The sequence below is a fragment of the Schistocerca americana genome, chromosome 8 (assembly GCF_021461395.2).
Source record: "Schistocerca americana isolate TAMUIC-IGC-003095 chromosome 8, iqSchAmer2.1, whole genome shotgun sequence".
In the NCBI taxonomy this organism is placed as follows: Eukaryota; Metazoa; Arthropoda; class Insecta; order Orthoptera; family Acrididae; genus Schistocerca; species Schistocerca americana.
In genome coordinates this window covers 150,748,292-150,820,380 of record NC_060126.1, presented here as the reverse complement: position 1 = coordinate 150,820,380, position 72,089 = coordinate 150,748,292, and the positions used below count along the sequence as shown (strand labels likewise).

Genomic DNA, 72,089 nt, shown 5'->3' with positions numbered 1-72,089 from the left:
AAGAGTCTTCCTGGAGCCACTCTGTAGCAGTTCTGGACGTGTGGTGGGGTGTCGCTTTGTCCTGCTGGAATTGCCCAAGCCTGCCGGAATGCACAATGGACATGAATGGACGCAGGCGACCAGACCGGTTGCTTACGTACGTGTCACCTGTCAGAGTAGTATCTAGACGTATCATGGGTCCCATATCACTCCAACTGCACACGCCCCACACCATTACAGAGCTTCCGCCAGCTTGAACAGTCCCCCGCTGATATGCAGGGTCCATGGATTCTTGAGATTGTCTCCATACTCGTACACGTCCATCCGCTCGGCACAATTTGAAACGAGACCCGTCCGATTAGGCAACATGTTTCCATTTGTCAACAGTCCAGTGTCGGCGTTGACAACCAGAAACGAGGCGTAAAGCTTTGTGTCGTGCAGTCACCAAGGGTACACGAGTGGGCCTTCGGCTCTGAAAGCCCATCTCGATGACGTTCCGTTGAACGGTTCGCACGCTGATACCTGTTGCTGGCCCAACTACTGAAGTCTGCAGCAATTTGTGGAAGGGTTGCACTTCTGTCACGTTCAACGATTCTCTTCAGTCATCGTTGATCCTGTTCTTGCAGCATCTTTTTCCGGCCACAGTGATATCAGAGATCTGATGTTTTACCGGATTCCTAATATTCAAGGTACACTCGTGAAATGGTCGTACGGGAAAATCCCCACATCATCGCTACCTGGTAGATGCTGTGACCCATCGCTCGTGCGCCGACTATAACACCACGTTCAAACACTTAAATCTTGATAACCTGCTATTGTAGAAACAGTAACCGATCTAACAACTGCGCGAGACACTTGTTCTCTTATATAGGTGTTGCCGACCGCAGCACCGTATTTTGCCTGTTTACATATCTCTGTATTTGCATACGCATGCCTATATTAGCTCCTTTGGCGCTTAAGTGTATTTCCAGTAAAGCAAGTTCTGTTGTATGTCTATTAGACGCGCTTTTCCAAAATCTTCCCTTTTACATCTGGTGAGTTGAACTACATGCAGCTAATTGCTTTTGATTTTAGACATTCTGTTAAGTTACAAGTCCTAGCATTTTGTAATACACTACTGGCCATTAAAATTGCTACACCAAGAAGAAATGCAGATGATAAACGGGTATTCATTGGACCAATATATTATACTAGAACTGACATGTGATTACATTTTCACGCAATTTGGGCACATATATCCTGAGAAATCAGAACCCAGAACAACCACCTCTGGCCTTAATAACGGCCTTGATACGCCTAGGCATTGAGTCAAACAGAGCTTGGATGGCGTGTACAGGTACAGCTGCCCATGCAGCTTCAACACGATACCACGGTTCATCAAGAGTAGTGACTGGCGTATTGTGACGAGCCAGTTGCTCGACCACCATTGACCAGACGTTTTCAATTGGTGAGAGATCTGGAGAATGTGCTGGCCTGGGCAGCATTCGAACATTTTCTGTGTCCAGAAAGGCCCGTACAGGACCGGCAACATGCGGTCGTGCATTATTCTGCTGAAATGTAGAGTTTCGCAGGGATCGAATGAAGGGTAGAGCCACGGGTCGTAACGCATCTGAAATGTAACGTCCACTGTTCAAAGCGCCGTCAATGCGAACAAAAGGTGACCGAGAGGTGTTACCAATGGCACGCCATACCATCACGCCGAGTGATACGCCAGTATGGCGATGACGAATACGCGCTTCCAATGTGCGTTCACCGCGATGTTGCCAAACACGAATGCGACCATCATGATGCTGTAAACTGAACCTGGATTCATCCGAAAAAATGACGTTTTGTCATTCGTGCGCCCAGGTTCGTTGTTGAGTACACCATCGCAGGCGCTCCTGTCTGTGATACAGCGTCAAGGGTAACCGCAGCCATGGTCTCCGAGCTGATAGTCCATGCTGCTGTAAACGTCGTCGAACTGTTCGTGCATATTGTTGTTGTCTTGCAAACGTCCCCATCTGTTGACTCAGGGATCGAGACGTGACTGCACGATCCGTTACAGCCATGCGGATAAGATGCCTGTCATCTCGAATGCTAGTGATACGAGGCCGTTGGGATCCAGTACGGCGTTCCGTATTACCCTCCTGAACCCACGGATTCCATATTCTGCTAACAGTCATTGGATCTCGACCAATGCGGGCAGCAATGTCGCGATACGATAAACCGCAATCGCGATAGGCTACAATCCGACCTTTATCAAAGCCGAAAATGTGATGGTACGCTTTTCTGCTCCTTACACGAGGCATCACAACAACGTTACACCAGACAACGCCGGTCAACTGTTGTTTGTGTATGAGAAATCGGTTGGCAACTTACCTCATGTCAGCACGTTGTAGGTGTCGCCTCCGGCGCCAACTTTGTGTGAATGCTCTGAAAAGCTAATCATTTGCATATCACAGCATCTTCTTCCTGTTGGTTAAATTCCGCGTCTGTAGCACGTCATCTTCGTGGTGTAGCAATTTTAATGGCCAGTAGTGTATATTCTACAGGTGGAATATATTCTTCAGGAGGTAATAATGGAGCAGGTTCCATCTACATCACGAAAATGAAGACAAAAGATGTGTTGAAAGCGGATGATCCAAATTTTGAAAGGAAACTTGGAATGGTGTGGGAAGAAGTAGATGGAGAGGACATGGATGTAGAGGGTTTATTTCCTGACTATTCCGATTGCGGCCCTTCCTTTTCTGCAGAAGAAGCAACTACCAGGTCTTCCTCTTATGAACAAGACACTGATGCAGGCGTTGACTTTTCCTGCACATAACGGTATGTCAGTTCCCCTTTCTTACAAAGACAAAATAGATTTTGTTGGGAATCAGAAGAAACAACTAAAGTTAGACGAGCATCTCGTGATAACATAATCCGAAGAATACCGGTTGTTACAAGGGCTGTTAAAAATTTAGGTGATAATCCTAAGATAGAAGATATTTGGTCTCTGATATTTGGTGATGAACTCATAAAGGTAATTGTGAAGTGGACAAACGTTAAACTGGGACAATACAGGAACAGGATTGACGTACATCAGCAAAGTAACTACAGATTTACTGATCTGTCTGAAATAAAAGCATTTATGGCGCTCTCGTGGTCGTGCGGTAGCGTTCTCGCTTCCCACGCCCGGGTTCCCGGGTTCGATTCCCGGCGGGGTCAGGGATTTTCTCTGCCTCGTGATGGCTGGGTGTTGTGTGCTGTCCTTAGGTTAGTTAGGTTTAAGTAGTTCTAAGTTCTAGGGGACTTATGACCACAGCAGTTGAGTCCCATAGTGCTCAGAGCCATTTGAACCAAGCCATTTATGGCGCTTTGTATGCTGACTTCCATCTGTAAGTCTGGACACGAAGATACGCTATCACTCTCGTCTACTGACTTTACTGGAAGACCTATATTTAGAGCCGAAATGTCAGTAAAGCGGTTCCAAATCTTGTTGCTCTGTTTGCGATTTGATGACCCTGAAACAAGAGAAATAGGAGGAAGACAAAACGGCACCATTTTCGGATATTTTCTTCCAAATTCGTCAGTAACTGTATAAAACCGTACCCACTTTGAGAATATACTTGCGTAGATGAAACGCTCGTACCGTTTCGTAACGCATGCTGCTTCGAAATGTATTTGCCCAAAAAGCCAACTAAGTATGGCATAAAAACCTTGTGTCTAACAGATGACCGCACATCATACTTATACAATGGCGACATAAATGCTAGTGAGCGTTCTGATGGTGCTGAACTGGGCAATGAACCAAGAAATCTTGGTGTTCTTACGCAATCAGCTCCTCGAGAAGTGTAGCCAACTATAAATAGTAACAGGAATGTTATTGCTAACAATCGGTTTCCCTCCTTAGAAGCCGGCCGATGTGGCCGAGCGGTTCTAGGCGCTTCAGTCCGGAACCGCACTGCTGCTGCGGTCGCAGGTTCGCATCCTGCCTCGGGCATGGATGTGTGTGATGTCCTTAGGTTAGTTAGGTTTAAGTCTAAGGGACTGATGACCTGAGATGTTAAGCCCCATAGTGCTTAGAGCCATTTGAAGCTCTTTAGAACTGGTTAGAGAACTTTAGAGCAACGGGTTAACATATGTAGGTACACTAAAGGAAATGAAACCGGAAATTCCAATTGACTTCCTGCTTTCTGAGAATACGGATGTCGACTCTTCTCTTTATGGATTGAGTGATAAAATTACTCTGTTGTCAGTAGTCCCCAGGAAGAACAAAGCATTAATACTATTGCCCAGTACGTATTTCTCAAAGGGAGTGGATAAAGTTATTGTGCCCTTTTACAACACCACCGAGGGTGGAGCAGACACACTGGACCAAAAATTTGCTAACTACTCATCCAACAGTAAATGCAGACCCTGGCCTCTAGCAGCGTCTTTTATATTAATAAACATTAGTATAGTGAACAACTGTATTCCCTACTTTTGCTTGGAAAGCACTAAAATTATCGCCAGCTACAGATTCGTCAAGGAATGTCAATCAGTCTAATGAGACCTCATCTTGAAAACAGGTTACTTATTTTCAATTTGAGGGCAGATTTGAGAACAATAATTGAAAATGTCCTTGAAAAAGACTCAAAGAAGAAGAAAGAAGAACAAGAGAGGGTGAAGAGGAACTGGAAAGAAAGAGGAAGTGCAGTTTTTGTGCATACCAGAACAACAGGACCAAGGCATATAAATGTCTGAATTATGAATGACCTGTACGCCTGGAATGTTCCAGAAAAATGTGAGTTTGAAGTTTATCTCTTACATTTCTTTACACAATTCAGTATTTTTGTAGAGTTCCATCATATGAGTATTCATGAAAGTTGTACATATTGGATTGTTACTTGTTGAGTGTGTTCAGTGAGTTATTGTTCAGTTTGTTCATTGTACTAACAGATTAAAGTACTACTTTGCGAGAAAAGCAACATTTATTTGGTTTTCTTCAGTACCGTCTCTGTCAGACACACATTTCCAGCTAAGTAAAAAAAATCGTTCTTCCCATTAGGGGATAATGGAATACAGAGAGATTGTAGCTGCAAGGACGAAGGTTTGTGTAAAATGCACTTACTGTGCGCTGAGGACAATAGTCTTGTAGTATACTTCTATAAAACTTGTGTTTCACAAACCACTCTCAAAAATATGTTTTGCTGGACTTCAACGGAAGTGCCTACAGTTACTTTTGTGCAGCGTATATCGACGATTTAGGTTTTATTTATTTAATCGTGTCCAAGCCATAGACAACCCACATATTACATATACACACAAATACAAATACAATAAACGTATGTATAAATAAAATAAACCCAAAATGGGGAGTCACATTACAATATAAAGACAAACATAGTATATATATCATATCACGTCCCGCCAAAATTCAGCGCATTAAACTGCCACTGCCGTAGCGTTTGCCAGATCTTCTTTCCTGCACTCTTCCCCCATGTTGCTGCATTCCAGGAGGTGGTCCATTGTTTGGGTCTGTCCGCACTGGCACGTGTCCGTCCCGTCTCGGTATCCCCATTTACACATGTTTACGTTGCATCTGCCCACCCCAGTTCGTAGGCGGTTGAAGGTTCTTCATAATGGCCATTTTAGTTCATTTCCAGAGGCCAATTGTTCGGTGGGTAAGATTAGAGGTGCCTGGTCTCCCGTAGGCAGTGTTGCTTGCCATTTTGACAGTCTGGCCTTTTGTTTTGAGGTTTCGAGCGGTTGAACTGAGGTGAGGAAACTCCGTCTTGATTTTAGACGTGTGTGTGGAGGGTTTCGTCCGGAGAGAGGATGGCGCTGGTCTCGCAGCTGCTTGAGGCGCTCTGCTTCGCTTGCTATAGCTCGTCTGATGTTGGGTGGAGCTATGCCACTAAGCAAATAAAGTTGGCTAACCGGGGTGGGTCTTAGGCATCCCGTGACTACGCGACAGGCATCGTTCAGCAGAGGATCCACTCGTTTCGCATGCGCTGATCTTTCCCAAACTGGGACAGCGTATTCAGCAACGGAGTAGCAGAGTGCAAGTGCCGACGTACGTAAAGTATGTGGGTCGGCACCCCATTTTGTGGAGGTGAGCTTACTCAGGAGGTTGTTTCTTGTTGATAGTTTGCCCCTGACCTTGTCTACATGATGTCTGCAAGTAAGTGGACGATTTAGGTAATGGGTGCAGTGGTGAAGGTTCAGTAAGAAATGCATATAAAAAAATTTGGGGAAATAAAGAATATTCTCTGTCGTATTAAAGCGAACTCCCGGAAGTAAAATCCTAGAGGCGGCAAACAAGTACTCACGCACAGACTCAGTCGAAATGTCAGTGGTTCCGTTTTCTCACAGGTTGAGTAAAAAAACATTTTTTTTCAAAATATCTTGCAACGTTAGCTTTTACTTTTTCGTAGCAGTTTGCAAGAATTTTATTTTGGAAAGTACTTTACTATATTCCATACTGAAAATAGAGGTGTCTAATATCTCTATCTGAATTTTTAGTGATATGTGAAATTATCACTAATTGGGAATGGTGTAAGACGATGAGATGGCCTTGAGGTTCCTATTTTCGTGATGGTCATATTTTGTGTAACGTTCCGAAAAGTTCTTTTCTAAACTTTGAATGATCTCTAAATATGTAATGATGTCTCGAACCGAATGTTCCACGGATTATCGTCGTACGAACTTTTAACACACAAATTGTTTTCGCACCATGAGAACATATAATCTCTGCCTCACTGCAATTTGTAAGAAATACTAAAGTTGATACAACAATTGAAATGAGGGATTTAAAGATCATAAAATAAATTTAGGAAGGTAATAATATTTAAAAACAAATTAAAAGAATAAAAATGAAGATCACTACCATTCTGATAAGAATTTAAAAAAAAATTAGCGTTCTGTAAATACTGAACTCACGACCTATAGCGTACGAATCTGGAGTTTTAGCCGTTATACTACAGCGCTGTTGCGTAAAGAGGTATTATTTTTAATGGCTTAGTGTCTCACGAGAAATTATTTTCGTCACATTTTCACATACGACGATCCATTATGATGGATGGCTGGACGATGTGAAACCTGGCACTCAATCTTATACCAATGTATGGGTGGTTATAAAAAGTCAGTCGCACTGCTGTTTCAGTGGCAAATAAATCTTTACTGTATTCGGAAGTAAATGAATTACAACGATACATGTTCTTATCAGATAAAACAGCGATAATTACTGACACCTACACTGTCTGTATACGTTCTACTTAGAACCTACCTATTTTTGTAACTTTGTAGCGTACATAAACAAGACAAATAATCTTACCTTGTTCTTCAACGCTTCTCATCAATAACTACATAAAATTATATTTCACTCTCTTAGTATGTTCCACTGTTGTTAAACAGTAATATTGTATCCTATCAGGCCACAGCGACCGGCGAAGAAACAACGACGTAAAAGAAACCCAGGAACCGTGAAACTACAGCACATTATACGACAATAGATAACCAATGAGAAAGGAGCCGTATCGTATTAAAAGGTCTATAAGAAAAGTAATTACACTGCGGAAGTGGTGTACTTACAAAATAAATAAGGTATCTATTAATAACTTTCTTACTGATATCCAGTAGACCCTATTCCAGTTGATCGGGTTATAACGATAGCTCGGACAACATTAGGGAATTTCTATGTAAGTTCCGCGTCCAACGTTCACTTTTAAAAACGAGCTAAGTATTGTTACTACCCATTGTAGATTTGGACATGGCAGTCTTTCCAGTGGACGTAGGTAGAATATCATACGTCTGTAACGTGACAGATGTTTTTTCACCCAGCGCGGAGCACCCTAATGTGCGAGGCCCATAGCATTAGTTAAATCTTGCTACGTGGCTAATCCCGCACTGTCCGGGATGTGCACACGCCGACCGTTCGTGTTAAGCGGGAAATTCAAGTGCGAGCCCCAGTTCGGCACAAATTTTAATCTGTTACTAATCATTTGTACAGTTGGTGTATAATGATTCGCAATTTGCGAATGCATTTCATTAATTTAATACAGCTGTAAATCGTCGGCAATGTCTGTTCCTTCAGACACGCATGCATGTCTGAAGAACATTGCATTGGACTATGCATGCACCGAATAATATAGACATTGCCAACCTGGTGGATGTAAGTAAGTAAATTAGTTACATGTTCCATAGATCATTTGCACGATTCTTTTACCGACATATATACATGATTAATGCTAATAGTAATGAACATATTTTTTTTAGTCATGCTCAAGCAAATACACTTACAAAAAGGATTTTTTTCGTCTAAGGAATAGGAACGGCCCAGGAGAATTGATTTTAGGTTAGATTTAAAACTTTCTTTACTTTCAGTCACACATTATAAGTTATTGCAAACGGATCGAAAATTTTTGCTACTGCGTATTGAATTTCTTTCTGAGCCACTGACACAGCTTTAATAACAGGCAATCAAGGTCGTTTTTTCCTCTCATTTTGTAGATGTGGACAAGACCATTCTTTTGAAATTACGACGAATTACACTAGCATGTGTATCATGATGGTGCAGTTAAAACAGACTTGGAGGGGTACCTACATGACGACTGCGGGTGAAAATCACACATTATTTTTTTTTCTTACTACTCGATTTTGTGCAATCAATACTTTCTTTTTAAGTGGTGAGTTACAGCAGAAAATTATTACGTAAGACGTTACTGGATGGAAGTATGCAAAAAATGTCAGGAGGTTGATTATTTTGTTTCTAAGACTAGCACTTACACAAAGAATAAAAATTGCTGAACTTAAATGTTTGAGAAGCTCAATAATATAATAATATGCTGCTTCCAGTCCAAATTCTCATCAGTGGCTACACTCAAAAATTTGGAGCCTTCTACCTTGTTTGCTGACTCCTGTACACTTGAGACAACCATTGTTATGACTCTACTCGTACAGGATTGAGTATAGTGTGTTTTCTCAAAATTTAGGGACAGTCCATCCTCAGAGAACCACTTAATAATACTTTGAAAAACATCGTTAACAATTTCTTTTGTTGCATCTCTCTAATCGGATTTGTATTATACTACTAGTATCGTCTCAAAAGGTGCCACTTCAGCTTGTCGAATTTTAATTCGAAGCCCTTTCAGATGTACAGGGTGTCTCATGTGGAATGGTAAAGTGTAGTAAACACGCAGTCTAAACTGCGCACCTTAAGAGGCGTGAACACGTTCATCTTCGATACTGTTGTGTCTAGACAAGACAGCCTAGACACAATGAGAGGAAGCCGAAAGGCACGCGCTAAGCCAAAGCAGGGTGCGTGAGGTCTGAAACAGGATACGTAATGACTGCTATAAAGAAAAGTACGTAGCTGCTGGAATACTTAACTTTAATCCATCCTTGTGGTACATCTGGAGATTGTGGCGATACAAGTGAGACTCTTTAGATACATGCAATGTTACTAATGGCGCCTTGCTAGGTCGTAGCCATTGACTTAGCTGAAGGCTATTCTAACTATCTGCTCGGCAAAGGAGCGAGGCTTCGTCAGTGTAATCGCTAGCAAAGTCGTCCGTACAACTGGGGCGAGTGCTAGTCCGTATCTCGAGAACTGCCTTGTGGTGGCGCTCGGTCTCCGATCCCTGACAGTGGCGACACGCGGGTCCGACATGTACTAATGGACCGCGGCCGATTTAAAGCTACCACCTAGCAAGTGTGGTGTCTGGCGGTGACACCACAGATACTGTGAAACAAATCACTTGTACCGCAATCTCTTTGCTTTACATATTTTGAGAGGTGGTAGTATGGAGAAAAACAAGAAAAAACGTTCAGTAAACGGAGGATCTAAAGCGCACCCCTTAAGAGTAATGAGAACTTGTTCATCTTCGCTGCTGAGATACACATCACTTCTGCTGAACGAGTGCTCACAGCTCATAAGGTATACACTTTAGAGACCACGTTTACCAGGCAGTTTTCTTTGTTTTGGTCCCTACTACCTCCTCCCCAAATATGAAAAGCAAAGAGCTGGCGGTAGGAGAGTGGCTTCACAGTATAGAAGGCGATGCAGTTCTTATAACAGGTCATAAAAAATGCATTTTCGAGCCCGTGTTTAGTAAACATTTTTGCTTCGAACGATCGTCCCTGTCAAATTCCTGAATATCGACCATTCGTCCTGGAACACACTGTACAGGGAGTAGGACTTGAGTTAATTCCTTTGGCATCCAGGAGAACTCGCCATGCGTCTCTGTCTTTGGCCATTTGCCTCAGTTCTGCCCAGGTCTTGCCAACTTGTTCTGTTTCCCCTTCCACTGTCCTCTTCCATGTGCCCCTAGGTCTTCCTTGTTAACTGTAGATCCCATTCCAATGCTTTTTTCTCGATGGCTTCAGCTGGTATTCTCAGTGTGTGCCTCAACGATCCCCACTTTCTCTCTAGTATCTGATCTTCTATAGGTATCTGGTTTGTTATTCGCCTGAGCTCCTCATTACATATTTTTTGGGCCCACCAGATATTCATGATGCGACGGAGACATCTATTTATGAAAGCTTTGTAACTGGGTTGTTATTTTTTTTGTCCATTTTCCAGGTTTGACTGGCGTACAGAAGAATAGCCTTCACATTTGTATTAAAAATACGGATTTTTGTGCCTTTTTGATGCGGTTTTTCACGTCATTTCCAGCTCCGCCATCTTCCGTCACTATACTGCCCAGATACAGGAATGAGTTGACAGTCTCCACCCGCTGCTTCCCTATTAACATTGACACCTCCATGTCCCTGAATTTGCTCTAATTTCCTTTGTTTTGCCTATATTTATCTTGAGGTCAACAGCCTCTGCTTCTTCTTTCAGAAAGTTTAGGTTAGCTTGCATATCAGTTAGCCTTTGAGGTAATCAAACTATATCATCTGCAAAATCCAAATCCTCCAGACGTAAAAGGATCCCCCATTGGATTCCTCGTCTCTTGCCTGCTGTGACTCTTCTCATAACAGAGTCTACAACAAGTATAAAAAGTGTTGGTGATAAATGCAGCCCTGCTGGACTCCAGTTGTTACTTTTATGGGCTCTGTCATATTTCTCTTGTGGAGTGTGCAACATCTGTAACCATCATATAGACTTTTTATCATGTTTAAGATCTCTATAGTACACCATACTTCCGCAACGCCTGCCAGAGCACTTTATTTTAACGGAATCGAAGGCCTTTGGAAAATCAGTGAATGCCAGGTACATGGTTGAGTATGAGTGGACCCAGAAATGAACCCTGTGGGACTTCCTTTGTGATGCACATAGGCCAAGCTACACTACTGGCCATTAAAATTGCTACACCAAGAAGAAATGCAGATAATAAGCGGGTATTCATTGCACAAACATATTTTATTGAACTGACATGTGATTACATTTTCATACAGTTTAGGTGTATAGATGCTAAGAAATCATTACCCAGAACGACAACCTCTGGCCGTCATAACGGCCTTGATACGCCTGGGCATTGAGTAAAACAGAGTTTGGATGGCGTGCACAGGTATAGCTGCCCAGCACCTTCAACACGCTACCACAGTTCATCAAGAGTAGTGACTGGCGTATTGTGGCGAGCCAGTTGCTCGGCCACCATTGACCAGACGTTTTCAATTGGTGAGAGATCAGGTGAATGTGCTTTCCAGGGCAGCAGTCGAACATTTTCTGTATCCAGAAAGGCCCGTACAGGACCTGCAACATGCGGTCGTGCATTATCGTGCTGAAATGTAAGGTTTCGCAGCGATCGAATGGAAGGTAGAGCCACGGGTCGTAACACACCTGAAATGTAACGTCCACTGTTCAAAGTGCCGTCAATGCGAACAAGAGGTGACCGAGAGGTGTTACCAATGGCACGCCATACCATCACGCCGGGTGATACACCCGTATGGCGATGACGAATACACGCTCCCAATGTGCGTTCACCGCGATGTCGTCAAACACGGATGAGACCATCATGATAATGTAAACAGAACCTGGATTCAACCGAAAACATGACGTTTTGCCATTCGTGCACCGAGGTTTGTCGTCGAGTACACCATGGCAGGCGCTCCTGTCGTGATGCAGCGTCAAGGGTAACCGCAGCCACGGTCTCCGAGCTGATAGTCCAAGCTGCTGCGAACGTCGTCGAACTGTTCGTGCAGATGGTTATTGTCTTGCAAATGTCACCATCTGTTGACTCAGGGATCGAGACGTGGCTGCACGATCCGTTACAGCCATGCGGATAAGATGCCTGTAATCTCGACTGCTAGTGATAGGAGGCCGTTGGGATCCAGCACGGCGTTCCGTATTGCCGTCCTGAACCCACCGATTCCATATTCTGCTAACAGTCATTGGATCTCGACCAACGCGAGCAGCATTGTCGCGATACGATAAACCGCAATCGCGATAGGCTGCAATCCGACCTTTATCAAAGTCGGATGGTACGCATTTCTCCTCCTTCCACGAGGCATCACAACAATGTTTCACCAGGCAACGCCGGTCAACTGCTGTATGCGTATGAGAAATCGGTTGGAAACTTTCCTCATGTCAGCACGTTGTAGGTGTCGCCACCTGCGCCAACCTTGTGTGAATGCTCTGCAAAGCTATTCGTTTGCATACCACAGCATCTTCTTCCTGTCGCTTAAATTTCGCGTCTGTAGCATGTCATCTTCGTGGTGTAGCAATTTTAATGGCCAGTAGTGCACTTTGTGCGAGCTCTACCTGTGACAGTCTACTGGTTGGTAAATTGAGGCTGAAATAATAACGGGGTTGAACATATTGTGTGCAGACTGATGGCAGCGACAGTGGCGGCGACGGCGGCAGCTGTGCTGGTGGTGGCGGCGGCGGTGGGCGTGGTGCAGGCGGAGGAGATGTGCGGCGTGTGCGCGTGCGCCAGCGGCGGCGCCGCCCCCGCGCTCAACTGCTCCGGCCGCGGCCTGCAGCGCCACTTCGCCAACGACAGCGAGAGCGAGGAGGCCGGCTGGCTCTGGGCGGACGACATGCTCGGCGTCGTCTCCGTCGACTTCTCCCACAACGACCTGGTGAGTCCGACGGGCTGGACAGCACAGTCCCAATACCCACCTGGTGTGCTGTGAAACACTCCGCACCCATAATAGTCTGAAACCTGCTGAAGGTGTTATGCCTTACCTCGCAAAGTACCGACCCAAATTCCATCATGTACGCTGGATGAACATAACAGAACCTTGGTACAATTGATATTGTGGAGACATGGCTTAGCCACGGTGAAGGAGATTATTTACAGAATGGATTTCCACTGTGCAGTTAAGCGTGCGCTGATTTGAAACTTTCTCGCATCAGAGACCTTTCCCTTTCACTGGAAATGCTCAACAGACTGAACTACCGAACTACAACTCACGATCCGTCCCCACAGCTTCATTTTCGCCAGCACCATTTTCGCCAGCACCTTATCTCTTACGTACCAAGCTTCACAGAAGATCTCGTGCATTCCTTGCGGGACCAGCTCTAGGCCACAACACACGATTCCACTCATACCGAAGAAAGAACTACCCACGTTATTTGTGCAATAACATGCTCTCTTATTCACAAACTGGGCGTCCAATATCAAGAAAGGTCACCGCTCTCGTTTAAGAACGAGAAGATGTACGTTATACCATGGATTCTTAAGGATGGTTCCGATATTGATGGATGGATTGGAATCACCAGTAGGTACAGGGTTCGCGAACTACACCCCAACTGAAGAAGGCGTCACGTGAAAGGTTTCCCCCGCCCCGCCCCCCTCACAATGGCGCCCTGTTATCAGAGACGCTGCCAAGTATACTTTGCATAACATAAATGAAATATTGATCTGAATGGATTTGCAGAGTACACCATCCGTCCAAAAAGTTCCGAGACTGTCCCTGGCGTATAAGCTTCGTCGGCGCAGTCTCTACCGTTGCAGTTTTAACAAGTAAAAGTCAACAACAGATGTGCGAAATTTCAAACAATTCCAACAGGTGACAGAGCTCTAGGGAACCAGCGCCTACAGAAGAAAGTCGTTATGAGCAACGCGCTATAATTGAGTTCGACCCTTGGTACTACCAGTACGAACCTATCACATAACGACAAAGTACAGAATGGACTTCTGTTGGCTCACCAGAACCGAAGAAGGTGCAAATGACAAATCGAAAGTGAAGACAATGCTCACTGCCGTTTTTGATGCTCATGGCATAATCACACTATTAGCAATGTGGAAATAAACCTCTTTCCAGTCAGATTATTATTTTTCTTGATAGCTACTGGACAGCTAAGAACCATGTTCATGTCACTAATTTAATTTCATACTTTCTTCAGCACTATTTCATCTCTTCATTTTCTTCTTTCTTTCTCTTCCGCTTTCCATTTTGTTCCCTCTTTTCTTGAAACTGTGTAGACTTGAAAACTGTCCTACTTCTTAGTTTTGTTTCTGTATTTTGTTCCGTCTCCAATTTCTTGTTAGTGTACAACTACTTCATCTAGGTATTCATGCAGTTTCCCAAGTCAGATGGATCTGTCTTCTAATTTTTCAAAATGTTGTCCAGTTTGTGTCAATCTGCTAGGAACCATTCTCTGGATGTGCCCATTAGCATTCTTGCCTAATTTTATCTGTAAACTTCTCTACATTTTTGTATACTTCCACGTTCATTGTAGTTTAAACATTTCCGCTTTTGTGCTGTTTCTTAATATGCTCCTCCTTTCCTACGATTTTTTTCATTTTGTTTTATTGGTCCTAAAATTAGTGTATATGATACATTTTTGCTTATTGGTCACGTTATTATACACGCATCAAAAAAAGTTTTGCATCACCTCGGTTCCGAGAGTTCCGGAACCTGCGCAGAAAATTGGAATAGAGCTCAACATAAACATCATTTCTGCCCTTTTTATAGCTCATGAAAACCACACATTGCATGTTGGACCACCATACAGGAAGACCTTCAGAGGTGGTGGTCCAGACTGCTGTACACACCGGTACCTATAACACCCAGTAGCACGTCCTCTTGCATTGATGCACGCCTGTATTCGTCGTGGCACAGTATCCGCAAGTTCATCAAGGCACTGTTGGTCCAGATTGTACCAATCCTCAACGGCGATTCGGCATAGATCCCTCGGACTGGTGGGTGGGGTCACGTTGTCCATAAACAGCCCTTTTCAATCTATCCCAGGCATGTTCGATAGGGTTCATGTCTGGAGAACATGCTGGTCATTCTATTCGAGCGATGTCGTTATCCTGAAGGAAGTCATTCACAAGATGTGCATGATGGGGGCACGAATTGTCATCCACTAAGACGAATGCCTCGCCAATATGCTGCCAATATGGTTGCACTATCGGTCGGAGGATGGCATTCACGTACTGTACAGCCGTTACGGCGCCTTTCATAACCACCGGCGGCGTGCGTCGGTCCCACATAATGCCACCCCAAAATAGCAGCGAACCTCCACCTTGCTGCACTAGCTGGACAGCGTGTCTAAGGCTTTCAGTCTGACTGGCTTGCATCCAAACACGTCTGCGGCGATTGTCTGGTAAGAGACATATGCGACACTCATCGGTGAAGTGATGCCAATCCTGAGGGGTCCATTCGGCATGTTGTTGGACCCATCTGTACCGCGCTGCATAGTGTCGTGGTTGCAAAGATGGACCTCGCCATGGAGGTCGGGAGTGGAGTTGCGCATCATGCAGCCTATTGTGCACAGTTTGAGTGTTAACACGACGTCCTGTGGCTGCACGAAAAACGTTGCTGTCAGTGTTCCCCCGAGCCATAATCCGTAGGCAGCGGTCATCCACTGCAATACTAACCCTTGGGGGGCCTGAGCGAGGCATGTCATCGACTGTTCCTGTCTCTCTGTATGTCCGAACAACACCGCTTTGGTTCACTCCGAGACGGCTGGACACTTCCCTTTTTGTGAGCCTTTCCCGGCACAAAGTAACAATGCGAACGCGGTCGAACCGCGGTATTGACCGTTAGGCGTGGGTGAGACAATGCGAGCTGTGTACCTCCTTCCTGGTGGAATGACTGGAACTGATCGGCTGTCGGACTCCCTCCGTCTAATAGGCGCTACTCATGCATGGTTGTTTACATCTTTGGACATGTTTAGTGACATCTCTGAACAGTCAAAGTGAGTGTGTCTGTGATACAATATCCACAGTCAACATCTGTCTTCAGGAGTTCTGGGAACCAGGATGATGCAAAATTTTTTTTGATGTGTGTACTATAACGATGATCTTTTTGCATTTGTAGAGTGTAGTTTTTTTTTACCATGATGTAATGGCCTGGGCTGAGATCCCCATGGCTGCAGAATGGTGAAGCTTTTGGAGTATGCTGGTGAACACCAATTGGCACCCTGCACTTCAGTGACATATCGTTAAAGCCATACATTTATTCGATTTAAGTGTTTCAATTGAATCGTCTCCTCCACGCCAATGGCGAGGCTAGTGGATGCAGCATGTAGCCTTCTAACACACTGACGCATCCACCTCAGCAGATTACTGAGGCTGTGCTCTCCATTCTCGTTGCTCATGTAACACTGCAATACCATGAGGGATGATAGGCAGCTGGCATAGCTTGTACAGTGGCTTAGACCACCAAAACATCGACTGCTTTTTGCTAGGCCACTCTCATGAACATTGAAGGGGTGTGCCTGAGTAAATTCCAGCACCTTTGCATGGGAGTTTGATAGTTGTGCGTGGCCTCAGCACTAGATCTAGGCTGTGGATGCCAGTGTCTGTCCATAGATGCAGGTCGGGGAGAGCAGGTTTTATTGCACGTCCTGAATACAGCAACAGGTTGGTGGTGTGCCAGACACCATCGGTTCGGTTCTCAGCAAGCTAGAGGAGGTAGGAGTCTGCTAGACTTCACATCGGTGAATGAGCTGTTGGCAGTTCACAGCGATCACGATCGGCAGATGTGGACAACAATCTCGAAGGTACAAGTCATCTAATGAATGGCAGGCAGCTCATTACAGAGCTGCCTCTTAGCTTGCTCACTGTAACTCAGTAGCGTATGATCCTAGAAGCCTGAGTGTTTATTGCTGTACATCTGAGGCATGACATCATGTTTTACCGAGGATGATGGTGTGCATCCTCATTTCATGGTTTCATTGGCATTCTTCGCCAAACGTTGGCATCACAATCACAGTGTGCTATATTATTTGCAGTATCGATGCTATGCCTGTTTGTCATCCTGATTGCCACATTGTGTGCTGACCCGGTTGGACTCGGCTTAACGCTGGATGGAGAAAACTTTGATAAAAATTTGCATTTGCCCATGATATCTTTCGTCAGTGCAACGATTATAACATCGTTTGTAGACTGGAGTGTTAACTCTACGTTTTGTAATCTTCCTCTGGTAGTTTCCTTTTCCCTCAGTGATGCATGATTGTTTCTCCTAGATATTTATTTATTTATTTATTTGTTCTTCACATTACAGCCTATTATCTAGAAAGCTAACATGAGCCATACAGTCACATTTTTTTCAGATGGTAATAAATATCTCTTAATTATTTGTTTCTGGCACTTATAAATATTTTTAAAAATCTAATTGTACAAAAGTGCTATTACTACAATTTCTCTACCACTACAAATCTACAATTTAAAATAACCTTAATCAATTACACAACTATTAACACTAATTTAGTGGTACAGATTCCGTTCTGTTTCTGTTCATATTTAAACTGTTCATATTTGTTTCCACTGCTGGATCCACCCTCATATGATCCGGCCAACAGACACCGTCTACTGTCAGCAGTGTTTTTACTTTACAAGTGATTCCATGTTACACTACAACGTCTTAGGATTCACACCAGCGCAATGTAGATTCCTGAAAAACTATTCCATTCTTTGGTCGCCGACCCCAGCTGTCTTCTCACCATCTGTAGAGTATCCCGTCTAGCTGGGATGGCAGCATACTGCCGTGTGGTTGAGTGCCTTGTGAAGTCTTCCTTGGGCTTCCTGGACACTGTGGCCGCAGTATCGTCCAAGATGCTACAGGATGACTCATTCCTCAGTGCTGCTCTGAGATCCAACATAATGACTAACGACTATTACCCACTGGGTCTTTGTAAAGGGCACAGACCACAATGTGCGGGTGTTGTGGAGTGCCCACATTGCCACTGGCGGAACTATCATTAATCTGCCTTTTGATGTTGTATACAGCATATAGGCCATGTCCAGTCAGGTAACGTGTCAGTCTACTTGACGGCTGAAGAAATCTCATTTTTGTCTATCCCTGATGTTAGGGAGAAATTCGTACATTCTCCTTCCAGTTGCAATGTGCGATCTTGTATTAACTAGTATTTTAAGTCATTTTGACTATTTTTCTACCGTGACTGTCTCAATAAATTTGTGAGGGTGTTTTTTTTATTATTATTATTATTACCCCTACCAGTCACAAACTTTGTCAACTATTGTATTACTTATTGATTTAGCGACATGTTTCAAGGTAAACCTCATTTTCAGGCTAAATGGTATTACAAAACAACTTTAAAATAAGGCCATACTGAAGTTACATAGTCTTCGTAAATATTGTGGTCATCCTGTGGAAGAAGAGAAAACTTACAAGGGAACCTCCCCATCGCACCCCCCTCAGATTTAGTTATAACTTGGCACAGTGGATAGGCCTTGATAAACTGAACATAGATCAATTGATAAAACAGGAAGAAGTTGTGTGGAACTGCGAAAAAATAAGCAAAATATGGAAATTGAGTAGTCCATGGGCCACATAGGCAACATCAAGGATAACGTGAGCTCAGGAGTGCTGTGGTCCCGTGGTAGCGCGAGCAGCTGTAAAAGTAGAGGTCCTTGGTTCAAGTCTTCCCCCGAGTGCAAATTTTACTTTCTTTATTTTTGCATAGTTATTATCTGTCCGTTCGTTCATTGACATCTCTGTTCACTGTAATAAATTTAGTGTCTGTGTTTTGCGACCGCATCGCAAAACCGTGCGATTAGTAGACGAAAGGACGTGCCTCTCCAATGGGAACCGAAAACATTTGATCGCAAGGTCATAGGTCAACCGATTCCTCCACAGGAAAACACATCTGATATATTCTATACGACACTGGTGACGGCATGTGCGTCACGTGACAGGAATATGTTGTCGACTCACCTAACTTGTACACTTGGCGAATGGGTAAAAAGATTCTTCTACCTTGCCCGATTTAGGTTTTCTTGTGGATGTGATAATCACTTCCAAAAAAGTGATGAAAACATAAGAGTTTGTCACATAAACTGAAAAAAAAAGTTAAACTTTTCACTCGATGGAAGATTTGAACCAAGGACCTTTCGTTCCGCAGCTGCTCACTTTACCACGAGACCACGGCGCTCCTGCGTTCCCACTGTCCTAGATGTTGCCTATCTTCCCATGAACTACTCAGTTCGTATATTTTGCTTATTTTTTCATAGTTCCACACAACTTCTCCCTGTTTTCTCAATTGATCTGTGTTCAGTTTTTCAAGGCCTATCCACTGTGCCAACTTATAACTAAATCTGAGGGGGGTGCGATGGCGAGGTTCCCTTGTTAGTAAGGGGTGCTGTCACTTTGGAAGCTAGACTGATGTTTGCACGAAAATGTTATGTAACGGTCACTCACTTTTTTCTTCTGGCGTGGCAGTCTCGTAGTGATGAGCTGGGGTGCCTCCATTTCCGTGCCTTTCCTGGTCACTGTTGACAAATCGTCATTAACATAGTAGTAACTTGGAAACACGATCACAAACAGTTCTGTAGTGCAGTGGACAAGATGGCGGTCGAAATACAGCTGGTTTCGATTTGACTATCGATTTGTCGATATATGTATTGTCAGGTGTTTACCAATCTTCTGCAAGTCTTGTTATCATATTACAGACATAGGTTGACGAAATACATTACAAATTGAGCACCTGTTACAATATTATTGAACACATCATGATATAAACTATTTATTTTACATACTTCCAAGCTATTGTTGGGGCTAGAGTCAAACAACTGTGTCATTAACATAGCAGTAACTTGGAAACACGATCACAAACAGTTCTGCGGTGCAGTGCACAAGATGGCGATCGAAATACAGCTGGTTTAGATTTGACTATCGATTGGTCGATCTATGTGGTGTATTAACTATCTTGTACTGGTCTCAGTTCCGAATATCGTTCGTACCTCCATTTAATTGCTTTTCTTTACACAACAGAATGGTCCCCTTTTCCTAATTTCGAAATCCAGTAGGCATGTCCCTGGAGTTACTGACGACGCATCACTGAGGGGAGTGCTGTAGGCGCTCATTAATCTTAATAACACTCTTCGTCGAACTCTTCTGCTGGCTTTATAAGCTGCACCTTATTAGTCCTAATGCTCAAACCTTAGCATCCGATTGATGCTAATATACATTCATAGTATGCGGTGATTATGTTCAAGGGAAGTCGAAATGGTCTATTTGCAATGGTTATAATTTTGTTCGCCATGTTACTACCTTTTGTGCCTGCATCCTCTATATGATGAGCAAAGTTGCGACGTTCGTTCAAGAATACCCCTAGATACCTCGTTACTGCGCTTCTTCTAGTAGTTACATCGTTTAATTTTATCTTAGGATTTCTTCCTAGATTCCTTTTCAGCAAGAGATACGTGGTCCTGTGAGGTGCCAGCTGCAATTTGACGCTTCTAACCATCCTTCAAGCTTATGGTTCGCTGGATTACATTTGTCTTCTATAATTTTTCTCGAGTAATCGCTTACAATGAACAGCATGTCATATGCAGATGCAACCAATCCGCTTACGTTACCACAGTCAATGGAGCTTCGGTAGTATAGGTTCCAATGCTATATCTCGAAACTCTGGACCGCACACTGACCCCATGGGCACCCTTTTGTTATGGTCTTTATTTCCTTTCTGGGGCATATTAAAGTTGCATGTCTGCCGCAGCATTAGTCTCTCATGATGTTGTACAGAGCCTCTGGGTACACTCCATCTCCCTAAGGCGACGAATGAAAGACGGCCACAATAGGTTATTGAAAGCTCCAGTAATACGTGTTTCAGTGTCCAGGAAGTCCATCTCTGGGTGATGATGGAGACGTTAACGGTGAAGAATAGACATCGGCCATACACGTTGCAATGGAGGCGTACGTAAAATCAATATCTGACAGTAGGAAGGCCGGCCGAAGTGGCCGAGCGGTTCTAGGCGCTACAGTCTGGAAGCGCGCTACTTCTACGGTTGCAGGTTCGAATCCTGCCCCGGGTATGAATGTGTGTGATCCTTAGGTTAGTTAGGTTTAAGTAGTTCTAAGTTCTAGGGGACTAATGACCTCAGCAGTTAAGTCCCATAGTGCTCAGAGCAATCTGAACCATTTTTGTCAGTAGGAAGATCGCCTTATGAATTGTGTCTTCCGTTGATTTACCTCTTCCAAACTCTTACTGATGAAGTCTCAGACCTTTCACTAGTCTGTGACCTTGTACTCGTTTGCATAATATTATTTTAGAAGGCAAATTTGTCTCTGGGATTTTAGTATCATTGGATCCTTGTCTTCCACTTATAACCACTGCCGGTACTAGGCACTTCGGGCTTGAACCGCGTTGCTGCTACGGTGGCAGGTTGGAATCCTGCCTCGGGAATGGATGTGTGTGACGTCCTTAGGTTAGTTAGGTTTAAGTAGTTGTAAGTCTAGGGGACTGATGACCTCAGATGTTAAGTCCCATAGTGCTTAGAGCCATTTGAACCATTTTTTTGATAACCATTACCTCAGCATTCTTGCACACTGCAGGATCCTTCCTTGCAAGAGACACTCATTGTATAGTTCACACATGTAGATATCTATCTGATCACGTAAGGCTTCCATTACTTCGGCGGAGATGAGATATCATCTGGTCCTGGAGATTTCTACAGTTTCGGTCTGACAATATTTGTCTAATTTCTTCTTGGGTGAAGGGCTGCACAAGCTTATTGTTTCTGTAGTCTTCCCATAACATACTTCGTAATGTATGCTGGTCTTCTTTCTCGTCGTCTTCTTCGTCGTCAGGAGTCAATGTTTCCATTAGCACGACGGGTGACAGTTCCCAACTTTCTGTTACCATCCCATCGTTTCTTCTGAGCGTGGACAAGACTGTTTGTGATCGTATTTTCTCGCGTACTATTTCGTATGGCATTCCCCAGGGACCAGTTTCCAAGTCAGTCTCCACGAACTGTTTCTATCATTCCATTCTTGTCTTCCACAATTCTTCCTTAAAACGTTGTTTAACGTGCCTGTATCCATGCAGCCTACGGATTCTTTCTTCTCGGATCATGCTGCTCTGGTCTAGCTTCTGACTCTTCTTGTTTCACATACTAATTTTTGGACATCCTCGGTCCAGATACATGGTACTCCCCTAGAAAAATCCCTCCTTAGGTATCGAAGCCTCCATTGCAACGTGTATGGACGATGTCTATTCTTCACCTTTAACGTCTCCATCACCACCCAGAGATGGACTTCCTGGACACTGAAACACTCTTCTCAGTTAGACTCCTTGATGTTGTATTTGGGCCTTAAGCGTTCGTTTTCTGTAGAACCTCGGATTTCCCTCCCTGTGATGATATAGTTTATGATATTGTAATCACTCGGTATCATTTCACTCTCAAGCTTCCAGCCTGCCACACGGCGCGCCGCTGCCATACTTTCCTGAGTGACGTCTGTATTTGACGTTCCTCCGACCCTCCCTTCATACATTGGCGGATTGCGACGTTGAGTTCAATGATGCTTTCTTCTAGCTGCCTTCCATGAGCATCAATGAAGCGGCTTGCCACAATACTAACTTCGCGTTTGCATCAATGCCGTACAGAAGAGTCTTAATTCGTCCTAGGTGACTAATATCCTGTAACTTTAGCAGATACCGATCTCGTCACTTAACTGCAAATACATAGAAAAACCAGGAATCAATGATGCAAGTCTCCTTCCCTGCTAACAGTTCCACACAGATTACGTATTCTGATCAACAATGTCATATTTTTGAAACTATGATGGCTTTGTTAAATACTATTATTGTTGTCACAGGACGTTGCCCTTGAGCGACTATCTGGGCAGTTATTGCCATACCGGGGACCTTTCCGGCTTTAGAGACACAATACACCCAATTTCAGCTCTTCTGTCGCTTTCTAGCCTCATGTAGCACGGTGGAATATCTCATGGGATTAAGCTGCCCTAGATACTTAAATTTGTCTGTTCTTCTGATGTTTCCATACTTTGTTGTTGGGTTGTTTTTGGGGGAGGAGACCAGACAGCGAGGTCATCGGTCTCATCGGAGTAAGGAAGGAAGAGGAAGGAAGGCGGCCGTGCCTTTTGAAAGGAACCATCCCGGCATTTGCCTGGAGCGATTTAGGGAAATCACGGAAAACCTGAATCAGGATGGCCGGACGCGGGATTGAACCGTCGTCCTCCCGAATGCGAGTCCATACTTTGTCCTGTACGGGAATGGTGCACTGTCGATTCAATTTTTTTTCGTTTTGGCCATCTGAGGACCACGTTAATTCGCGTCGTTTCTTCCTTTACCAATATTAGTTCATTCTCATACTTGGCAACCTTCGTCGCTCTTCTGTCCATGATGGTAATTTTCTGAGTTTAATACTACCCTGGAAACTTGCAAAAGGCTGAAAATTTAATTTGAAAATAACCCTGTCGTAAATCTCTGGTCCCTGATATTCCGATTTCTTCCAGATCTCTTTTCTACCTCTTGGATCCAGCGTGCTTTCGTTCTCTTGTTGACAAGAAACTGTATTGTTTGATGTGTCAACTCCCACTGGTTCATTCTGAGGATGTGTCCGAGGAACATGGTTTTTCTTCTTCTGATGGTGTCCGAGGTTATTACTATTTGTATTATTTCGTGTGGTTTATTATTACTTAAGTAATGGCATGTTGCGTGATGTGTTATGATGTTACTATGATCCTTTGCGACAAAGAATATAAGAATGTAAAGAAACCTTTGGAATGCAAAGTGCCTCCACGTATACTGGGGAGTTTGCCTGTGGCAGGTGCGCGTGCACAAGTTCCCCACGCTGCCTGCGCTGCGGGTGCTGGACCTGTCGCACAACCGGATCGAGGAGATCGACCCGGCGGCGTTCGAGCAGCTGCAGAACCTCACCGAGCTCGACCTCAGCAACAACGAGCTGGTGACCGCCGCCCTCAAGCCCATCGTCTTCCAGGTGAGTTCCCAGCTGCCGACGCTGACATCCTGGGTTTGGTGCTTAGTGATCGACTTGGTTTTCTCTTGGCTCGGATGGTGTGGAATGGGTTCACTAGACTGGGCAAACTCTTGTCGGAATGAATGAAAGGCGGCATTGACACGCAGTCAGCTGAAGTGGCCTGAAGTCGAAAGTTTCGCACCAGACTGTGAGCCATTTTTTAATTCATTACTCTTCCGACAGGTTTTAAGCTGCAAACCATCTTTTCATCTTCGCTTAGCTACCAAATTCAACTATAATATGTTTACCATATTCCAGCCTTAGTACACTCCGCCGGCCGGAGCGGCCGAGCGGTTCTAGGCGCTACAGTCTGGACCCGCGCGACCGCTACGGTCGCAGGTTCGAATCCTGCCTCGGGCATGGATGTGTGTGGTGTCCTTAGGTTAGTTAGGTTTAAGTAGTTCTAAGTTCTAGGGGACTGATGACCTCAGAGTTAAGTCCCATAGTATTCAGAGCCATTTGAACCATTTGAACCTTTGTCCACTCCTACTGTTTTGTACCCTGCTCCTCCTTCCTCCACCGCCATGTTAACCATTCTCACATACTTATCAGACATCCCACTAATTTTCTTCTTGTAAAAGTTTTTTTTGTTTGTTTATAGACGCAATCACATGTTTATGACACAGTCATAACCGGTTTCGGCCATACAATGACCATCTTCAGATTCTAAAACAATACGAAAGAAAATTTATATTAAAACTTAAAAAATAAATGCAATATTTAACCACGCTTATTATTAATGTAACTGAATTTATGCGAAATACATATAGTTCATACATAAAGGCGGCATACACTGAAGACAGGTTCATGCGTTGTCAAACTAGGTATAAAATACAGAGCACCGGCCGGCCGGTATGGCCGAGCGGTTCTAAGCGCTTCAGTCTGGAACCGCGCGACCGCTACGGTCGCAGGCTCGAATCCTGCCTCGGGCATGGATGTGTGTGATGTCCTTAGGTTAGTTAGGTTTAAGTAGTTCTAAGTTCTAGGGGACTGATGACCTCAGATGTTAAGTACCATAGTGCTCAGAGCCATTTGAACCATTTTGTAAAACACCGGTCTTATACAGATATAAAAATTTTGTTGGATTTTGTTCACCCTCATTGCGCTAGATGGGCGCGTCTTTTTAAGATAGGCTTAATTTTTCAAAAGCCTAAAATATACAAATTTACTATTAATATTTAGGTCAAATGTACATAAAATTTAACATTACAGATCAGAAATGTTATTTTACTGTTTTAACGATCTGTTCTGTAATCTTAAATTTTACGTACATTTGACCGAAATATTAATAGTAAATTTGTACATTTTAGACTTTTGAAAAATTAAGACTATCTTATAGAGGACGTGCGCATCTAGCGCAAGGAGGGTGAACAAAATCTAACAAAATTTTTATATCTGTATAAGACCGGTGTTTTACATTTTATAGCTAGTTTGACAACGCATGAACCTGTGTTCAGTGAATGCCGCCTTTAGATATGAACTATATCTATTTCGCATAAATTCAGTTAGATTACTAATAAGTGTGGTTACATATTGCACTTATTTTTAGGCTTTAATATAAATTTTCTTTTGTATTGTATTAGAATCTGAAGATGGTCATTGTATGGCCGAAACTGGTTATGAGTGTGTCATAAACATGTGATTGCGTCCATAAATAAACAAAAAAAATTTACAAAAGAATCAATCACGCACCCCATAGACAAAATGTCGTTTTTACCAAAATTTTCTTCTTGTCAGCCTCTTCCGCAGACTTCTTCTCTTACCTACCCTTTTCAAAATTTCTTAATTACGTACATTATCAGCCCACTTATTTAACATTCTTCGATGACATCACATTTTAAATAGCTCCAGTCCCTGGCGAAATCACCTAGTGCTTCCATCCCGGTGGCTGCACCGATATTAATCTAGGTTTCGATGTCACTCTCACGATCTTCTGGAGAGGTGTTGAGATTGCGAGGGCGCCCCATACATACATCCCTAAGCGGCAGCCGCATCACCTCACCACCGGCACTGCACCCGGGGTCGGTGTACTGTATTGGGAGGAGGGGACCACGGTTACACTCTCAACGTATTCAGTCTTGCCAGGCCAATGGTGCGTCAACTGCTGGTCGCGGTCTCTGAGTGTAGCTGCTATAGTTGGAGTCGAGTTTAGGCTTGTTCTGCTCACCTACGTCCCGTAGTCTCCGACAGCCAATGAGCGTTCAGTAGTGTTCTGAACGCTCTGCTGTGAATGTCGTAGCTAATGCGAGCATTAAAGGTGATTTTTTAGCTGTTTAGTGAATTTCGATTCCATTTGTTGTGAGTTGTCATCAGTGATTGTGGTGGTAAGTGATAAATTCTGCATAAGAAACGAGAGACATAATTTGCAGGATATACGCTTTTTTCAAGCAGAAAGCACGCGCTAGCGCGTGCCGCAACATCACTTACAAAAGAACCTCCCCATCGCACCCTCCTCAGATTTAGTTACAAGTTGGCACGGTGGATAGGACTTGAAAAACTGAACACAGATCAAGCGAGAAAACAGGAAGAAGTTGTGTGGAACTATGAAAAAAATAAGCAAAATATACAAACTGAGTAGTCGATGCGCAAGATAGGCAACATCAAGGATATTGTAAGCTCAGGAGCGCCGTGGTCCCGTGGTTAGCGTGAGCAGCTGCGGAACGAGAGGTCCTTGGTTCAAGTCTTGCCGGCACGGTAGCTCAGCGTGCTCGGTCAGAGGGTTAGCAGCCCTCTGTACTAAAAAAAAAACTGAGTCAATCGATCAACAACGAACTTAAATGGATGTCTTACGACGTCCGCCCCGAGCAGATGCAACGAACGAAAGCGAACAAAACGAGATTAAGGTTTACTTTTTTTATTTTCGCAAAGTTATGATCTGTCCGTTCGTTCATTGACGTCTCTGTTCACTGTAATAAGTTTAGTGTCTGTGTTTTGCGACCGCACCGCAAAACCGTGCGATTAGTAGACGAAAGGACGTGCCTCTCCAATGGGAACCGAAAACATTTGATCGCAAGGTCATTGGTCAACCGATTCCTCCACAGGAAAACACGTCTTATATATTCTATACCACACTGGTGACGGCATTTGCGTCACATGACAGGAATATGTTGTCGACCCACCTAACTTGTACACTTGGCAAATGGGTAAAAAGATTCTTCTACCTTGCCCGATTTAGGTTTTCTTGTAGATGTGATAACCACTCCCAAAAAAGTGATGAAAGCATAAGAGTTTGTCACATAAACTGCAACAAATGAATGCAACAGTTTCACAGTCGCACAGTTTTCCCTGTGCTCTGTCAGATAATAATCGTCTGAAAATAAAAAGTTAGACTTTTCACTCGAAGGAAGACTTGAACCATTGACCTCTGGTCCCGCAGCTGCTCACGCTATCCACGGGACCATTGGCGCTCCTCTGCTTACACTATCCTTGATGTTGCCTATCTTGCGCATGGACTACTCAGTTTGTATATTTTGCTTATTTTTTTCGTTTTCTCGATTGATCTGTGTTCAGTTTTTCAAGGCCTATCCACTGTGCCAACTTGTAACTAAATCTGAGGGGGGGTGCGATAGGGAGGTTCCCTTGTTAGAATCGTCAACAATGCAGTCGGTGCCTCGACTTGCGCGCACCGCCATCGTTCGTGGATCGGACTATATTGCAGTGTTCCATGCCGATCGTAGCTGCTATCCTTCGTCCCTGTTGATGAGATTGTCGTCGACCCTTATTCAACTGATTTTCAGTAATGCTCATCCAAAAAGCCACTTGCTCGGCACAACATTTTTTTCTCAAATTTTAAGGTGTATCCCTCGTTGAGGCTGTGTTCTGCCACTGTTAATTTATCTTTATGTCACAAACGTACGCAGATAATGTATGCCATGCAATGTTGTGGGATAGAGCAGTGTGTCTGACTGATGTACTGGATGCTACACTCATAAAGTATGCTTTATATACCAAGTATTTGCATTTGCAGACCCAAACATATCTTTCGCTTCTCGTGGTGGCCGAAAGACGGCTTTGACGTTTTTTCCAAGAGTCTATGTAGAGAATAAAGAAGAGTTACTCTACAGCTGCGGGGAACACATTAGATGGGGCATAAAGATAAGTCACCAATGGCAAAACACAGCCTTAACGAAGGACGTACATGCGAAATAGTTATTCGATCCCTTCTTCTTGTCAGTGTTTTCTATATACAGGGGAGGTGGCAGGGTGGGGAGCTTGGCTTGGGGGCTACAGCCTCCCCCACCCCTCAGTGGAGTATCATATTACACTGGATAAAATAACTTCAGAAATCAGCGAATATATTACTCCAACACTTTCAATCATTTTTTTAATAATTGTGTAGCAATATATTTCAAATACACTTTAACAAAAGAATAAGAGCGGCAAATAGCTTACTATCTAAATCAATAAGTACCATTTAACTTAATATGGGCGTCTTATTATTTATTAATACACTTTTTTTTCCCTGAACTCCAAAATAATCACCAAAATCCACTTTAAGCAAAACCAAATTTTACCATTTTGTCTGTGGAGGACCCCAACTTTCCTTTTGTTAAGCGATATTCCATTTCTCCAAACCCCCTCCCCCCATTAGCTCCCCCCCCCCCTTTACCGACTTCTAGAATCGCCCCTGGCTATATATTCCTTTCTTTACCGATTCTGCAGAGAACCTCCTCATTCCTTATCTTGTAAGTCCACTAACTTTCAACATTCGACTGTAGCACACATCTCAGACGCTTCGAATCCTCTCTGTTCTGATTTTCCCATAGTCCATGTTTCACTACCACACAATACAGTGCTCGAAATGTACCTTTCTTCTTCAATTTAAGGTCGATCTTTGATACTAGTAGAATTCCCCTGGGGGTGCCTATCCTCAGCTCCACACATTGATCCAGAAACTAACCCTGAAAAATCTGGCGGGTCAGACACTCCAAAGATGGGCAATTTTAGCCACTGACCATCAGTAACTCATACTGCGGACCAGTGTCCATGGAAAATTGTGTGGAGGCTGCTCCACTGAAGAATCTGAAGAGTGAGCGTGGACCCAGGGTCCGATTCAACCACACCTGGAACTGTTGAACCTAGGTGCTCAGAACTTCTACAGCACTCCTGCTGCCAAGACTTCTCCCCTCACCATGAACACTCTACTGCATATTCCTGCCGCTGCTGTACCCATTTTATGCTCAAAGGACAGGATGGGTGTCCAAAGAGAGTATATGGGTACATGACATACAGTGTCCTGGGGCTTCATTGTGGCTTGTAAGGATCTTATACTAGCAGACGTTGACATTTCAGATTACTAACCTGGTGCATAAGAAGCACAGTACTGCAAGAGCTATATACATAAAATAACTACTGACTTGACAGTGTGATGTGTCGATGACTGTGTACGCAGGGCCTGTACGCGATGCCGGAGTACATGCCACTCAAGTCGCTGCGCAGACTCAGCCTGGCTAACAATGTGCTGCATGCACTGGACTCGGACGTGTTCGACCATATCGAGAAGCTGGAAGTGCTCGACCTGAGGGGCAACAAGTTCAGCATCATCAGCCAGGTCACCGCCGACGCCATTGGATCGCTCTTCCACCTCAAGGTATGTACCTGTGTAACTGAGAGGTTGGTGACATATTCTGTACAGAGAGGGGTGGAGAATACTTTGCAGCTGCAGCAGTATGCTCTCTGCCTGTGTCCCACACCTCACGCTCCACCTGCTGCTTACCTTCATAACTGGCAACGCTGGGCTAAGTGTCATGCTCGGTCACTGTTTCAGCTTCTGACTCTCCCTAGAATAATTGGTATATGATCAGGATACCATCACTGTCGTTTCTTAACATAAAACTTGTCGTGTTTCCTTTATGTCACTCATAGGGAGTACCAGCTTTTAACTAACATATATTGAGGTGACAAAACTCATGGGGTAGCGATAAGCACAGGTACAGATGGCGGTGCACTGGCGGATCTGTCGTTTGTACTCGAGTGATTCATGTGGAAAGGTTACCGATGTGATTATATAACTGCACGATGGGAACTAACACACACTGAACGCAGGATGTTAGTTGGAGCTAGACGCATGGGACAGTCTAATTGGGAAATCGTTAGGGAATACGGTATTCCGAGATCGGCAGTGTCAAGAGTGTGCTGAGAAAGCCAAATTTCAGTCGTTACTTCTCACCATTGACAACGCAATGGCCAACAGCCTTCACTTAACGACTGAGAGAAGTGATGTTCGTGTAGTGTTGTCAGTGCTAAGGACAAGCAACACTGCGCGAAATAACCGCAGAAATTAACATACGACGAACATACCTGTTAGGATTACATTTGGGAGGACAACGGTTCAGTCCCGCGTCCGGCCATCCTGATTTAGATTTTCCGTGATTTCCCTAAATCGTTCCAGGCAAATGCCGGGATGGTTCCTTTCAAAGGGCACGGTCGACTTCCTTCCCCTATCGTTCCCTAATTCGATGAGACCGATGGCCTCGCTGTCTGGTCTCCTTCCCCTAAACAACCCAACCCAATCTTGTTAGGATTGTGTGGTGAAATTTGGCGTTAATGGGCTATGACAGCAGACGACCGACATGAGTGGCTCTGCTACTAGAATGACATCATCAGCAGCGCCTCTCCTGTTCTCACGACCACATCAGTTGGACCCTAAACGACTGGAAAACCGTGGCCTGGTCAGATGAGTCCCCCTTTCAGTTAGTAAAAACTGATGGTAGGGTCAGAGCGTGGCGCAAACCGCACAAAGCCATGGATCAATGTCGTCAACGAGGCACTGTGCGAGCTGGTGGTGTCTCCATAATGGTGTGGGCTGTTTTTGCGTTGAATGGACTGGACTGGGTCCACTTTCGACCTATACTTGAGTATTGCTCATCAGTGTGGGATCCGTACCAGGTCGGGTTGACGGAGGAGATAGAGAAGATCCAAAGAAGAGCGGCGCGTTTCGTCACTGGGTTATTTGGTAACCGTGATAGCGTTACGGAGATGTTTAATAAACTCAAGTGGCAGACTCTGCAAGAGAGGCGCTCTGCATCGCGGTGTAGCTTGCTCGCCAGGTTTCGAGAGGGTGCGTTTCTGGATGAGGTATCGAATATATTGCTTCCCCCTACTTATACTTCCCGAGGAGATCACGAATGTAAAATTAGAGAGATTAGAGCGCGCACGGAGGCTTTCAGACAGTCGTTCTTCCCGCGAACCATACGCGACTGGAACAGGAAAGGGAGGTAATGACAGTGGCACGTAAAGTGCCCTCCGCCACACACCGTTGGGTGGCTTGCGGAGTATCAATGTAGATGTAGATGTAGATGTAGATGTCCTCTGGTCCAACTGAACCGATCACTGACCGGAAATGGTTATCCTCGGCTACTTGGAGACCATTTGCAGCCTTTCATCAATTTCAGTTTTTATGAATGATGATGTGTCATGTCACCAGGTCACAGTTCTTCGTGATTTTTTGAAGAACATTCTGGACAATTCGAGCGAATGATTTGATCACGCAGATCGCCCGACATGAATCCCAACGAATATTTATGGGACATAATCGTGAGGTCACCTCGTGCACAAAATCCTACAGCAACAACACTTTCGCAATTACGGACAGCTATAGAGGCATCATGGCTCAGTGGTTTGTTGAGCCCTTGCAGAGTTGCTTCACTATGTTGGGCAATAGGATGTCTGACACAACACTGAAGTATCGCATGATTTTTTTCACCACAATGACAGTGCTAAATGTTTCATGCCCTGCTACTGCTACGGTCGCAGGTTCAAATCCTGCCTCGGGCATGGATGTGTGTGATGTCCTGAGGTTAGTTAGGTTTAAGTAGTTCTAAGTCTAGGGGACTGATGGCCTCAGATGTTAAATCCCACAGTGCTTAGAGCCATTTGAACCATTCTTTGTTCTATGCCCGCGGCGAAGTGGACACTACAGACTGAAGTGGCCAAATGATGCTGTTGGCTGGAACGACATGTGGTACATTGCTCCCTGCAATGTGCGTCGTCACAGCACTCAGCTTCTTGCATGCACGCCGCTGTAACGCATGGCTCTAAAACACTGCCTAACAAAAAACGTGGTGCACCCAGAAGACAGGGTCAGATGACGATGTACACACCTTCGACAGTGATGTAATAGGATGGCCACTAGTGTGCATTAGTTTTGTGCATGTTTAGTGTTGTTAAAAGGCCTGGTACGTTATATAAGGGACATCAACAGCGTGAGGTGTTGAGCAATCACTGTGAAAGAGACGGAGATGTCATGAACTCGTCTGAGACAGTATTTTCAGCACTTGACGAGTTATAAAGGGGCGTCATTGTGTCTCGAATCGCGCAATTTTCAGATTTGTGGGCCATTTGAATGTAACAGTGACCCATTGTTTGATTGCATTGGAACGTGAGCGCAGGAATACTCTTCTTCAAGGCTCCGATCGAGTAAGTCTGGCTGCGACAAGGGAGGGTCTCTGTGTTGTGCACTAACCACATCTTAATCCCTTCAGATCTGCGCCTGTCATCCGAGAACAAGTAGTGGACGCCCCGTAACATTCTGAGTAACCCAAGTCATTGGTTGCAGACTACCAGTCGGGAATTAGCGTTCCATGTGTAGGCTGTCTGCCCCGATAGCTGAGTGGTCAGCGTGATGGATTGCCATCCTACGGGCCCGGGTTCGATTGCCGGCTGGGTCGGGGATTGTCTCCGCTCAGGGACTGGGTGTTGTGCTGTCTTCATCATCATTTCATCCTCATCCAATGTGGCGTTGAAGGTAATAAGACCTGCACCAAGGCGACCGGACCTGCACCGCAAGAGGCCTCCTGGCCAATGACGCCAGACACCCATTTCATTACATGTGTAAGCTTCCATTAACACCACGGCACAACTGTCTGCATTTGGAGTGGTGCTGTGACTGGGAAGCGTGGAATTCTGACGAGTGGCGTCGCACTCTCTTCAGCGATTAATTGTGGTTCTGCACTACCCTGGATGAGCATCGTCGCTGAGAATGGGAGTGTCCTGGGATGATGATCCTTCTTCCAATATTTTGGAGAGGCACCCTAGATTTACTCTTGGCATCGTCGTGTGGGTGGCCATTGCGTAGGGAATTCTGATGGTACAACGGTGTGTCACATGCATCCTGGGTCCTCATGTGTTTCCTCTCATGGTGCCCATTTTCAACAGGACAATGCTCTCCCATATCTATGAACTGTCTGTGTGATGTTGAGGTTCTTCCAAGGCAAGGAAGATCGTCAGATCTGCCATAATGGAACGTCAACTCTGCCCTAGTGCCAGAATCCAGTTACAACAACTGTGGGCCATTTTGCCTCAGGAGACGATGGAACGGATGTGATACCCTTCCCAATCGAATCCAGGACAGAGGTGGTACAGCGGAATACTGGTAAGTGGGCTGTAACGGTCTAGTTCTTTGTGAACCTGACTCAGTTTTGTAGTCACTGAAAGAATATCACATACACTCTCATCCCGTGAAGTTTCATTTAATTTCTTTCTCCCTTACTGGGTCCTTCACGTTTTTTGTCAGGCAGCGTATTATAGGCAGGGTCACGCAATACCACCATTCTAACTACAGTGTCCCATAAAACGGCTGCTCCATCTTGTGCATTTAGTCTGCTTTCTCTAGTCAGGTACTATTCGGCTGCCACCAGGAAGCCGTTTTTACTAAGAGCATCGCTACGGAAATGTCCACGAATTGGACATTGGCTGGACATGATCACATGTTCTGTCGACGACGCAGCCATTCCACAGTTATCAGCATCAGTACACTATTATCAAAGCTTCATGTGTATTTTGTCTTGTGTTCTACCAATTGTTATATGCACTATCACTTCCTTTCCGGCCTGTAACTATAGCGGCTATAGTCAGCGCTGACGAACGCGTCTTTGCCTCAGAGTCTGGACCTGTCGTTCTGCGACATCGAGGCGCTGCCGGAGACGTTCCTGCACCCACCGAAGGACCTGCAGCAGCTGTGGCTGGCGGGGAACCGTTTCACCAAGCTGCCGGACGAGCTCAAGAACTCACACAACCTCAGCCTTCTGGACCTCAGCCAAAACCCAATCCCTGAGATCTCCAAGGCGCAGTAAGTATCGAGTACAACGTTGGGTGCCGTTGCAGAATTCCATAAGGGTACCACACGACTCTAGAACATACACATAACAGCCTAGTGGACACTGCGCAGTAACGGCAGTCACCACTCTGAAGTAACTGCTGCTAAGTGATAAGTCAACCAGGGAGAGGTGGTAGGACAGGGGTTCGTATGGTTCGGTAATAGCATAGGCACATTGGGAACACACACGACACAGATCTTCCACGGTATTGGTGATAAGTTGAGAAAACTGTCCCGAAACACATGTGCTACAAAACGCCACTGTTTCCTGCGCATGTACCCCGACAATATGGGATATGATCACCATGCACACGTACACAGGCCGCACAATAGGTTGGCATACTCTGGATCAGGTGGTCGAGCAGCTGCTGGGTTGTAGCCTCCCATTCTTGCAAGAGTGCCTGTCGGAGCTCCTGAAGTGTCGTAGGGGTTTGAAGACGTGCAGCGATACGTCGACTGAGAGATTCCCAAACATGCCCGATGGGGTCTAGGTCTGGAGAACAGGCAGGCCACTCCATTCGCCTGATATCTTCTGTTTCAAGGTACTCCTCTACGATAGCAGCTCGGTGGAGCCGTGCGTTATCATCCATCAGGAGGAAGGTGGGACCCACTGCACACCTGAAAAGGCGGACATTCTGGTGCAAAATGACGTCCCGATACACCTGACCTGATACAGTTCCTCTGTCAAAGACATGCAGGGGTGTACGTGCACCAATCATAATCCCACCCCACACCATCGAACCACGACCTCCATACAGGTCCCTTTCAAGGACATTAAGGGGTTGGTATCTGGTTCCTGGTTCACGCCAGGTGAAAACCGCGCGAGAATCACTGTTCAGACTTTACCTTGACTCGTCCGTGAACATAACCTGGGACCACTGTTCCAATTACCACATACTGTGTTCTTGACACCAGGCTTTACGGGCTCTCCTGTGACCAGGGGTCAGTGGAATGCACCTTGCAGGTCTCCGGGCGAATAAACCGTGTCTGTTCAGTCGTCTGTAAACTAAGTGTCGGGAGAGAACTGTTCAAGTGGCTGTAGTAAGGTCCCGAGCAAGGATACCTGCAGTACTCCGTGGCCGTCTGCGGGCACTGATGGTGAGATATCGGTCTTCGTATGGTGTTCTAGACTGTAGACGTCCCGTACTGTAGCGCCTGGACACGTTTCCTGTCTGCTGCAATCGTTGCCATAATCTTGAGATCACACTTTATGGCACACGGAGGGCGCGTGCTACGACCTGCTGTGTTTGACCAGCCGCCAGTCACCCTAGTGTTCTACCCCTCATAACGTCATCAATATGTGTCCTTTGAGCCATTTTCAACACACAGTCACCATTAGCACGTCTGAATACGTTTGCACACTTACTCGCTGCACCGTGCTCTGTCATGCACCAACACACCTCTGCGTTTGTGGGCTGCTGCCAACGCCACCGTGCGACGATCGCGGGTCAAATGCACCGCATGGTCATACCCCGAGCTGATTTAAACCCGCAAACCGCCGACCAGAGCGTAGTTTCACCATGTATCAGCATTATCCTTAATTTATGAGCATGAGTGTAGCTTCAAAACCTGGACATAGTAGAAAAAGTATATAAAATCCTACAAAAATGTGTTCTTTGCAGGCTTATGTCGTCGCTGTTTACGAATCCGATGTCGGAATTACAAAACTGAAAATGGCGGATTCAGTACGGCCACCCAAAAGTTGTAAGTTCAGCGGATTCGAGTAAAAATGAAGGTGAAAAGCATTTTAAGGTCGCTGATGACAAATAAGAAGCCGGAACTATCGTACTGAGATGCTTTATTCGACATTTTATATTTTTTCATATAAATCACAGTCAAATTCGTCGCTTGCATCATTATCACTATCAGAAAGTTCACTGTCGGTTCGAAAAGCAGATCTTCTTCCTCAGGTGATATCGGTTTACCTTCTTCAGTTGTCATTTTCTGGAAGTTCGAGAAGAGTGGATCCCAAGACGCCAGAAGCCGAGGCAATACACCATGCATCATTCTCTCATGGGAATATTTGCACGTGAAATTAGGAAGCGACCTTCGAGTTTCCTTTTCTACCGTGAGACGATATGCAAATGACTTATTTACTGAACTCGGAATTCTGTTACAAATTCGCCCAATGCGATTCTTAAGCGCTTAATGACGTCTGAATATGCAGTACAGGCCTTTGTTGAAGAATGGGATTGGATGAGGTTGCTTGTCTCATAGAAAAAGAAGTGATGCATATAAATTATTAACATCAAGGTAATACCACCAAAATTTTTTACTGGGTTGTAGGATGGGTCGGTGTATCAATACATGTAGTCTGAAATATTTAACGCATGGCAGTACAGCCTCATTGCTCATTCCTTAGCCAGCTCTGTTAGTATAGCGTGATGAACCACAAATTTGTTCACGTCAATGCTGCTACGTGTCATTACTGCCGTAATTAATTACTAAAAAATGCAAAGAGGCGATTGATGTGAGCCTTGCACTCCCAGTGCACGGTTCATGTAGGTTCCACCTAGCAAAATCTTCTCGGTAACGTCGGAAATCCTTATTCCGAGCCTCGTGCGCATCTTCACTTCGACCATCATCCGTCGGCAGAGGATGGTTGAAGTGCTCACTATACCAAAAATCTACTAATACCAGAATTGCTGGCCGCTGTTTTGATCACAGCCGAAATAGAATCTTCCTATACGTCGGCCAGGGGCCTGAAAATTGCGTAGTAAAACGTTGAAACTGGTTGCCAAACAAAATAAGTTTGGAAACTAGACGGTTGAAAGGTGTTTAATTTGACATCCTCATTCGTGAAATGGTCGTACGGGAAAATCTCCACTTCATCGCTAGATCGGAGATGCTGCGTCCCATCGCTCGTGCGCCGACTATGACACCACGTTTAAACTCACTTAAATCTTGACCTGCCATTGTAGCAGCAGTAACCGATCCGCCAACTGTGCCAGGCACTTGATGTCTTATATAGGCGTTGCCTATCGCAGCACCGTATTCTGTCTGTTTACATATCTCTGTATTTGAATACGCATGTCTACGCTAGTTTCTCTGGCACTTCAGTGTATTATCTATTACATGCACCTCACGTATCTCGTTTCAAATTTTATAAGTATTTTTGTAGCTATTAAAAATTCTTAAGCACAAATGTTCAGGAGTAACTGTACGGGGATAAGAATCTGGATGGGGCTACGAGAAATTATTATATACTTTTTAATACATTTTATATTGAAAACCAAATTTAAATAATTATTTTCTGCTTTTTAGTGTTGAGTATATGAAATTTTTCAGTCGATTTCAAACATTTTTATGAGATTACAACAAAGACGTGTTAGTCTACTGAGGTGCTTTGCCTTTCGTAACGTAATGTTTAATCACCGCACTAAATTCTTTTCCGTCCATTTTCTGACAATCACTCGACTCCCTTGATTCACACGAATGCCAAAGACAAAGAAATAGGCCAATATGGCTGAAACTTGGTGTGCGTTCTTTCCAAAGATGCTACTATAAGCATGACCTCGATACGCGCCGCTAGTGCCATCTCTCGGACTTTGCACGGACTTTCCAAACGCCCCTCGTATTAAAAAATCGTAGCCCCAGGAATGCTTCCCCATGTGCGAGTAACTGCTTTCCTAAGCTGGGAACGCGTAAGGCGAGAGCCGGTGCTGAGTGTTGCTTCCTGCGTCTTCCCAGGCCGTTCCCGGCGTCCCTGGAGTCGCTGACGACGCTGGTGATGACGTACATGCCGGCGCTGCGCGTCGTCGACGGCTCGGCGATGGCCAACCTGACGGGCCTACGCGAGCTGCAGCTGCACCACAACCCGCGCCTCTCCGAGCTGCGCGGCGAGCTGCCCTACTCGCTCCGCAAGGTCAGTCTTTGCGCCCCTCCAGCACACGTCGCAACTTGGTGCCCTAAGTCTTGTACCATACTACAGAGACGAGACGTTGTTTAACGTTGTCGACTAAAATCTCGAAAACTTCTAGGCCAACAGACTTCAAATTTCTAAACAATATTCTATTAAACATTTGGACAGACATAGGCCATATATTTTTTAATATATGAGGGGTTGAAACCATAAGAATCCAATGCTAGGACACAAAGTTTTGAAAAAAATAGACCTTTTTCAAATGCAGATTTGCAAGGAAAGCACCAGTCTCATAGGTCTGACTTGTCTTTTAACCAAGTATCATCATTTACATTTTTAAAGAAATTTAGGTACCAACTTTATGTTATGAATTCTTAATTAATACTTACGATTATTATTATTATTATAATTATTAATGTTACTCCAAAACATTTTCATTCATAGACTAGTAGCAACAGTGTCTTTTTGACTGTTATGTAGTTTGTAATTAATCTGATACTAGAATCAGAACAAAAAGAACTACTAAATGCACCACACAGAAAATTATAGCCTATCCCTACACTTCATGGTCCTCGTTGACATCATTTTCGTTAAGCATATTCTCTGGCTTGAGGTTCAGATGAAACTGTCTGTTCACTTCAGGCATGAAATCTAGTGGTTTAGCCGGCCGCTGTGGCCGAACGGTTCTAGGCGCTTCAGTCAGGAACCGCGCTGCTGCTACGGTCGCAGGTTCGAATCCTGCCTCGGGCATGGATGTGTGTGATGTCTTTAGGTAAGTTAGGTTTAAGTAGTTCTAAGCCTAGGGGACTGATGACCTCAGATGGTGTCCCATAGTGCTTAGAGCCATTTGAACCATTGTAGTGATTTAGTACAAGTCTATGCGTTTCAGGTTCCATCTAGTAGTTCTGTTAAGTCTTTGTGTTTCAAGTTTGACGTTTTCTTTCCACCTACATATTTGGACATTAGATTCTGCAAGTCATCCGTAAACTGATGGGAAATAAAATGTGATCTGCCTCGGTGTGACTTGAAGGAAACAGTGGGCTACGACGACTTCGGAAGAATTTGTTATTTTAAACAACACCTCACTGAGAACTATTGAAAATTTCACCACTGTAAAATTTCTGAATTGTACATTGTTACCATAAACACCAACTTTTATTTCGTAGTGAAGTCAGTAACACTTAAAGGTTATAAAATCCTCAGCATCCAGTTTACACACTGGAATGCTGAAATCATGGAATGTGAAGTTGTGGTGGGGCATTCCTTCAAGAACTTCCAGCTTTTACGAAAAAATGGGCGTCAGTGTACCCATTGAGCATTCCTGAACCAACGTTCTTTGGGCCCATATGGAAATGAATATGTGAATATCAAATTGTTGAGACAGTTTTTCGCAAATGTACATATATACAGTGTAAGGGCACAGCACTGATGAAGCTGGTCAACAGATGTGAGAAGCATGCATACGAGCTACAGTCTCAAAATCGACGAAAGTATGCTTTAGGCCCTTATGGTTCTCAGCGCCTCAAATGAATAACATACGATAGGGAAACATTGTCAGCAAACATCTCGATTAATTCTTCATCGATTTACTTCAAATTTTAGCACGATACTCTAATGAGCATTCAGACAGACACTGCCTATGTAATTTTTTGAAGAAGAAAGTTCAGTTTTAATGAAAAGGATAGACTGCTACTCGCCATAAAGATGGCACTTGGAGTTGCAGACAGTCAGAACGAAAAGACTTATACAATGAGCTTTCATCCAAAGCCATCCCCAGAAAGGAAAAGTAGCACCTACACATATTCACAGAAGTAAACATACCTCACACACACATGACAGCTGCCTCCAGCTGCTTTAGTCAGAATACAACTGCGTCAGACAGAAGCAGCAATATGATGTGGGGTGGGGAGGGAGGATGTGGAGGGAAATCAGGGTACGATTGGGGGAGGAAAAATATCAGGGCTGTCTGTCAGATTGTGCACGGACTAGATGGTGGCAACACAAGGCTGTCAGGCGCAGCGTTGGGAGGCTGTGGGGGAGTGAGGGGGGCAGTCAGAGAATTTAGAATTTGTGGTAAGTTCCTATGGGACCAAACTGCTGAGGTCATCGGTCCCTAGCCTTACACACTACTTAATCTAACTTAAACTAACTTACGCTAAGGACAACCTCACACACACCCATGCCCGGGGGAGGACTCGAACGTCCGACGGGGAGAGCCGCGCGAACCGTGACAATGCGCCCATAGACCTCACGGCTACCCCGCGCGGCAGCAGTGGATACAGAGCAGAAAATAGGAAAAGACCGCTGAGTACACTGGTAGAGATAAGCGTGCAATGAGGGTGAGAGGACATGACTTGGGAGGTGGTGATAGGACAAAAGGACAGATGCGTGTAAACTGTTGTGTGGGGGTGTGTCGACAATAGGTTACCAGAGATTAAGGCCGGAACAGTTTCAGGAGCAAGGAATGTGCTGTAAGGATAACGCCCTTCTGAGCAGTTCAGAAAAGCTAGTGACGGTTTAGGGGGGAATCCAGATGGCCCAGGTTGTGAAGCAACCATCCAAGTGACGCATGTTGTGTTCATTTGCATGCTGTGCCACAGGTTGGTCCACTTTGCTCTTGGCCACATTTAGGCAGTGGCCACTCATCCTGGTGGACGGGTGCTTGGTAGTTATACCAGAATAAAAAGCTGTGTAATGATTGCAGCAGAGCTAGTGTATGACATGACTGCTTTCACAGGTGGCCTGGCATCTGATGGGGTAGGATAAGCCTGTGTCAGGGAGGGGCATGTCTTGCACGTGGTTCTTCCATAGGGATATAATCCGTGTGCCAGGCGTTGGGATTGGGAATGGGATAGCGATATGTGTGGTTTTATATATCAATAGCGCCCCATGGGCGTCATAGCAACAGAATTGCAAGTTTCCGTTTCACATCTACATCTACATGGATACTCTGCAAATCACATTCAAGTGCCTGGCAGAGGTTTCATCTGAAACGTCCCCTTAGAAAAATTGTACAAGACTGTGCTTAAACTGACACACAATATTTTTAGCGCAACGCAATCTGACTTTCAATAATCCCTACAAAAGAATGGCCCTGAGTAACATTAACCTATACCTTTCACAAATCACTTACCTCGCAAAAATCTTCGTTACTCGAACTACTGCAATACAGCGAGCGCCACTACTGCCAGCTAAATAAAAGATTCAACTACGGAAGGCACTAACTACTGATAGGCATAGTTAGCAAATGAAAGATTTTAATAGAGAACAAACAATGTATTTACCTTAACAGTGTTGAAAAATCATAATATACATAGCAGTTCATGACATCCAGTCTTACAAATTTCAAAACTCCGCCATTTCTCTCCCCACATCCACCACTGCTGGCGGCTCACCTCCAACTGCTCAACGGTACGCGCTGTTCACATCCAGCTGCCCAACACTACAATGGCAGACAACAATGCAAACTAGCCACAGACTGCACACAGCACAGCCAGTGATTTTCAAACACAGCACTACGTAACGTTGCCAATAAGAAAACATAAACAACCTACTTACACATCAAACCACCTTCACAATTCTCTTTATTCCATTCTCGTATAGCGCGCTAAAAGAATGAACACCTATATCTTTCCGTACGAGCTCTGATTTCCCATATTTTATCTTGGTGATCGCTTCTCCCTGTGTAAGTCGGTGTCAACAAAATATTTTCGCATTCGGGGGAGAAAGTTATTGATTGGAATTTCTTGAAAAGATTCCGTCGCAAAGAAAAACGCCTTTCTTTTCATGATTTCCATCCCAAATCCTGTATCATTTCTGTGAGACTCTCTCCCATATTTCGCGATAATACAAAACGTGCTGCTTTTCTTTGAACTTTTTCGATGTACTTTGTCAGTCCTATCTGGTAAGGATCCCATACTGCGCAGCAGTATTCTAAAAGAGGACGGTTGGTTGGTTGGTTGGTTGGTTTGGGGAAGACCCGACAGCTTGGTCATCGGTCTCATCGGATTAGGGAAGGATGGGGAAGGAAGTCGGCCGTGCCCTTTCAGAGGAACCATCCCGGCATTTGCCTGGAGTGATTTAGGGAAATCACGGAAAACCTAAATCAGGATGGCCGGACGCGGGATTGAACCGTCGTCCTTCCGAATGCGAGTCCAGTGTCTAACCACTGCGCCACCTCGCTCGGTGGGAAAAGAGGACGGACAAGTGTAGCGTAGGCAGAGTCCTTAGTAGGTCTGTTACATTTTCTAAGTGTCCTGCCAATAAAACGCAGTCTTTGGTTTGCCTTCCCCACAACATTTTCTGTGTGTTCCTTCCAATTTAAGTTATTCGTAATTATAATACCTACGTATTTAGATGAATTTAGACTGATTTATTGTGTAACCGAAGTTTAACGAGTTCCTTTTAGCACTCATGTGGATGATTCACACTTTTCGTTATTTAAGGTCAACTGCCACTTTTCGCACCATTCCGATATTTCTTATAAATGGTTTTGCAGTTTGTTTTGATCTTCTGATGACTTTATTAGTCGATAAACGACAGCGTCATCTGCAAACAACCGAAGACGGCTGCTCAGATTGTCTCCTAAATCGCTTATATAGATAAGGAACAGCAAAGGGCATATAACACTACGTTTGGGAACGCCAGAAATCACTTCTGTTTTACTCGATGACTTTCCGTCAATTATTACGATCTGTGACCTCTCTCACAGCAAATCACAAATCCAGTCACAAAAGCACTTGCGTGGTTTTTCGCGGATTGAGTCATGTGTACCCATTGAGCCACACCTCCAGGAGCTCTGTGCGTCGAGTTCCCTCTGCTACCGCAGTACAGGACAATCGGTGGCGGTGGCTCAGCCCATTCACACTTGGAGCCACCTTGCTAAGGGATGCCTAGCAGACGCTGCTCCAGCTCCATCATTGTTATTATTGTATGAGATGGACTCTGATTCTTACTCATTTGTAATGAATCTTCCTTCCCTTGGAAAAGTGTAAGTTAAGGAAATCTTCTGTTTAGTGTGACTGAATTGCTTGCCAATGATTTCTGCTCGTCTGCGGCTTTCCTGTGACGACAGTACTGCACCACTTTTTAGCCCACCTCTCCCTACTGTTGTGTACAAAGTAATACAAAACATTATGGAACACAGCTTTAGTAGGGAGGGGAAAGTTCTTGGGTTGGGTGTCCCTCATTTCAGGGCATGATGATGTATAGTCAATGCCCTGATGAAGGATATGGTTCACTGTTCCAGTCTGTTGTTGTACATAGTTCTTGGGATATAGGGGAAGGATTGAGGAAGTGTGGGGATATGTCATGGGAAATTTGAATGCAGACTACATCTGGGGGATAGTGCCTGCCTGTGAAGGCCTTTGTGAGACGTTTAGCATACTTGGCAAGGGAGTTCTTGTCACTACACATATGCTGTCCCTGAGTGGCCAGGCAGTACGTGAGGGAGATTTTGGTGTGCACGGGTTTGCGGCTATAGAAATGCAGGTATGGTTGACGGGTGTACAATGGATAGAGGCGTGCATGGAGCCATCAGAGAGAGTGAACACAACGCCCAGGAAGGTAGCACGCTGAGTTGAGGACGACTGTGTGACTTGGATGGGAGAGAAGGTGTGGAAGTTGTGAAAGAATGGAAATATAGTGACTTGGCCCCAAATCTGGATAACGAAAGTATTGTCAATGAACTTTAACTAGACCGGGGGATTGGGGTTTTGGGAGGCTAGAAAGGTTTCCACTAGATGGCTCATACGCAGGTTCGCATAGCAAGGTGCTATGAGGATGCCCAAGGCTGTGCTGCGTATTTGTCCATATATATATATATATATATATATATATATATATATATATATATATATATATATATATATATACCCCTTCAAAGGAGAAGTAGCACTGTGTTAGGATAAAGTTAGTATCTTCCCTTCCAAAACAAAATATCGCTCCCATGCAGCCAGGCCACCTGTGCACATCGTGTCTGCAGTGACAAGAACTCCCTTGCTCAGTATGCTGAAGGTCTCACAAAGGCTTTCCCAGGCAGGCACTCTTCCCCAGACCAAGCATGCAAACAGATTTCCCGAGCCATATATTCACACACTCCCAGTCATCCTACCGTCCCTACCATACACATAGGAGCGCTCCCTTCTTCACTTAATACCACACAAGACTGGAACACCGGAACCACATACTTCGACAGGGCTTTTATTACCCGGCGTCATGCCCTGAAGTGTAGGGCATCCTATACAAGATCCCTCCACCTCTCCTAATATGGTGTCCCGTCGCCCACCCATTTCCGCAACATCCTAGTCCATCGCTGCGTTGCTCCCAATTCCAATCCCTTGCACAAGGGTCATATCCTTGTGGAGATCCTTGCAAGATCTGCCCAGTCCATCCATCCAGCACTTCCTACTGGATTCCTATCACAGGCTTATCCTACCCCAGCAGACGCCAATCCATCAGCGAAAGTAGCCACTCCACATACCAGCTCTGCTGAAATCATTGCACAGCTTTTTACATTGGAATGGCTACCAAACAGCTGTCCTCCAGGATCCCACCCTGTAGCACAACATTCATCTGAACATAACATGTTTCATTTCAATGGCTGCTTCACAAGTTGGGTCATCTTGGTCCTCCTTTCCCCCACTAGCTTTCTGAACTGCTCATATGGAAGTTATCCTTACAGCACATTCTACATTCCTCAAACCAGCTTGGCCTCAACCTACGGTAACCTATTGTCCCCACACACTTCAAACAATAGTTTTCCCCCTCCCCCTGTTGTGTGTTGCTCTCTGCCAGTCTTTTCCGATTCTCTGTTCCTCTCCTTTTCGGCTCCTCGTTTCCTCCCCACTCTCCTGATGCTGTGCTTGCAAGTGTTGTCTTGCCACCATCCAGTCCCTCCACACTCCCCCAGGCAGCACTCACTTCTCTTCCCCATACATACCCCGCTATCCTTTGCCCTTCTTTGTCACACTCCAGGTTGTTGTTTCCGTTGAAGCACTTGTATTCTGGCCGTAGCAGCCGGATACAGCGGTCATGTGTGCGTGAGTTTTGTTTGCTTGTGTGCCTGTGTGTGTGGTCTTTTTCCTTCCTGGAAAAAGCTTTGGCTTACAGCTCAATGTGTAATGCCTGCCTGCAGCTCAGTGTGTCATATTTACGGTGAGTATCGATCTATCCTTTTCACACTATTGTTGATCTTCCAACATGGACTTTCTATTGTTTGAATGTACAGGTTTTCTGCTAAAACCGAATGCGAGAAAAAAATGTGTTGCTCTACTGTGCTGTGAAAATGTGCGATTTCACTTTCTTCCTCGCTGTCAGTTTTAACAGTGGTAGCAGAGCATTTAAATCAAAAGGCAATTTTTTCTCCCACATATATATTCTTCCTCCCTGTAAATAATTTTAAAAAATTCTATTCACAACAATGTGCTGTTTTGTTTCATTGCTTGCAGTTGGTTTTAACAGGAAAGTTGTGTTTATGGTTTATCGACTTATGTCTAGAATACTATGGTACCTGAAGACTAAAACTACGCGAGATACTCTCATTGAAGATACTATGCTCACAGATCCAGCAGTTGGAAATGCATCTCTCATAACCTGTACTCCAATGATGCCAACTGATCTACCCATTCATTTCAAGCGAATTCATTCCTCAATCTAGGTTTCGTTTGCAACAATAGCAAACAATATTTTTTTCATAATGCGGGGCCGGCCATGGTGGCCGAGCGGTTTTAGGCGCTACAAAAAAAATGGTTCAAATGGCTCTGTGCACTATGGGACTTAACAGCTGAGGTCATCAGTCCCCTAGAACTTAGAACTACTTAAACCTAACTAACCTAAGGACATCACACACATCCATGCCCGAGGCAGGATTCGAACCTGCGACCGTAGTGGTCGCGCGGTTCCAGACTGAAGCGCCTAGAATCGCTAGGCCACCCCGGCCGGCCTAGTCGCTACTGTCTGGAACCGCGCGACCACTACGGTCGCAGGTTCGAATCCTGCTTCGGGCATGGATGTGTGTGATGTCCTTAGGTTAGTTAGGTTTAAGTAGTTCTAAGTTCTAGGGGACTGATGACCTCGGATGTTAAGTCTCATAGTGCTCAGAGCCATTTGAACCATAATGCGGGGCCACAGTCATAACATACTTCTTTAACGTCAGTACCGCCATTAGACTGTTGTTTGTTTACAATGTTACATTTACACTTACACAATCATGATTTCGGCTTCAAACTGCCATTATCAAGTGTTTTAAGTTTTATAAATTGCCTAAGATGGCATACTGTCGTATTAAAATACACTATTAGACACAATGTCTAAGAGTCGATACTTCCGGCTGAGCCTACTGCTTTGTTTCATCACTGAGTACACCATCTTGACTGAATGACAGTTGGCTAAGATGATGTACTCAGTGATGAAACAAAGCAGTAGGCTCTGCTAGAAAAATCGACTCTCAGACAATGTGTCTAATAGTGTATTTTAATACGACAGTATGCCATCTTAGGCAATTTATAACACTTAAAACTCTTGATAATGGCACTTTGAAGCCGAAATCATGATTGTGTAAGTGTAAATGTAACGCTAACAATAAACAACAGTCTAATAGCGGTACTGACTTTAAAGAAACAATAAACAAGACTCAATGTCAGAGAGAGAGAGGGGGGGGGGGTGAAGAGGAGAGAGACAGGGATGGGGGGAGGAAATGGACAGAGATAGGGGGAAGGACGAGATAGACAGGGAGAGGGGCAGGAGGAAGTGGAGAGAAAGGGAGAGAAGGAGATGGCTAGAGACGACATATCAAATTCCCATACAAATTTACCGACTGCGAAGCATAGCCAGGTTCACTAGTTTCTAGTAAAAGATCTTGGAAATTAAAAAAGCATTTATTTTCCTTAAGGTTCAAATATACTTATGAGAAACATATCCACATGTTGTTGATGTGGTCTTCAGTCCTGAGACTGGTTTGATGCAGCTCTCCGTGCTACTCTATCCTGTGCAAGCTTCTTCATCTCCCAGTACCTGCTGCAGCCTACATCCTTCTGTATCTGCTTAGTGTATTCATCTCTTGGTCTCCCTCTACGATTTTTACCCTCCACGCTGCCCTCCAGTACTAAATTGGTGATCTCTTGATGCCTCAGAACAGTTCCTACCAACCGATCCCTTGTTCTAGTCAAGTTGTGCCACAAACTCCTCTTCTCCCCAATTCTATTCAATACCTCCTCATTAGTCATGTGATCTACCCATCAAATCTTCAGCATTCCTCTGTAGCACCACATTTCGAAAGCTTCTATTCTCTTCTTGTCTAAACTATTTATCGTCCATGTTTCACTTCCATACAAATACTTTCAGAAACTCGTGAAAAAAAGAAAACTTTATGTATGGAAACATCGATGTATTTTTTGACGTATAGTCATGACATCAATGCGATTTATTGCATCGAATCAAAAATTGTATTTTTTAATTTCCATCCCAGTTTGCTTCGTCCATGGGCAAAGAGACTCTAACATATTATACTTACCATATACCTTCGGGCCAGTACAGAATATTTCTACCCATTGTAAATCTTAATGAGACTATAGTACAGGTCAACGGAACAATGTAACGTTGCATTATGCATTGCGAATGCAATGCTAGTCCATTGTGCTGCCTGATGAGAGTAATTTCGATGATGCTATCAAAGTTTTATGGAGAGAATGGCTACTGAAGTCTTAGTTTACATTTTAAAGTTTGAGTATACTGCTTTAAATATATTATTTCCAGCGAATTTATTTATGTTATCTCAGTCAGCAAATTAAACAGGAAGTGATGATGAATAATAAATAATAGTTTTCTGCCCTTCAAATAAACTTTGAACATTTTGAGTGCACCTCAGTTTGTGCTTGACGAAAAACTATAAAACCAACGGTAACACACAATAAGTAATGCAACACATTTTTTCTGAAAGCAGGTTGGTTTTATTCGGATTCCAACACATCACGTTACTCCCCCTCCTTTGGCTGCAAAACCCCATTTTTCAACACGATCAGCGTTCAATGCGGTAGACTAAAGTCACCTTACTAGGAGGGCCTTTATACCCCATGGTACCACTCTGCTGGTCGATGTCGGGGTCAACGACTTGCTGCATCAATAACCTCTCCAGTATCCACATACTGCTTCCTGAGGAGAGGATCCTTTGTTGGGCCAAACAGATGGTCCTTCGTTGATCTTTATGGTCTTCTGTTAGGCTGCAAGGAACCCACCGGGCACACATCTCTGAGTACCCCAACTGGTGGATGAGTGTGTCAGCATTACCAAGAGACGCGTTCATTTAAGCGGCGAGACGTTTGATTGTGATCCGTCGATCACCTCGACTGAGAGTGTCCGCACGGTCCAGCACTTCAGGGGCTGTTGTGTACGGCCAGTTGGCTTGCGGGACATCGGACAGGTTTGCGCGACCTTGCTATGATGATGACCGACGCCTCTGGGTGCTTTCGTTCACTGCCAGGTCTTCCTAGACATTCTGCAAGCGCCTATGAATATCTGCGATCCTCTGGATTTCCGCCAAAAGAAACTCAATGACAGCTCTCTGCCTGGAACGCAATTCCGTTACAGAAGTCATTTTGAAGGCTACATATAGCACCACCACCTATCGGAGCTTCATGAAAGTATAGGGGCTGAAGCGGGAACATTCCACGATGTCCCCTAACGAAGTCCGCACTTTTTCAACCGAAATTGGTGGAGAAAAACGCCCCTTTTAGTTATGGCCCATTTTTGTCTGTTGCGGTTTATTTATTCAAAACTAAAAGAACAGAATGGGAGACATTTGCCGTGAAATATCATGTCTGCACATGACATAAAAATCACTGACTGAAAGATAATGCTGTAACAGCTATGATTTAAATGTGTCGAATGACTCGTTAGTAAAAGTGTTTCGTCAGTTCAAGACTTAAAAGTAAACACATGTTTCGAAACAAACATGGTATCGAACAGTTCATATTATGAATTTGAACCACTTCCTGGTTTATTACGAGGCTAATCCGGAAACATTTGCCAGTGGAGAGATCACTATGAAACTTCTTATTAGTTACAGGATTCATGTTCTACATATTACATGCCTTTAATGCAGCGGTTCCACTTCTTTCTGCTTCCTCATGCCTCTGATCTTTGCTGATTCTTCTTCCTTTAGCGACAGTTTCCCAACGTAAGAGTAAGAGGGTGCCTTGAGTCTCTGTGTGTTCCTCCACGCTCCTTGACAAGGCCGCTGGCAGTCTGAAGGTGACTCTTCATACCAGGAGTCTTCGCCTGCCATTGCTGACGGTATTTACTTAAGACCTGATCAGTGGCAAGTGTCAAACTTGCGACCCAGGAGTTTTGAGTAGTAGTCCAAGACGCTACAGGGCATCTGGCTCGGATTTGTCCTCGAAGTAACCGATTTGTAACAGTTCGTTGTGTCACTGTGGTGACAACTGCTGCTCAGATTTCTGCTGCAGATGTAGTACGATGCAGCAGAACCATAGGCCGAATACGACTGTCTTCCCGCTCTATAGTTTCACGTGGCTCTTCGGAGCGAGTTGTTCTTGCGACCGTACATTTCGGTGACCACCCAGCAGTCATGTACCGGGTGATCAAAAAGTCAGTATAAATTTGAAAACTGAATAAATCACGGAATAATGTAGATACAGAGGTACAAATTGAGACACATGCTTGGAATGACATGGGGTTTTATTAGAACCAAAAAAAGACAAAAGTTGAAAACCTGTCCAACAGATGGCGCTTCATCTGATCAGAATAGCAATAATTAGCATAACAAATGAAGACAAAGCAAACATGGTGTTCTTTACAGCAAATGCTCAATATGTCCAGCATCATTCCTCAACAACAGCTATAGTGAATAATGTTGTGAACAGCACTGTAAAGCCTGTCCGGAGTTATGGTGAGGCATTGGCGTCGGATGTTGTCTTTCAGCATCCCTAGAGATGTCGGTCGATCACGATACACTTGCGACTTCAGGTAACCCCAAAGCCAATAATCGCACGGACTGAGGTCTGGGGACCTGGGAGGCCAAGCTTGACGAAAGTGGCGGCTGAGCACACACGATCATCACCAAACGACGCGCGCAAGAGATATTTCACGTGTCTAGCAATATGGGGTGGAGCGCCATCCTGCATAAACATCGTACATTCCAGCAGGTATTTATCACCCAGTCTGGGGATGATGTGATTCTGTAACAACATATCGGCGTACCTCTCACCCGTCACGGTAGTAGTTTTGCTGTCCAGCGCTATCTGTCGGACATTTTGTGAACCTTTTTTTTGTTCTAATAAAACCCCATGTCATTCCAAGAATGTGAGTCAATCTTTACCTCTCTATCTACATTATTCCGTGGTTTATTAAGTTTTCAAATTCATACTGACTTTTTGATCACCCGGTATATTGGCTTCGTTCTTCCTAATATCGCCGAAGGAACACCCAGCTTCTCGTAGCCGTATTACACGACCTCGTTCAAAATCAGCGACGCGTCTTTATCACCTTAAAGGCATTTTTGACTAACATCAACCCACCACATTCAATCTCAAAGATAATGAACGCTCACGACCTTTACACCATGTGTTTAAACCAAACCTGATTTTCATCCTCATAGTGGCGACATCAGGGCCACTCTTCCGCGACTGCCGCGAAATTTTTAATAGAGATCCTCTTTCAGACACAGAAAACTCTCCTACTAACTTTCTTTTATGTCGCACCATTCCTTCTTGGTATAGGTATCTTTTATCTGTCAGTGTAGTATTAATTAAAAGACACGACCGCAAATTTTGTACTGTAGCAGTTTATCATATTGAATGAGAAGACTGGATAGATAGATAAACGATAAGGAGGGAGAGCAGATGTAGACTGATGTTTTTTTCCGGCAGATATGGCTGAACGACAACAACCTGAGCCGGCTGGATAGCGCGCAGGAGCTGGGCCGCTCCAACATGCTGAAGCTGGTGGACATCCGCTACAACCCGTGGGTGTGCGACTGCGACACGCAGTGGATGGTCACCGTGCTCACGCCCCTCATCAACCGCACGACGCCGGAGCTGCTCACTGGCGCTGGGTCAGTCTCTCTTCTCTAGGGTTTACAGGTCATAACCGCACGAATTCCCACCTGCGTTCTGCACGCAGTCACGGCCGTGTTGGCTCGTGATCCGGGAGTGGAAGTTTGGAAGAAGCCGTAACCTACAGCAATACATTAACAGACAGTTATTAGGATGGACAGTTGTAAGAGTCGAGGGACATGAAAGGGAAGCAGTGGTTGGGAAGGGAGTAAGACAGGGTTGTAGCCTCTCCCCGATGTTGTTCAATCTGTATATTGAGGAAGCAGTAAAGGAAACAAAAGAAAAATTCGGAGTAGGTATTAAAATCCATGGAGAAGAAATAGAAACTTTGAGGTTCGCCGATGACATTGTAATTCTGTCAGAGACAGTAAAGGACTTGGAAGAGCAGTTGAATGGAATGGACAGTGTCTTGAAAGGAGGATATAAGATGAACATCAACAAAAGCAAAATGAGGGTAATGGAATGTAGTCGAATTAAGTCGGGTGATGCTGAGGGAATTAGATTAGGAAAGGAGACACTTAAAGTAGTAAAGGAGTTTTGCTATTTCGGGAGCAAAGTAACTGATGATGGTCGAAGTGGAGAGGATATAAAATGTAGACTGGCAATGGCAAGGAAAGCATTTCTGAAGAAGAGAAATTTGTTAACATCGAGTATAGATTTAAGTGTCAGGAAGTCGTTTCTGAAAGTATTTGTATGGAGTGTAGCCATGTATGGAAGTGAAACATGGACGATAAATAGTTTGGACAAGAAGAGAATAGAAGCTTTCGAAATGTGGTGCTACAGAAGAATGCTGAAGATTAGATGGGTAGATCACATAACTAATGAGGAAGTATTGAATAGGATTGGGGAGAAAGGAAGTTTGTGGCACAACTTGACCAGAAGAAGGGATCGGTTGGTAGGACATGTTCTGAGGCATCAAGGGATCACCAATTTAGTATTGGAGGGCAGCGTGGAGGGTAAAAATCGTAGAGGGAGACCAAGAGATCAATACACTAAGCAGATTCAGAAGGATGTAGGTTGCGGTAGGTACTGGGAGATGAAGAAGCTTGCACAGGATAGAGTAGCATGGAGAGCTGTATCAAACCAGTCTCAGGACTGAAGACCACAACAACTACAATTAGGTTGGTGCATAAGTCGTAGCGATTTTGTTTTGCGTGTTGGTATTCCGGTTGCTGTGGGTTTATTCATCGATTGCCTTTTTATTTGTAGTTCATGTTGCTATTTGAGTTTGAGTTTATATACTTTCATTTTGTCATTTACAGGAGGTAGTGAGTGGAGATTTGCACGCTAGAAAATGGAGTGCCAAGTACAGAAATCGGAATATTTCTGACATATTCTTCTGTTTGAGATCAATAGAGGGGTGACAGCAGCGGAGTCAGTCAGAAACGTTTGCGCTGTGTCTGGGAATAATGCCACTGGACAGAGTACGGCAAGAAAATGGTTTTCTCGTTTTAAGGAGGGTCGTTTTGACATTAGTGACTGTCCAAGTTCAGGAAGAGCTTCGGGTTTGATGAATATCGTTTAAACGCGTAAATCCGCAATGATCCACGTCTGTGTACTCGACAACTGCAGATGTGATGAACTCTGATCATTTCATCATCGTGCGGCATTTGCATGCAGTGGGAGAGGTTCAAAAACTGGGTGTGTGAGTACTGCATGCACTAAGCCAAAATCACAATAATTAGCTGGTGATCATACGTGCGTCTCTGCTTGCTCGTCAACACCGACCTTTCAAATGGTTCAAATGGCTCTGAGCACTATGGGACTTAACATCTATGGTCATCAGTCCCCTAGAACTTAGAACTACTTAAACCTATCTAACCTAAGGACAGCACACAACACCCAGCCATCACGAGGCAGAGAAAATCCCTGACCCCGCCGGGAATCGAACCCGGGAACCCGGGCGTGGGAAGCGAGAACGCTACCGCACGACCACGAGATGCGGGCAACACCGACCTTTCCTATCCTGTATCGTTACATATGACGAGAAATGGGGCCTTTATGCTAACGTAAGGAGAAAATGAGAAAGGAATGGTTGAGTACAAACAAAGCAACAACTCCCGTACAAAGACCTGCGCGCATCCACAAAAGATAATGTAACACATCTGGTGCGACACCAACGGTGTTGTAACCATAACTGCTGACATTTATTGTCAACAACTGAAGCGCCTTGCAGATGAAACCCAAGAAGAGCGTCCAGGAAGACTGCGTGAAGTGTGTCACCACGATAGACTGCTAGACTGACAAAAAGCACTATACAGGAGTAGTGCTTGGAGCCCTGCCGCACCCGCCTTATTCACCTTTTATAGCGCCCTCAGGTTTTCACCTTTTCTGCTCCCGATCGAACAGCCTTCAAGGCAGTTGCTTGCCGGATATGAATGCGGTCAGAACGTGCCACGATGAGTTGTTCGTCTCAAAATCACGTGATTTCTACAGTCGCGGAATGTGGAAGTTACCTCAGCGTCGGCGGCCTATGGTAAATGTTGAAGGAGAATGTACTACTGATCACTGATGTCTGTTATGTGTATCTGTTGTGTTTATTTGACTTATAAACTTATGGAAAAACAATGCGAACTTTTGCACCAACCCAATACATTACTTACTGATCATTAAACATTGATATAACTTAAGGAGAGTATGAATCCCGCTAATGTTAAAGTTGCTAATTTCATGACACAGTGTTTCAAGAATTACTACATGCAAATTGATGAAACTTTTGCAGTTTACTTAAACGTCCTTCCGGTTCTTACCCTTTCAGTTTGGTTGAAGTATATATTCTAGGAGGTAGAATAGCAATTTTTTCTGATTTATTTGTTGTTAAATATTTCCTTAAATTTTTGTGCGTTTTACTAGCAACAGATAAGCTATCTTTACCATTCGATAGGTCTTTGTCATAAAGGCGTCATAAATTAATTTTAAAAAATATCAAAAGTCGATCTTCTATAGTTCCTGAGGAAATGGGTCACTGGACTGGGAAAATTATTTTTTCAGAAACTGCAATTAAAAATTAATTTAAGTTAAAACAGTTTAATACAAACAACAGCTAAAACGTATCAGCACCGTAGTCTTCATCTTCTACAGTGTTCGAACCCATCCTCTGAAGCTTCCCTTAAAAGATCTTGCTCGTTTGACACTTTTTGACCTTGTAGCTCAGCCTTGTCAACTCGCTCCCTCTCCAGTTCCTCCAGCATGTCCCGCGTCTTCCAACCAGTTTTCACTCCCAGCTCCTCAAAGACTTTCAGTCTACCAGTACAATCAACACTAAATGCGATAATAGCATCATATACACCAACCCTCAATGTATGGTACCCCACAAATACATTTTTAGACACTCTTGTGAACACTACATTGTTGAATGACTCATTCACATTTTGTGTTTTCCCTGTCAGATAATTCTTCAAAAGACCTGGATTTGCCGAATCTCTACTAGTGGTTTTAGTCAACGCAAAAGCCTTAGATAAAGAGTTCACGTGGGGAATTTTTTTCTACAGCTCCGATTGATTCAGGTTTCTTATATTTACATCACTCACCTGAACGAAGGTTGTGGATCAGCCTGTCACCTGCTGATATTTTATGCAAAAAGGTTGCCCACACAGCTTCTTTCACACTTAAGTTAATTGCTTCTTGTGGCTTGACTATAGTATTCTGATTGTTGAGTGACGGCATTGTCTAGCAGACGACTCCTAATAATCTTGCCATGAGACAGCAGTGACTTCAGTAGCTCCTGTTTCACTGCCTTATACCAAGAATGTCGCATGCACAACACATACAAGAATCACAACTGTTATGTCAGTCCTTCCACGTTATGCAGTGATATTTCTACTAGTATTGAAATCATGCCACTCCCTTCTATACGTTATGGGTCTTGAGATATTAATTTTTAACTGACTAATGTTTTACGAAATCCTAAAACTGTCCTAACCCATTAATTAAATTAGGTTAAATATACTCGCAGTCAATGAAATTTAATAAATCTTACACCAAGTTAATCATCAAATCCCGAATTATGTTTCTATACGAAAAAAAAAGAAATTAAAATTTTTCAACAAAATGGTCATTTATACTCCCCTTAAATCGACGGATCCTTGTAATGGGAAAGTCTATCACAAGACGGAATCAGCGACCCTTGACAATATGTCAGCAAGTCGACTATGCTCGACACGACGTTAAAGGAGAATCTGAATTTGCGGTAGCCCAGTGGAGCGAAGCGACGTCGTACTCAAGAGTTAAGCGGCAGAGGCAGTGAGAAGGCGGTGGTTTAGCGTAGCTGGCGGTTATATGTTTTATGTGACCGCCGAAGAAAACTGACCTTCGCCTGCTCTTTAGCCGGTTATATTGCCACCAGTAACACCTCCATCCCCTATTCTTTAAAGAATCGAACTACCTTTTATGCAACAGCTTCAACGTCTGATTATTTTATATATGAGTTAATGTATTTTCAGTAAAGCTAGTTTTCAAGCGTCTCACTGTTTATGACGTCATACATCCTCAACTATCTGTCGTACAGTGATATAATTTTTCACGTACGTCCAGTGGTGTATGTCGATAAGTAAAGTAATGTCAATCACACAAGCTGGTAACGACGGTACTGGCTCGAATGCAGGCACCGCCTTTTAACCCTGGGAAATTTTAGCTCTGTAATCCTGGGATTGAACAGGAAAGAGATCAAACGCATGACTGGACTGACGACCGACCATGGGAATTTCAAAAAACACCTACACACAATGTGTATAACGGGAGATGACCCTAAATGTAGGATCTGTGATGAGGGTGAAGAAACGGCATCACACCTAATCTTCGAATGCTTGGCACTGGAGAGCAAAAGATACAGTATCTTCGGGACAACTAGACCTGCAGAAATTGTGTCTAACAAAAAACTGGCAAAGGGGCTCTTTGCACTATTTAAGGGCGTTGGTTGCCTTTACTAGGTATACAGGGAGCGATACCGCACAATAAACTCTGTTTCGGTGCAGGCAGTGGTGGGTTAGACCTAAGCTGTTGTAGCTTCCCTGTCAAAATCAAATCAAATCAGCCCTGGGAAATACTCCCGGTACACATTTGATAGCAGGCTGAGTTGATATACCGCTGTCTTGGAGAGAATGGAAGGAGGAAATATCCCCGCACATATCCAGGATTGAAGTAGGCACCAAGAGCGCCGGACACTAGTGCTCTACGTACTAGACTACAATGGCAACACTACAGGTAGATACTGTCTACAAAATTTGTTGTGAATAGAGTTAGTGTTAAAGCAGTAATAAATTAAAACGTTATACCTGATGCTTAAGTTTTACTGCGTGCACAGTTAAAAACAGCAACAGATATTTTTTTTTTCTTTTCATTATTTTGTGTCTTTGGGAAACGGGGAGAGGATTGCCAGTGAGGAAAAGTTTCCGAAATATTTGAAATTACGTGTAAGAGCCAAGTGCTCCAATTGTCAAATCCTGGATGAATATAGTCTGGGTAATTTGCGCGGCGTGAGTTACACTGCGACAAGACGCAGACTTGATTTCTAACTCTAATACTTGACTCATCATGTTAAACCACCAACGTATGACAGTGCCTCTTAATGTGTAGATTATGGCAGGACTTTAAATTTTTAAATTCGGTCATTAATTAATTTACATGAAGGACTGAGAAATCAAATTTTTGTTGCTCCTGGAAGCCATTAGATAGCCAACCCACATCTGCGACAGGGTGGCCATCTTAGCTGTTTAATAATATACACCGGTGTGCAAAATTTAAGGATGAAACTAATTTTTGCATGACATGTCACTGCCGAGAAACAAAGCTCTATGAAACTTGGACCATGCATAGAAGCAACTGCTACAGTTTAGTACCACAGGTAATTGAAAGAAATACACAGTGAGACGATGAGATATGACACTTTCATTCAAAGACAACAATTACACCGAAGTCATGCTGATTCATGATTATCTCAGGACATTACAAACGGTGGGACATAATTCTCAGTAGGGTGTGGGGTCACCATAGGCAGCAATCTAAGAAGAACAATGTGCTCCCATTCTGGCCAAGAAGTTGGTAAGGAGTTCTTGTGGTAGGGTACTCCATTCCTCCACCAATGTGGATGACAACTGCTGGGTAGTCATTCGCGCATGTGGACGTCCTACAGTAAGCCTCCCCAATGCATCCCACAGGTGCTCAATGGGATTTAAGTCAGGTGAATGGGCAGGCCAGTCCTTCCCTGAACATCCTCTCATTCCCAGAGCTCCTCCAACTGTGCAATTCGATGTAGTCATGCATTGTCATCCATAAAAAAGAAGTCACAGCCGAAATCACGCAGTGAAGGAGTACAGCATAGGAGCACATTGAACTGCATGCATTGCTGCCCACAGTTATCACACATCCTATTAAGAGGTCCCACCTTTTGTAACGTCCAGGAGACCATCATAGACCGCGGTGACTTCAGAGTGACTATCACCTTTGAATAATGTTGCCATTTCTGTTGTTCTAAACACGTCTCTCTTTCAGTTACCTTCTTTCATATACCGTAGGGGCTCTTTCAATGTGTGGTGGTCCAAGTTTAATCGAGCTCTTTTACTCGGTTGCGACACACCATGCGAAAGTTACTTTTTTGCTCACCTATGTAGATTTTAGGAGTTCCCTAGGTAGTTAACATGAATAGCTAATGGTCATGTTGCGTAATTACCGCCCTTGCAATGGAGTCACTAAAGCTATGCCGTCTCTGCCATTGGTCCATCTTCATCCATCAGTGGCTAAGATACAAGAGAACACACACACTGAACATAAACTTGAACAGTGAGCATTCATTTTCCCAATTGACTACAGAGGCTGCTAGAGGGTTTGTTTAAACAACCCATCAGGTGAAAAAAATGGTTCAAATGGCTCTGAGCACTATGGGACTCAACTGCTGAGGTCATTAGTCCCCTAGAACTTAGAACTAGTTAAACCTAACTAACCTACGGACATCACAAACATCCATGCCCGAGGCAGGATTCGAACCTGCGACCGTAGCGGTCTTGCGGTTCCAGACTGCAGCGCCTTTAACCGCACGGCCACTTCGGCCGGCCCCATCAGGTGAGGACGACGGTTCAATCCCGCGCCTGGCCATCCTGATTTAGGTTTTCCGTGATTTCCCTAAATAGCTCCAGGCAAATGCCAGGGTGGTTCCTTTGAAAGGGCACGGCCGACTTCCTTCCCCATCCTTCCCTAATCCGATGAGACCGATGACCTCGCAGTTTGGTCTCTTCCCCCAAATCAACCCAACCCAACCCCATCAGGTGAAGCCTACAGACTCGGATGTTGAGAGCTGTCTGGATTAGGTTGCTGTGTGTGTGTATGTGGCAGGTGCGAGCATCCAGAGGAGATGCGTGGCAAGACGTTCGCGTGGATGTGGCGCAGTGGGTACAACATGCGCTGCCTACCCACTGACGGCTCCAAGCCGGAGCGCGACGCAGCCATGCTGGTGGGCGTGCTGCTCGGTCTGCTGCTGGGCATGGCGCTGCTCGGCGTCGCCATCTTCCTGCACCGCCGCCGCCTGCTCCCCACATGCCTCACCTGCGAGACCGGGCCAGCCGCCTTCTCCAGAGGCTTCTACAAGCGCGCTGGGCCCGCCACTGACGAGATGTACTAGCCGGTAAGTGGTACAATCGTGCCAGAATCTGTCCATCATGATCATTATCCTCATCCTCATCTTCAACATCCTCATCCTCAATATCCTCATCCACACCATCATCTTCCTCAGCATCCTAATCCACATCATCTTCCTCCACATCATTCTCATTCTGATCATCCTCATCCACACAATCAACATCCTCATCCACACCATCCATATCCTCATCCAGACTATCCTTGTAGACACCACTCTCATTCATACCATCCTCCTTATCATCCTCCTCCTCCTCCTCCTCCTCCTCATCATCATCATCATCTCCTCTCTCTGACTGCATGAACTGTCCATTACTTCATCCACACCATCCATATCCTCATCCACACTATCCTCATAGACACCATTCTCATTCATGCCATCCTCCGTATCGTCATCATCCTCCTCCTCCTCCTCATCATCATCATCTCCTCTCTCTGACTGCATGAACTGTCTCCTACTATCTCCCAAAGACTTTCCAGGCTGAAATCCATTACTTCTGATTCTATCAATCCATCCCTTTGCTGCTTCTTTGTGCCTTCGATCTTCTGCAGCATTATGATCTTTTCTGCAAATCATTTCTTCTCATGATGAACATAAAGAAGGCTAGTTTTTGTTTCAGTATCAGATCTTCCAAGGAACAATTTTCTGTAATACCGACCTATTTGTTCTCCTTGAAGTCCATGGATCTTTTAAGGAGTTTCCTCCAACACCATAGTCAAAAGGAGTCTATGAAGCTCAGCTTTTCTTATGGTCCACGTCTCGCACCTGTACATCACAAATGGAAAGACCATAGTCTTTGCTAAATGGATCTTTGTTGTTATCTGTACTCCATCAAACAATGTCAAGGTTGGCCTTTGCCTTTCTAGCAAGTAACAAGCATCTCTTGATTTCGTGGGTGCAGTTAGCATCAGCAGAAAAAAAAAGTCTGCGAGTCGAAACAAATGAAAATAGAAACTATCCTCATTCTTTCTCCTCCTACATGTAATCAACTGATAGTTATAGTTGCCAGAATTTACGTTTTCTTGAAATGCAGTATTAGTCCAGCCTCTGTGTGTTCTTCTTTCACCTTCAATATCTTTAACTCAATTTTGGCCATCAGGATGGTACCATCTAATCGTATTTATCTTTATTCTATTTTAATTCTATAATATGTTTGTTTTAATTCCAGTTTCTTCTTCATCTAAACTGACATTCGTCATAACGCTCCCTACATACAGATTGGCTAGATAAGGTGATAGTATACAGCATGGCCTTCACCTTTCTGAATCTTGACCAACTTAGTTGCTCCATATACGATTCTCACCATGCCCTCTTGGTCAGAGTATAAACTCCATATGTGGTAAGTCAGATGATCTGTTAATCCCAGTATTTTGAGTACATCTAGTAATTTGTTGTGTTCGACAGTCAAAGGCTTTAGTATAACCAATAAATCTGAGGTACACATCTTCCTAGAATTCTTTTGTCTTCTCCATAATCCACCGGATGCTGTAAGTTCGTGGATTACTTCCTTTACGACATCCTGCTTGTTCTTCAGGTAGCTCTCGGTCTATGTAATGGTGATCGGTTCCAGAAAGAAATCTTCACTTTGCAGCGGACCGAGTTCAGGTCTCGGTCGGGCACACAGTTTTAATCTGCCAGAAAGTTTGAAGGGATTGGTTGATAGGACACATTCTAAGACATCAAGGGATCACTAATTTAGTATTGGAGGTAACTGTGTGTGGGAGGGGGGAGGGGAGAGGGGTAGGGGGTAAAAATTGTACAGGAAGGCCAAGAAATGAGTGCAGTAGGCAGGTGCAAACGGATGTAGGTTGCAGAAGGTATTCGAGATGAAGAGGTTTGCACAGGAGAGAGTAGCGTGGAGAGTTGCATTAAAGTATTCTTTGGACTGAAGACCACGATGACGATAACAACAATAACATCAGAATATCCGAGGGCAGAGGAGTAAGCTTAATGAATTGCTTGTATGTGTTGAATAATTAGAGCCGATCAAACCAATTGATATAATCTGCCTCTCTGAACATCAAAAATGGGTCAAATGGCTCTGAGCACTATGGGACTTAACATCTATGGTCATCAGTCCCCTAGAACTTAGAACTACTTAAACCTAACTAACCTAAGGACAGCACACAACACCCAGCCATCACGAGGCAGAGAAAATCCCTGACCCCGCCGGGAATCGAACCCGGGAACCCGGGCGTGGGAAGCGAGAACGCTACCGCACGACCACGAGATGCGGGCTCTCTGAACATCCTGTGGACACTGGTATAGATATATTAAATGTCACAGGATTCCAGTTACACTATGTGATCAAAAGTATCCGGACACGTGACTGAAAATGACTTACAAGTTAGTGGCGCCCTCCATCGGTAATGCTGGAATTCAATATGGCGTTGGCCCACCCTTAGCCTTGACAGCTTCCACTCTCGCAGGCATACGTTCAGTCAGGTGCTGGGAGGTTTCTTGGAGTGCTGCACTGAGGAGAGGTATCGATGTCGGTCGGTGAGGCCTGGCACAAAGTCGGCGTTCCAAAACATCTCAAAGGTATTCTATAGGATTCAGGTCAGGACTCTGTGCAGGCCAGTCCATTACAGGGATGTTGCTGTCGTGCAACCACTCCGCCAGAGGCCGTGCATTATAAACAGCTGCTCGGTCGTGTTGAATGATGCAATCGGCATCCCTAAGTTGCTTCAACAGTGGGAAGCAAGAAGGTGCTCAAAACATCAATGTAGGCCTGTGCTGTGATAGTGCCACGCAAAACAACAAGGGGTGCAAGCCCCCTTCATCAAAAACACGACCACACCATAACACCACCGCCTCCGAATTTTACTGTTGGCACTACACACGCTGGCAGATGACGTTCACTGGGCATTCGCCTTACCCACACCCTGTCATCGGATCACCACATTGTGTACCGTGATTCATCACTCCACACAACGTTTTTCCACTGTTCAATCGTCCAATGTTTACGCTCCTTACACCAAGCGAAGCGTCTTTTAGCATTTACCGGCGTGATGTGTGGCTTATGAGCACCCGCTCGGTCATGAAATCCAAGTTTACTCACCTCCCACCTAACTGTCATAGTACGTGCAGTGGATCCTGATGCAGTTTGGAGCTCCTGTCTGATGGTCTGGATAGATGTCTGCCTATTACACATTGCAAACCTCTTCAACTGTCGGCAGTCTCTGTCAGTCAACAGACGAGGTCAGCCTGTATGCTTTTGTGCTGTACATGTCCCTTCACGTTTCCACTTGACTATCACATCGAAAACAGTGGACCTAGGGATGTTTAGGACTGTGGAAAGCTCGCGTACAGACGTATGACACAAGTGACACCCTATCACCTGCCACGTTCGAATCCCGTGAATTGCGCGGAGCGCCCTATTCTGCTCTCTCACGAAGTCTAATGACTACTGAGGTCGCTGATATGGAGTATCTGGCAGTAGGTGGCAGCACAATGCACCTAAAATGAAAAACGTATGTTTTTGGAGGAGTCCGGATACTTTTGATCACATAGTGTAGCTTCTTTCTTCTGTACAGAAAATACAGAGAACGGAGTAGTTGCCACATTGTCAGAAACTGTTTTGTTTTCAAGAATATTGATGTTAATAAAATTTTCTCAGAACAGCGCTTACAAGCTTGTGCAACAGAAGTAGTATTTCATAATATTTCATAATAAGTCGTTTGTAATAGTAAGTATATACAGATCACCTTAAGGAAATTTTAGCCTCTTCATCAAAAAGTCTGGAATCTCTGTCGTCCCATCTCACATTAAAAAACAAGGAAATAGTGGTTGCTGGTGATTTTAATGTGGATTTATTGAAAATTTCTGTCAGTGAACAAGTAGTGCAACCAGTAAAACTATCATTTAATTTAGTTCCTACTGTCAATTCCGCAACTACGATATGTAAATTCTCTGAGATTGCTATTTACAATATGTTTGTAGACAATCTAGGGAAAAGAGTCATATCACAAAACCAGTAGTAAATGGGCTGACTGATCATGACATGCAGTATCTTGTGTTAAATGTTGAAAATCTATTAAATCTGAGTACAGGAGCGTAATTGATCAGTCAAAAATTGAGAAATTCAGGAAACTGGTCAAAGACATGAACTGCATAAATATTTACAATAGTTCTGATTCAAATGGAAAATACAAAGCACTCATTAATAAAGTTACTTTCACTTTTGAAAATTGTTTTCCCTAAGAGGTAGCTCAAATCACACACAAGTCAAAAAATAAACCGTGGGTTACACAAGGAATAAAGATATCACGTGGGTCAAAAAGGAGACTATAACTACTATCCACGAACAGCTCTGATGTTAGCATTGTAATGCATTATAAAGAATACTGCAAAATATTGAAGCAAGTAACTCAGAAACTGAAGCAGCTTCATTATGAGAAAAGGTAATTACATCGGGCAATGAAAGAACTGCATGGGATATAGTGAAGACAATGACAGATGGGGCCAAAAAGGAAGAGGAACAAATAGCTCTAAAAACAAATGAGACTTTGGCAACAAGTGCATGTATTGTTGCAAACCTCTTAAGCAAGTACTTTATTTATTTTACTGACAGCTTGGGGTTATCAGGTACGGTGAACAATGCAACGGAGTATCTGAGACCAGTTTTTAAAAATAACTTCAGTAAAGTGGAGATGTCACTCACATCTCCCAGAGAAGTAGCATTCATCATAAAATCCTTAAAATCTAAGTATTCTAGTGATCATGAAAATATATCGACAAAAACAAAGGGTGTCACTGCGAAATACCTGTGCACTAAGCAGTCAGTCTTCATCTTGGGTCAGCTTCTTTTTCTTGTGTATATTAATGATCTCTCAACTGTTACATTGCCAGAAGCTAAATTTGTTTTGTTTGCAGATGATACAAACATTAAAGTAAGTAGCAAGACAAGAACAGATTTAGAAATAGCTGTTCATCAAATTTTCACTGACATTAATAAATGGTTTAAAGCTATTTCACTGTCATTAAACCCTCTACATGCAGTTCAGAGCCTGCAAGAGATTTGCTTCCAGCATGTGTATAACATATGAAGACATGCAGATCAAAGATGTTGACAGTGCTAAATTTCTTGGATTACAACTCTAAATTCAGTTGGGAAGCGCATACCACACAACTGCTTAAATGCCGCAACAAGTCTGTATTTGCAGTGAGAAAGATGTCAGATGTAGGAGATATAAATGTAACAAAATTGCATACTTTGCTTACTTTCATTCTATTACTTCATACAGGACCAAATTCTGAGGTAACTCATTAAACCAAGCAAAAGATTTTAGCATGCAAAAGCATGTAATGAAAATCACTTGTGATGTAAATTCTAGAACATTATGTGGAAACCTGTTCAAGGAACTTTGTTATCTAACAACTGCTTCTCAGTATATTTATTCCTTAACGACATTTGTTGCTAGTAATATATCTCTATTTCCAACCAATAGCTTAATACATAGCATCAATACTAGGAATAAGAACAATCTACATAAAGACCTCAAATCACTTGCCTTGGTGCAGAAAGGGTTCCAATATTCAGAAATACACATTTTCAAAAAAAAATGCCAGCAACCATTAAACACTTAATTTCAGATAAAGCATGGTTTAAGCAGAGTTTGAAAGACTTTTTGACAGGTACCTCTTTCTACACCATTGCTGAATATCTTAACAGGGAGTGTTAGACCAGCTTAAGTAAATATGTCTATTAGATTTCAGTTTTGACAGCACTTGGTCCCAACAGTCAAGATTAGGTATTTATGTATGATCAGTTTATTAGCAGTGCATTACAATGTTTCGTTCTGACATCGTATTAATTATGTAAATACACTCCTGGAAATTGAAATAAGAACACCGTGAATTCATTGTCCCAGGAAGGGGAAACTTTATTGACACATTCCTGGGGTCAGATACATCACATGATCACACTGACAGAACCACAGGCACATAGACACAGGCAACAGAGCATGCACAATGTCGGCACTAGTACAGTGTATATCCACCTTTCGCAGCAATGCAGGCTGCTATTCTCCCATGGAGACGATCGTAGAGATGCTGGATGTAGTCCTGTGGAACGGCTTGCCATGCCATTTCCACCTGGCGCCTCAGTTGGACCAGCGTTCGTGCTGGACGTGCAGACCGCGTGAGACGACGCTTCATCCAGTCCCAAACATGCTCAATGGGGGACAGATCCGGAGATCTTGCTGGCCAGGGTAGTTGACTTACACCTTCTAGAGCACGTTGGGTGGCACGGGATACATGCGGACGTGCATTGTCCTGTTGGAACGGCAAGTTCCCTTGCCGGTCTAGGAATGGTAGAACGATGGGTTCGATGACGGTTTGGATGTACCGTGCACTATTCAGTGTCCCCTCGACGATCACCAGTGGTGTACGGCCAGTGTAGGAGATCGCTCCCCACACCATGATGCCGGGTGTTGGCCCTGTGTGCCTCGGTCGTATGCAGTCCTGATTGTGGCGCTCACCTGCACGGCGCCAAACACGCATACGACCATCATTGGCACCAAGGCAGAAGCGACTCTCATCGCTGAAGACGACACGTCTCCATTCGTCCCTCCATTCACGCCTGTCGCGACACCACTGGAGGCGGGCTGCACGATGTTGGGGCGTGAGCGGAAGACGGCCTAACGGTGTGCGGGACCGTAGCCCAGCTTCATGGAGACGGTTGCGAATGGTCCTCGCCGATACCCCAGGAGCAACAGTGTCCCTAATTTGCTGGGAAGTGGCGGTGCGGTCCCCTACGGCACTGCGTAGGATCCTACGGTCTTGGCGTGCATCCGTGCGTCGCTGCGGTCCGGTCCCAGGTCGACGGGCACGTGCACCTTCCGCCGACCACTGGCGACAACATCGATGTACTGTGGAGACCTCACGCCCCACGTGTTGAGCAATTCGGCGGTACGTCCACCCGGCCTCCCGCATGCCCACTATACGCCCTTGCTCAAAGTCCGTCAACTGCACATACGGTTCACGTTCACGCTGTCGCGGCATGCTACCAGTGTTAAAGACTGCGATGGAGCTGCGTATGCCACGGCAAACTGGCTGACACTGACGGCGGCGGTGCACAAATGCTGCGCAGCTAGCGCCATTCGACGGCCAACACCGCGGTTCCTGGTGTGTCCGCTGTGCCGTGCGTGTGATCATTGCTTGTACAGCCCTCTCGCAGTGTCCGGAGCAAGTATGGTGGGTCTGACACACCGGTGTCAATGTGTTCTTTTTTCCATTTCCAGGAGTGTATTAGCAGTTCAGTTTACTGTAATGTATTCACCTATTTTCACAACCTCCTGACAAATAACCAGAGTAGTAAGTATTGTATTCAAATTTTTATGGTTTTTTATGTTATAATTTCTGACATTTTCCACAACTACGAGAATCATCTCATTTTTTGGGTCTATGGAACGAAAACTGAATCTAATCTAACAACAACAACAACAACAACAACAACAATGGAGGAAACGCTGAAACTACGTCAACGAACGTAAAGACCCTGACAGCCATAAGAAAATTGTGAGTTCCTTACATTTGTGAAATGTGGATAAATTTCTGCTGAGGTTGGGGCAGCCCAATGACAGTTGTGAATTGCTACCCTCCACTCGCACGATCGGTTTGATGGACGTGAAGATGGAATAATACGTTTACTTAGCGGCTAAAAATATCTTATCTAAAAATAATGAGGGCATTGTGATTGGCATTGCTGAAGATGATGAGAAACTGTTGGCTTCTTCCAACATTTATTTAGGATTACAGGTAGCGTAAGTTTATGCCTTTTTTGCTAGCGGTACGGCATTATAAACCCAACCTTCATTGTACACCAACAGTCTTTACATACCTGAGAATGCAGTAGGTTTAGGTAAGACCACAATGTATTTCTGAAATCAATTTGATTTTTTTAAGTGTTTGAACGTCTGTTCACAACTTAGATTGTAGCTTTGTGTTCTCTTTGTAAATTTCTCCAATTATTATTGACTTCTTCGTTTTCGAATTGTACTTTTAATGATGTCATTAAATTAATAATTGCTATTTAGTCGTTTTATTTGAAAAGTCAAGTCATTGCCACACAGTTTTGTCTTGTTATTTGTTGAAACTTACGTCTTAACTAATACGAAAGAGCCGAAATGAGTGATATCTATTGTTAACTAACACCTTACTTCTTTAGGATGCCGTTCGCTGCAGAGTTTAGTAAATATTTTCTCGTTTTTAAGTGAGAATAAAGACGTAATAATTATTAGAGAGAAGGGTAAAGAAGGGTTACTTTACTATTGTGTTTCCTGATTCTAATTTGTTTTCTTCTTTTTCAGGTTCTACTCGCGTCATGTCATAGCCTGGAGCTAGGCGACAACGAGTACCACCTGTCTAGTCGAACAGACTACAGTTACGAGCCATGCGTTTAGTTCGCATTTTTAAGTCATTTGCGAGCGTCGATGTTATGTATAAAACGCTTACAAATAAAGACATTCGGTGTTTCAGGATTTGATGTTCAAAGGAATCCATTTAAGTCGATATACACATCTCATTCAACGGAGTCTGATTTATGATTTCTCTCATTTTCATTTTCTCAAGTAAGAATGAGATATAATTTTTTTAATTTTCAATGGGCGACGACAATTATTGTTTTTGTATAGATGTTGTTCATCAGTTGTTTTACGTCTATTAGGAGACTGAAGCTCTCATGTTCTTCTACTTATGAATATTATTAGTGTGTTATACGCTGTCGACGTTAAACAGGAATATTAGTTCAAGATTTCTATCCGCAGAATTTGACATGTACTTAATTTATAATGGTTTGCTCAAGGAGTTATCATGTTCTGTTAGCTTTTGGAAACGTATTACAGAGTGTATTGTATTTGTTATATGTAGAATAGTTCCATTTTCAATAAAAAATTTTGTGTAAAGTTGTATTTTACTGGCTGTCCAACATGCCAACAGGAAAAATCCGGATGCAATTCAAAAGCAAGTGTGCAAGAGTGCAGCAGAGTACCAACTGCGGTATATTATGACTAGAAATCGGATTGTATGCAACATAAAAAGCTAGAACTTTATATGCAAATATACACGAAAAATGCTTAAAATATGCATGAAAAGTGTCGAAACATGCAAGCTCAAATAATAAAAAACATAGTAGTTGCTGCATGCGATATATCTTGAAGTCAGACCTGTGCATATCGATTGCGATAAAGCGAAAAATCGGAATATTTAGAATGCTTGTTCTGTGTCTTTTGTGGCAGTGCTCTCTATGAGATCAGTTTTTAAAAAACTGCAAAACGAAGACGCACACCGTGTTTCAAATATTGTTCCTTCCTTGCTATTGTCGGAAACAAGCTAATTCGATACGAGTTAGTTACCGAGAGACAATCGATACGCATAGGTCCATCTTCGAGAAAAATCACACACAGAGGGGCACGCACAATATCTCCGTAATATTTTATTTCAAAAACAACATACAGTAAGGAATATTTTGGACAACGTCAAAATTTGATAAATATTATCGGACTAAAGTATCGTTTATAAATTATTTTACACTTTCGTACTCTTGTAAACGTAAACAGTCAGGTACTGTTCCAAACGTTCGGTAGTAAGGTTTCGATCACTAAAAATATTTCTATAAGCAGAAAAAACCGTTCTACATCAGCTGAAGTGGGCAATATTTCAATTTGGGTAGTATGTTGGCACTTATTGTTTCTGGCAAAACTTCACCCGTCCAATTAATGAAACTATCAATTTGGGACAAAGATTCAAACGGTGCGTTAAGGTTCAAAGTGTTTCCAAATTTTTCTTTAAGTTTTCTCGGGAATACCTGCAACAATGAGGAGTTCACTAGACTAACTCTATTCATTAACTGAATAGATTCATTCAACGCCGAACCCTGAGTTTCAAGCTTTTTAATATTCGCAGGTGTATGGGAAAAATGAGTGCTAATCACAGCAACGTTTTTTTTAATGCTGGAATCATTAAGTGCTTTCTTGCACTGGAAAACTGCCAAGCCTCTGCACTATCGGAGTCGTTTACTACACCTCTGATGGGCTAGAAATGCTCATTGAAAAACTACACAGCTTCGACTCACGTATCCATCAAGTTACCACTGGTTCGAAGAGTAAAGACACATTTGGTAGTTTTCCTTGATGGGAGCAGAAACACTTTCTCTGTGAATCACATCAGTTTGTTTATATTCCCAAACGCGGATCGTACTTCCTCAGCAGGGCGATGTACTCCGTGAGTAAAGCACGTCACATGAATCAAATTGGGATGAAATACTTGGAGGTCTTTTTCTGCTCTGGCAGCATCTGACAAACACAAACACCCTTTCATCTGCAGAACATTCTGGAAATATATTCCTAATAACTTCATTCACGAATCTGGCGATCGTAGAATGATTTCTCTTTTGACGTTCTTTGCAGGCCACTAAATAGGAAGGAGGAGACTCTTGTTTTAGCGCACCAACAATTAAATTTGCAATTTGGCGGCCACAAGTGCCGTTAGTTTCGTAAACAGGAATCCAAATAATGCTGTCCTTGATTTCATTGCGTATTTCTTCCAATACTTGTTGGTAAATTATCGGTATGTAATTTTTACGCAATGCTGATTCATCTGCTCTGTGTTGATTTAACCAATATTTGTGAAGAAAACCTCTGAGGACAGTGTTGTAACTTTGTGTAGAGGAATACTACTAGCAATGAATGCTTCACATAGATCCATAACTGCAGCATGGTGCACAACACGTTAGACACTACACGTGAACACGGTGAACTTTGTACAAATAAAACGACAGCTAAACTGAAACAATGGACGTGCGACTAGGAACTTGCATAATTTAATTTTTGCTGATGCGTCCGATACGACCGGGCAGTCGCGTTGACTCTGCCTGCCTGTTCCTGTTCAGTGAACAGTTCGTTAGCCAGTAGCCTCTCTGTTAGCGATCACATGCAGGTCGCGGTCACTCTATAACACATCAAAACTAACATCTTCCTTAAGGATGCAATTTTCACGAATGCTACTGTGTTTAACCAGCTCCTATCACTCTGAAAACGTCCAATACAAACGCAGTAGTTAGGGCACACTGTTTTCCTGTGCTTGAAGAAGCATTTCATGAAAATCGTGAAACTGATAACTGAAGTGGCTGCAAATGAGGATTTATGTACGTGGCCCAAGGCTGCTTGAAACCCAGCCTTTTTTTGGAAATGTCTTCCCCCTGAGGGCATACATTTACCGAAAGGAGATGACATAGCTGATTTCCTGCACTTTTTTCAGAGTTTTTGAGCACAGATCTGCGCTCATGAATAATTGGTATGAATATTTACGTTCCCATAACTAACGATACACTTACAAATACATGATAAATCGAGCAGTTTAAGTGATTATTGTTCCCAAATATTACATACTGAAATGTATTTCATTGTTATTCTGTATAAAAAATTTTGTCAGTTATATATTTAAGACGTCAGTAACAACCAAGCTAAATTTAAAACATAAAACCAGGTCAGAAGACGTCAAATACCACCGGTAAATATTCATACCATTACTCACTTGTTCGCTGTTATTTCAAGATTATCGATACTTAAAACATATAAATGGTGTTCAAACTTATTCTATTGTGAATATATTAACACCAATAAAATCGATTGTTGGTAGTAAATAACAGCATTTGAGAACGTCGGTACACAAATTTACCACTGTCAGTTAAAAAGTTAACATGATGTCGAATGACATTCTCAGGCAAGTGAAATGACAATTCGGTGCACAATAGCATGTTAAAAATGGTACTCAATTTTGTACAGGCATCGTGAAAAACTAACAAAAGAATAATTCATAGCATTATACTATCATACGTCCGTAACTGTAGATCCACGATTTTTCTCGATGATAAGTCGAATTTACATGCTGGTTAACGAAACTGCAAACAATGGAAAATCCAGAATGGAATGTAACAATATTATGAAAAGGGAAGTTGCCAATCACTATACATAGCGTAGTCGCAGATAGGTACAGCGAAAAGACTGTCACAAATAAAGCTTTCGACCAGTGAGACTTTCGTCTTCCGCGCGCGCACAAACGCAACTCACACAGGCGACTGCAGTCTCAGGCAGCGGAAACCTGAAAAACTGCGTTTTCGCTATTCTTCTTTCGTTTGGAAAAAAATAGAGTAACAAAACAAAGTTGCGCTGTGCAGTTAACTGAATACACTACTGGCCATTTAAATTGCAACACCAAGAAGAAATGCATATGATAAACTGGTATTCATTCGACAAATATACTATACTAGAACTGACATGTGATTACATTTTCACGCAGTTTGAGTGTATAGATCCTGAGCAATCAGTACCCAGAACAACCACCTCTGGCCGTAATAACGGCCTTGATACGCCTGGGCATTGAGTCAAACAGAGCTTGGATGGCGTGTACAGGTACAGCTGCCCATGCAGATTCAACACGATACCACAGTTCGTCAGGAGTAGTGACCGGCGCATTGTGACGAGCCAGTTGCTCGGCCACCATTGACCAGACGTTTTCAATTGGTGACAGGTCTGGAGAATGTGCTGGCCAGGGCAGCAGTCGAACATTTTCTGTATCCAGAAAGGTCCGTACAGGACCTACAACATGCGGTTGTGCATTATCCTGCTGAAATGTAGGGTTTCGCAGGGATCGAACGAAGGGTAGAGCCACGGGTCGTAACACATCTGAAATGTAACGTCCACTTATAATAAACACTTCTTGTCTAAAGTTCAACTCAGCATTCACTTAATGAATCTGATTCAAACCGATAGACATTTAAATAGTTATTCTAAATTTCTATCTACAAAAATTTAATTGTATATTGTCTGGCCTGAACGACGTTCTCGTAGGTTGTGGCGAAATTGTGACTTCTGGAATAGGCCTCGTCTTCTTTTCTCTCGTGCACATGCAACATAAAATTCACACAATGTTTAAGTAATGCTCAAAAATGTGTCCTGTCACAGTGAAGCCAAATTTAATATTTCTAAAATTTAAAAAACCTCTCTCGCACCGGCCTGATTTAGCGTCACTGATCAGGATAGTAAAAACATGCGTATATTAAGGGAATTTTCATTGACAAAGCAGGCTTATCACATTCACACAGTTCAATACTGTTCTATCCCGATTAAACTGAGCTTAACTTAAATTCCATAAGGCAGTGAAGCAATTTCGAAGTCTCGGTGCGACGAAAATTGTCAGTCGATCTCCTGGAAACATTTGTAATAATTATTAACTTTCGGTGATCACATGGGGAAGACCGGAGATCTGCTGGTAAGACCGTGTTAGCCTATTTATTTGAAGTAACTGGATATCTTGAGCATACAAAACGGCAGGTTCGTCCAGTGTAAATCAGACGTTCCCCACTGAT

General features: G+C 43.8%; 1 protein-coding gene across 1 annotated transcript; it reads left to right on the top strand.

Moving 5' to 3' along the window:
• Positions 1-12,774: 12,774 nt before the first annotated feature.
• On the top strand, positions 12,775-67,626 carry LOC124545375 (leucine-rich repeat-containing protein 15-like). Its single transcript, XM_047124286.1, has 8 exons — positions 12,775-12,945; positions 23,856-24,026; positions 29,458-29,655; positions 33,947-34,134; positions 37,852-38,026; positions 50,908-51,092; positions 58,420-58,708; positions 67,033-67,626. Exons 1-7 carry the CDS (start codon positions 12,775-12,777, stop codon positions 58,703-58,705), a joined length of 1,374 nt encoding a protein of 457 aa, XP_046980242.1. The 3' UTR covers positions 58,706-58,708; positions 67,033-67,626.
• The last annotated feature ends 4,463 nt before the right edge of the window (positions 67,627-72,089 follow it).

Coding starts and splice junctions, on each gene's coding strand:
- LOC124545375 (XM_047124286.1), top strand. CDS start 12,775: ATGTGCGGCGTGTGCGCGTGCGCCAGCGGCGGCGCCGCCCCCGCGCTC. Junction 24,027..29,457: donor TCAAGCCCATCGTCTTCCAG/GTGAGTTCCCAG, acceptor CTGTGTACGCAG/GGCCTGTACGCGATGCCGGA. Junction 34,135..37,851: donor CCTGAGATCTCCAAGGCGCA/GTAAGTATCGAG, acceptor GCGTCTTCCCAG/GCCGTTCCCGGCGTCCCTGG.